The sequence below is a fragment of the Carya illinoinensis genome, chromosome 2, assembly GCF_018687715.1.
Source record: "Carya illinoinensis cultivar Pawnee chromosome 2, C.illinoinensisPawnee_v1, whole genome shotgun sequence".
Taxonomy (NCBI): domain Eukaryota; kingdom Viridiplantae; phylum Streptophyta; class Magnoliopsida; order Fagales; family Juglandaceae; genus Carya; species Carya illinoinensis.
This window is the reverse complement of record NC_056753.1, coordinates 31,345,048-31,417,136: the sequence shown is the minus strand read 5'-3', so window position 1 is coordinate 31,417,136 and position 72,089 is coordinate 31,345,048. Positions and strand designations below refer to the sequence as shown.

At 34.0% G+C, this 72,089-nt stretch overlaps 5 protein-coding genes across 5 annotated transcripts in view; 3 read left to right on the top strand and 2 right to left on the bottom strand.

Moving 5' to 3' along the window:
* The first annotated feature begins 29,263 nt into the window (after positions 1–29,263).
* Positions 29,264–31,270, top strand: LOC122295308 (transcription factor MYB1-like). Its single transcript, XM_043104344.1, has 3 exons — positions 29,264–29,480; positions 29,654–29,783; positions 30,385–31,270. Exons 1-3 carry the CDS (start codon positions 29,345–29,347, stop codon positions 31,100–31,102), a joined length of 984 nt encoding a protein of 327 aa, XP_042960278.1. The 5' UTR covers positions 29,264–29,344; the 3' UTR covers positions 31,103–31,270.
* Positions 31,271–34,901: 3,631 nt separating this feature from the next.
* LOC122295635 lies at positions 34,902–35,797 on the bottom strand. Its single transcript, XM_043104717.1, has 2 exons — positions 35,527–35,797; positions 34,902–35,411 (listed from the first exon to the last, which is right to left on the bottom strand). Exons 1-2 carry the CDS (start codon positions 35,626–35,628, stop codon positions 35,034–35,036), a joined length of 480 nt encoding a protein of 159 aa, XP_042960651.1. The 5' UTR covers positions 35,629–35,797; the 3' UTR covers positions 34,902–35,033.
* Positions 35,798–39,275: 3,478 nt separating this feature from the next.
* On the bottom strand, positions 39,276–42,929 carry LOC122301892. Its single transcript, XM_043113251.1, has 3 exons — positions 40,420–42,929; positions 40,192–40,279; positions 39,276–40,076 (listed from the first exon to the last, which is right to left on the bottom strand). Exons 1-3 carry the CDS (start codon positions 42,927–42,929, stop codon positions 39,276–39,278), a joined length of 3,399 nt encoding a protein of 1,132 aa, XP_042969185.1.
* A 13,308-nt stretch (positions 42,930–56,237) lies between these two features.
* On the top strand, positions 56,238–58,435 carry LOC122295292 (transcription factor MYB1-like). Its single transcript, XM_043104343.1, has 3 exons — positions 56,238–56,450; positions 56,624–56,753; positions 57,349–58,435. Exons 1-3 carry the CDS (start codon positions 56,315–56,317, stop codon positions 58,064–58,066), a joined length of 984 nt encoding a protein of 327 aa, XP_042960277.1. The 5' UTR covers positions 56,238–56,314; the 3' UTR covers positions 58,067–58,435.
* A 12,822-nt stretch (positions 58,436–71,257) lies between these two features.
* LOC122300916 (transcription factor MYB1-like) overlaps positions 71,258–72,089 on the top strand; it is a 1,654-nt gene continuing 822 nt past the window's right edge. The window contains exons 1-3 of the mRNA XM_043111894.1: positions 71,258–71,508; positions 71,634–71,763; positions 71,867–72,089. The exon at positions 71,867–72,089 is cut by the window's right edge and continues 822 nt beyond it. Coding sequence (XP_042967828.1) covers positions 71,373–71,508; positions 71,634–71,763; positions 71,867–72,089 — 489 coding nt within the window. The 5' untranslated portion in view covers positions 71,258–71,372. The remainder of the gene's footprint in view (positions 71,509–71,633; positions 71,764–71,866) is intronic.

Here is a 72,089-nt window from a genome sequence, read left to right as displayed (position 1 = left end):
AGTTTACCATGAAGGGCAGGTGCATGCAGTACTTATATGATTATTCTATAATCTTCTCATAAATGCTAGTTTAGCTTGAAAAAAGATGTTACAAAAATAAGCTGACGTGTCGAAATATGAAATGTTAGGTTTATTTAATAATAGAAGTAATTTTATAATCTAACGTACAACATCAAGAATATTCATTTATAATTTAAATTTTAAAAGTCTTTTATATAATATTAAATCTATTTGAGATATCTGGGTTAAGATTCTATATTGATTGTGCCGAATTATCTTAAAAATATGAATCGGCACAAATCTAACAAAAAAACTTGAGGGGCTATTTGGAAAGTTAGAAGAGATGAGATGTCAAAACTTATTATAATTTCTTTTGCAATTATCACTCAAATACAAAATACATTTTAATTTTAATTTTTAAAATTTTTCATCTAATCATTATAACTTTTCTAAATTTTCGAACAAAATATAAAAAATAATTTTTTTTAAATTTTAAAACAAAATAGTAATAAAAAATTATATTCAAACAACTTTTTAATTTTATAATATCTTTATCTAACTTTTTCTCTCTAATTTTTTAAAATCCCATAAAATATTTTAATTCAAACTATTTTATTACTATTCACATACATTCAATTCATTACTACTTACAAAATGCTCATATCATTTATTTCATTACCCAAACATGCCTTAATCTTCCTTAATTAGATTGGGGGCAATATTAGTTATTTTTTTCCAAAATCTTTTATTTACCTTTTTTCTAATTAGAAAATCTTTCGTTTCAAGTTTTAAAAATGATCATATTTCGATTTTGACCAATTTTTTGCAGGATTTTTATTTATTTATGTATTTAATTTTTATGCAATAATCTGAATTTTTCATTTTTAGGAAAATTATCATAATTTCGAATTGATGATTAATCAATATTTTTTAGAGTTTTCTTCATGTTTTGTATCTTTTCTCAATTTCAATTTTTAATTTATGTTAATTAACTAATTGTCAAAATAATTATAATTTTGTAGTCATCAATTTTTTTAGCAATACTATGTACAATCGTTAAGTGTCGAAGTACCGTACTGCTCGCAGTCATTTTAAAAAAATATAAAATCTATTATTAAAAAATTAATTTTTTTTTGTAATTTTTATATTTTTTTAAAATAATTATACTGCATTTATAAATTTATAATTATAATTATCATTTCTTTTTTTTAATTTTTTTTTTTTATACATAGTTTCTCTCTCTTATTATATTAGCTTCAGCCCTCAGAATTTATGGAGAGCCATGTGAGACGATGATCATCGCCGCGCACGAACAAAACGTGTCTTGGATGTTGGTAGAAGCTGCTCGCGAGTAATAATTGATCATGGTCCCGGCCGTATGCTCTTCACATGCAACCATCGGCATCTTTGGCTTCCTCTGTCTCTTATTATATTATTATTATTATTATTATTTTGAATACAAGACCAAAACGTGAGTCCGTTCGGGAGATTTTGTCGGTGGTTCCTACTTCCTACCCTTTTCTAGAATAATGTTATGTATAACCGTTTTTTTTTTTTAAAGCAGAGTTTTATAATTAAAAAATTAATTTTTTTTTATGTGAATCTGATATTAATTCATTTTTTTAAAAAAGATTACACGATACTTATACAATCACGACTACAAATATCATTTTTCCTACCATTATTAAGCTTCGCGACAATTAGGGGCGTAGAATCTGATTTCAATTCAGAGTTTAAAATCCGAGCAGTTATCCATCTGAAACTGGATATAAACTTAGATATATTCGGGTTGATTATTTTAAAGACTTTTTAAAATTTTTAAAAATATTTTTATAGTACTTTTTTTAAAAAAATTCAGATATCATGCCTAATACTCATATATTTTTAAAGAGATATTTTAAATACTTTTTAAAAGATATTTTTTTAAAAGAAAAATCCTTTTAACAATTCAAAAGTTTTTTTTTAATTTTTTTAAAAGGTTTGGTTGTATTTCTTGGATAAAGATCAATATTAACCATTTCAAGAGACTAATTATTCTTCAATATGACAATACAAGAGAATTAGTTTTTTGAGACAAAAAATTTTGTCTCAAAAAATTCAAATTTCGTCCTTAAAGGTTTTTAGAGACAAAAACTTTTTGTTTCTATTTTTTCTCAAAAAGACCGTCTTAGAAACTTTTTTTCGACAAAAATTGATTTTCGTCTCCAAAAAATATTTTTAGGGATGAAATTGGGCAGGGTCAGTCGAATTCGTCCAAATGGAAATTTTTTTTTGAGACAAAAAAATATCGTTTCAGAATCAAAATTCGAATGAAAAAATGTCTATTCGAACAACATAAAATGTTAATTTGAACCAATAACCATATCTGACTAAGACCGTTCGAACCAACACATTTTTAAGTGATTTTTGTTCGAAGAAAAATATTAACTATTCGAACCGACAATCTATTTTCAAAAATCTTCTGTTCGAATGGAGTTTTGAAAAATAACGTTATTCAAATAAATATTTAATTATTCGAATGAACGCACGAATTGTATGTCTCGATAGTTTCAAATCGATTTTTTTTGTTCGAATGAATTTGTTTTTATTCGAATGTATGCATAAATGGTAATTTACCATTCAAACTGGTTATTTAAAGTTCGAACGGTATTGATCAAATAAAATAAAATTTAATTAAAAAGAACATACTAATACAAATTGTAATCTATATACATAAATTGTTCAAATATTTACAAACATCATAAATAAAGGCAATTAAAAAAATTAAATGAATTATGATTGTGGTGGTAGTGGTGGCATAGAATTTTCTGACATCATTGATTGGAATTGTTCAAACATTTTTTGGTTATTTAATTGTAGCCTCTTTTCTAATCTTGCCTCTAAATCTGCAGAGGACACACCAATTGTATCCTCATCACCAGTGCTGAATGTAGAGACTGCAGAGCTGGATATTGGCTCGGATGATAGTGAGAGCGGCGATGAGGTACCTGATGATGGTCTCACAGACGATTAGGTTTGTGACCTAGTGCGAGACCCTTCGGCTCCTCCATATGATGGCAGTAAAGTAATCCAACAGGCCGACTGTATAGCATTTTTATGAAAAAACACAAGACTGATTTCAGAATTGAGCGGGCCATATTTTTGTTACGGTTAGCACATGGGGAGCCGATTGATCTGACATTATATTTCTTCCTCCGCATTCGAACAGAGTCATGTTATTCGGGTCGAGGTAGTCTACCATTTGCATTGTTGATATCTAACCTCCTACTCTAATCAGGGGTTACAGTGACTTCGACTGAGTGGAGGTCGCCACAGATAGGGCCCGTTAGTGAGATCACATTCAGTAAGAGAAATGACCACTTGCCGAAGACTCATGCAGTACAGGATCAGCCTCCGTGTTGAACCCAATGTTTCAAGTTTCATGTGATTATAAATCTACACATGGATTTTGATGATAACAAATGAATTCAAAGAATAAAGGAGTTTCAAGCTCAAGTTGTTCACACAATGGAATCAAGCACATCAAAGAACCAAGCATGAGCAAGAAGGAAACAAGTTCACATTAAAGTCATAGAATAATATTGTAAATCTCTTAAAATTTGAAATTAGGATTAATGCTCAAAATTAATATTTTATCATAAAGCATTAAAATACATTTTCCACATGTGCATGAATATTTTTGAAAATTAAATTTGAAAATTTTGAAAGATGATTGATTGTCATCTTTTGCATGTGCATGCCTTGATTAAAGGGTTGAATTTTGAAAATATTAAAGATGATTGATTGTCATATTTCACATGTGCATGTTTTATTTGAATATTTTCAAAAGTGATTGATACTTTTTTAGACTTATACAAAAGGTAGATGATTTTGTTTGAAAAATTTGAAAAGTAAAATGTGCTCCTTTTGTCATATGCAAAAAGTAAAAGATTAGGTTTGAATTTTTTGAAAAAAGAAAGTGTGCTCCTTTTGTCATATGCCAAAAGTAAAAGATTAGGTTTGAAGTTTTTGAAAAATGAATGATATTGTTTTTGACAATTGAAAATGAAGAACCTTTTATTTGAATTTTTTGAAAAAAATGAATGATGTTGTCTTTGACATGTGAATCTTTTTAAATTTGAATATGAAGTCTCACATGCCTATAAATAGATCATTTGAGAGCTTCACATTTACAGCACCAAGAGCATACAACATTCATTCAAAGCTTTCATTCTCTCTTCTCTAAGCATTGAGCCTTAATCCTTGTTCATTTTGAGAGATATAGTTTGCGCTGTATTGTTCTTATTTCACTCATTGAGGAGTGTTTTCTGATAACCTACCCACTATCAGCCCTTGTATCAGAAAAATGGTGTGTATAACCCTTGTGTGTGTAGAAAGTATTCTACACGGGGAATAGTTGAATCACCACGTGTAAGGTGATTGCAAGTGTAGAGGGTGTTATACACGGATCCTTTGTAGTGGTGTTGTTCAAAGGTGTAATAGGTTTCTATCTCCACCTGAAGGAGATTGAATAGTGAATTTGGGAATCCTCAAGGGGTAGCTTGAGGCGAAGACGTAGGCAGTGGGGCCGAACCTCGTTAACATACTGAGTTTACTTCTCTCTTACCCTTACTCGTTATATTTATCGTTATTTCATATTTTGTTTATATTTTATATTATATATTTGATTTATAATTGTTATTTTTTTAATACAACTCAATTCACCCCCCCTCTTGTGTTAGTCATCTGGGCAACACTCCGCCTACTAATCCAACTTCTACTGCTGCTGCCTCTGTTGAGAGACAGCCTGTTGGGGCTACTCCGGATGATGTATGAGCTATATTGGCAAAGTACCGCTAAATTATATTTAGGGACTTCAGTCAGCCCATCATGGATAAGTTTAAGAACCTGGAAGGACGCTTACATACCTTACAGGAGGATTTTGATTTACTTAATAAATAGATATTGTTGGTTATTTTTTTTCTTTTTTTATGTTGTATAGAACGTCTAACTCATTTTGGGATATAATTAATATATGGTTTTTATTTTTAGTATTTGATAACTTCTTTATTATTAATTATATTTTCTTCTCATTATACTTAATGTTCACAATAATAAAAAAGGACACAATCTTTAAAGTAATATTTATTTAACTAAAATATTTTTAAATTAATTACATAAAATTAATTTATGAATTCGTAATATTTTCTTTCATTGTAAATCATAATATATAATATATAGACATTTTTATTTACGTTGAAAATGATAAAAAATTAATAGAAAAAATATGTATTATTACAATTTTAACAATATATTATTACAATTAAATAATACCGTTCGAACAAGGTAATGCTCATTCGAACCAATTATATTACATTCAAATAGATTAATTATCTGTTCGAATTAAATTTTATTAGTTCGAACGGTTTAGACTTTTGGAGAGGATCTAATTCGTGTCAGAATTTCCGGTTCGAACTAATATGTATTAGTTCTAACGGATTTATAAGGTCCGCTATGTTTTGAGACGAAATTTAAATTTTGCCTCTAAAAAGTATTTTTAGGGACAAAATTTATTTCATCCCTAACAAATTTTGTCCCTAAAAATTAAATTTGTTATAGTGTGATTAAGAAATACCTAATCTTCTAAAAAAATATAGAAGGAATTATGACTATTTCAAAAATAAATGAGCAAAGTTTTCACAAATATTTTTTCTTAATTAATTAAATTTAAAAAAGTTATGTTGACAACCAGAGCACCCACCGAATGCCGTTCCACGATGGTGGCCATCGAGAGGTCTTCGTGATCACTCATGTGCTGGTGGGCATCATGTATGGGGTGGCCTAAGTGATCACAAAGGCCATAGTGAAAATTGCCTCAAAAAACTCTTTTTGAGGGTTGCATGACTATTCTGGCGATAGCTAAAGAGTGGCCTGAGTTCACCATAGGTAGGGGTGACTGGACTGAGTTCACCATAGGTAGGGGTGACTGGACCATGTGGAAGAGTTTTCTGGGAGTAGTCTTGCCAAGGCCTCCACTTTTCTTTTATTTTTTTTATTTCAAAATTAAAAATATATATAATGGTACTTTGATATTTAAAAAAAAAATCGTTTTATGAAATTTTTATTGGTTCATTTTGTTTTGAGATTTGAAAAATAATTACTTTTTATGTTTTTTTTTTCTTTTAAATAAGACTAGGTTACATAACCGGGTCAATAACCGGATCCAATTTATCTTACCCGACTGGTTTAATATAGGCAGATAACAGCTCGAATTCATTCGGATTTCCAGGTTCCGGACCAGGTTGGAAAAAAATCTTGCCTGATTGCATAACCCTACCAAGAAGCCAAATTGTGGATTGTTCTTATTAATACCAAAAAATCGTGCAACATGCCAGAAGAGGAGAAAGAGTCATTCGTAGCTCGCCATGATGATTCGGGCATCAAATGGTGTGGTTTGGAGTCCTTGATGGTGGTCTGGTACGGTTGTATGGTGTCCATGTGCACATTTATGATAGTGAATGGAAAATATATGCAAGGAAAATAAAAAAAGGTTGAGACACAGATTTATATGGTTTAACATAATAGTTAGTTCACATGCATTTGGAGAGGAAAAATCCAGTATAACACGAGTATTTTATAATCTTTCATAATTTCTCATTTATCATTGTATAATAGAAGTCAGAGATCTATTCGTTGGAAGAGATATTTTTGCTGAAACTCTCGTCATGATGTTGAAGAAACTAAAGAAGATGCATTTCCTTTCTTGTCTGGTCTGATCCCTTTTTATCCTTTACCATGGGCGTTGTGAGAAACAACAACCTTTTCTCTTGTATGTATGACCACTTTTCTTTTCTTCATGTTCTGATTTTACTTTCTATGGCCACCTTCAATTCCTTCGTAAATTTTTTTCTCGTCTCTTTTATGTCTTTTCCTTTTTCCTCTTCATTTATCTTTTAGTGAGAGTCCCTTGATAGGTTGGGTCGGGTTTATATGGACCCATGATATTTTACATCCCTTCAGTTCTTTTGGTGTGTATTAAAAAATGTCATTTTATGCATACTTTTCGTTAAGAAAATTAGTATTTGACAAGAAGTTTAAAATCTGTTGGACACTTACGATTTGCATTCCATTAACAGAGTTGACATTCATGACCTGAATCCACCGCAATCCATCAGTACATGAAGAAAAATTAGGCGGCGTGCCGCGTGGGGGTTAGGTAGGGGTTTGTTTGTTGAGCCAATTAAAAAACATAGCTTACAAAAAAATAAAAAATAAAGCTAAGATCCGCTCGAGGATCCCAATGGGACTACCGCTCCCAATTTTTATTTATTTTTCTTAATAATTAAGAAAAAATTATTTAATATTATTATAATTTTTTTATTTTTTAAATATTTGAAAAAATTAAAAAAATATGTAAAAAACACAAAATTTTTTTTTTTTTTAACCTAACAGAAACTCGACAGAAGACCCTAACAAAAATTAAAAGCCCAGTAAGTAATCTCGTACGCCTAGACTGACAGCAACTGAAAGACGACCAGAGGATGAGGTTGCCGTCCCATTGCAATATTTGTGATGAAATTAATAATGCCGCCACATGTTGACAAAAAATATAAAATAAGAAAGGTGAAAAGAAAGAATCATAGTAAAATCTGTAAAACCAGAGAAGACCCTTTTGGTTTCTTCTTCTGAAGTTTCATGAGAGATCGGATTCTATATAAAGTGGACGAGATATATTTGGAATTAAATAACAGAGCAAAGTGTACAAAATTAAGGAAAGCTTAACTGATTAACAATGTTAGTTAGCTATCTTTGGATACCGAGAGTACTTTAATATTTTTAAATATATTCTTTTACTATTTATTATTTTATTATTATTTTTTACTATTATTCATTATTTTTTATTACGATTTAATATTTTATTATTATTTTTTATTTATTTTTTTATTACTATTTATAATATACTTTAACATTTTCCAACATTCAAACACAATCTAAACGTAGGTCTCAAATTTGTGTCCCGATTTCTCTTTTTTTTATTTATTATTTTTTAATTTAATGATTAAAGAAGTCATTTTTTGGTGATATTGTAAATAAAAATATTTATTAAAAAAAAAAAACTTTTTGTTATCTTTCTCCGCTAGATGGCTATAGCCCTACTCGAGGAAAATTCCCCCCGCTGTGATCTGTCAATTCTTTCGTAGAATGATTGTACAAATAAAGTGGAACAAGACGGAGACAAAAAATACAAACAAACAAATTCTTCTGACTTTCGGCTTGTCGTGCCCTTTTCTTTTGGGTCTTCAACTTTACCGATTGACAATCAGATCTTCCGAACTTATCTACAATTTCCACCATAATAATCTCTACAGAAACACAAATCTAAACAAAATAACAGCTGCGGGGAAGTTTAGATTTTGACACTAGAGTTTTATTTTCTGGAAATATATTGGGGTAGTTCCTCAACTTCTATCTCTAGATCTTATATATATAAAAGAGGCTGCGATCCTACGTGTTTCCTTGCATGTATGGAAGTAGTGATCCAAATTTCTTAAAAACATGAAGCCTGATCTTAAAATCAGTGATACGGTAGTGAAATGGGAGAATCTCACTACTGGACAGACGACATTACAAACATTACTAAACCACGTGCCCAGATTTCAACTCCAGCTTGCTTACTAAGAATCTAACGCGATGAAATACATCCCCGATGAAGCCAACATCTATTCACGTATACCTTGGGCTGTACAAAACCAGCTCTAACCAATCGCCACCAACTCTAACAGGCTGCCGGAGTATGGAACCAGCAAAACCGATAGGAACCGATCGGCCGGTGGCAGAATTTCTTCAAAACCGACATCGGTAGGTTCGGCAGTAGTTTGGCCCTAGTTCAAAATAGGCCGACGTCATATATATATTTTAAATTATAACTATCTAAAACGACAGTGCTATTTTAGGTTTGTAGTTAAAAAAAAAAACTAGATCAAACGGTGCAATTTGGCCAAAGCACTTAGTTAATATGCATTATTACGAGTGCAATGCCACTATTAGTATGAATTAATATGCATTTCCCACTGAGTTCCTTAATCCTTGTAGGAGTACTTCCTGAATTGAGTGCAATGCACGTTCGGGGATTTACTTATTTTGGACACACAGCAACTTCTGCATACTCTAATTTAGGAGATGCCGACATATTTACTGCATCCTAATCATTTACAATTAGAAGCATCGATCTTTGGGATCGGAGCACTCAAAGTAGGGTTAGACTGATCATCAGAATTGTCCTCTGAGCCAAGCAATGTATCTTCAAAAACAAAGAGCCATTCCAAGTACTCAAACTCAGTCAGAGGAGAGCCGTAAGTTGACAATCCTCCGAGCCATGCAGTTCTGTTTCTTTAGAAACCAAGAGGGCATGATCAATAGATGTTGGTGAAGAATGGTCTTTATCGCAGTTAGTAATGTTAGTGCCGCTACCACCCTCATTATTGTTAGTCTTTTCAAAACAAGACAGCTCCAAGAAATACGGGTTGATTAGAAACTCTGACAGGAAACTTTTGTCAATCTCACAATCTATTGTGAAGTTGGACGAATTATTTTCTTCCAAATTATATTTTGAAAATTCAACTGTGTCGTGATTCTCATCATGAACCATAGAGGGACTGTTGAATCAACTCAAATATGAATGCAAAGGATGCATAGCTGCTGCACATACACCGTTTAGTGTTTTGTTGTATTAGACACTAATTATAGCTACCAAACCATACACCCACTATTTCTGCAACAAGGTCATCAAATGCTGCACCTAACGTAGAGATTGTAGGTTGTTCTCTCCTATAAATAAGAGAGATCAGTTGTGAAGAAAGAGTGAAAAAAATAAAGAGGAAGTGAGTATGCGAGGAAGAGAAAGAGAATTTGTAAAATTTTTGTAAATCTCGTATAAATTTTATAAAACATATTTTAGTCGACGTAAGAAATTTACTAAACCACTTAAATATCATTTTATGTAATTTTTGAACAAGTCAGAAGCGCAACACAACAGGACCTTCAACGACGATTGTCTTGCTGTTAAGCTGCTACTCTTGATTGTTATTATGAGGTTCCTGTGGCCCCGAGGTACTCATCAGGATAACTTTGGTGCACCTTGTTGCCTTTGTACGTATCACAGTACACGAAGCGCCTGTATCTGCTTTTGCTAGCTCGACTACAGCTTTTCCAAACATAAAAAAAACGTGATGATGACGAATACCTCTCCTTAAAATCTCTGAAGTTAATAAAAACAAAAAACAGAAAAGAGAGGTCGAAGGATATTATATCAGGAGAAAAAAAAAAAAAAAGACCACGGCGAGAATTATAATTATTTTGACTGCTAATTAATTAACAAAAATTAAAAATTAAAAATAAGAAAAAATGCAAAACAATACGAAGAAAACTTTGAAATGAATGACTCATATCAATTTGAATTTGTATACAAAAAAACATAATATATTTTAAATTATAAATTGATGTTCTGGATGTTGTATGTATGTCATATTATAAAATAATTTTTACTGTTAAATAAATTTAATATGTCATATTTAGACACATCAATGAGGTTTTTATTTTAGTAACATTTTTCTTAAAAAAGAATCATCATAAGTATTGCATGCACCTACTCTTGTACGTACCATGCATGGGAAACGCTTTTTCTTAAAGCTAACTTTCTTGCTGGTGAAAGTTCGTTGAAATTCGAAACCTAAGGACATAACGCTATGCTCCAAATTTGAAAAAAAAAAAAAAAAAAAAAAAAAGTGATCCTTACAGCATATATAATATTATATGTTATATACAATATCACTAAAATTATAAGATTAATTTGATTATTTATATATATATGCCAATGACTGAACAAAATCGTTGAGTCTTGTACGTGATCTTCGTCCCTTTTGTAGTACTATGATGACATTCAGCCTCGAATTCATGTCTTCAAACGAAGTTTTCCATGTGAATTGAACAACAAAAATGGCTAAATATTAATGTCACTATATTCTATTTTTATATTAGATTCTATTTTATAAAGAGTTTGTAAGGGAAAAAAAAAAAATCGCTCCAACGATTCCACAAACAATCGGTGGGTATGCTTCTGTAATACATGATTAATTTCTTGAAGCGTTGCAGTAATACTTGATTTTCTGGATATGAGATTTGGACTGAGTGATGGATTATGGGTTGTAATAATCTGATGATCAACAATGCCACTACCGATTCCGAAATCCCATCAACACCAAACCCCACCATTCCTCCTCTACTCACAGTCCTTTCTTCTTCCTGTATAAGTAAAGTAGTACCCAAATCATACAACGAAGAACTAATATTTATTCCCAAAACAAAACCCAAAAAGGGAAAAAAAAAATCTTAATAATAATAGAAATGTGAAAGTCAAATACAAAACAAATATTTCTCTATTTTTGGGTTTCAGATCATGCTTTCTGTATTTTGGATCTGGAAATTTCCAGATTTTAATCTGAAGATGACTTGGGTTTAAGTTGCTATGTCTGTAGGAGTTTGCAGGAAGCATGTTGGATTCGAAGTGATTTTGGTAGTTTCAAGGTGATGCAGAAGGGGAGAAAAGTAGGGAGAAGTGACTGGAGTGAGGGAACCGGCTCGATTTTGAGGTGATGGAAAAGCGAAGAAGTAGGTAGAACTAGAAGTCAAAGAATGAAGAATAATCAACGAACCGTGACGTGGGGAAAGGAACCGAGTTCAGTGTGTGGTGTGTGATCGAGGACCGGGGGTTGATTAGAGTTTTCGGGGTTCTCATCTGAAATTCGGAAATGTGCTGGGGCGGGATTTCGTCTAAAAATTGTAAGAGAGAGTTCGGCTTTTTCACTTTAATTTTTTTAGGTTATATATGTGAGAAATAAATAATGCTAGAAATGAGTTCGGGTATATCGATTGCGTTAGAGTTTTCTTCTTTTTTGCTTCTAAATAAATACAAACTGTTCATAAAAATTTGATAGAAATTAATAAAATCTTCAAAAAATAAATTCTAATGTTGCACAGCATTTTATTTCCTTTCCTTTTGAGTTATATATTATTTTTCTCTTTTATGAATGATTTCTATTTAATGATTCATTTAGAGATATTATTTCCAAACGTAAATATTTCTTTGATTGTTGGATAAATTTAATAGTTCAATAACAAATATGATATTAATAACATTATTTCACATAGATTTATAATTTCTAATATAATATAGTTTGTTCCTCTCATCTCATTTTATTCTTCAAATAAAATTTCATAAAATGAATGGATCATCTATCTAGGCGTAGAAATAAACTAACCTAGACAATTGCGTCAAAACAAGCTGAACATTCTCTCCATCAATCCTATAACTGAAGCAACAACATAAACATTTGAAATCTCTTTTTGTCCAACTTTTTATTGCTATAATTATATACTTAAATAGAACATTAACTTGTATATAAAGTCCATATATATATATTTTTTTTTTACTTTTTATTATGTTTGGTTTAACTTTTGTAAATTTATGACATATTTTAAATCTATTTAAATTTTACTTATTTAACTTCTCATTTATCAGTTATACCATTTTTATTTATTTTTAATGTTCTCAACTGAGCACAAGTGTAATGCATGGTGTGCCCTTAATAGTGTGTATATATATATATATATATATATATATGATGTCCAGATGTGACAACTCATACATATGACATGCAGGGGGGACCAACGTTATATTTAGCATGGCACCACCAAAATTTTTTGAAAACATAAAATATTCCTAAATTTTATACATAATTATATAAATATAGAAAATGGCTCTCTCAAAAAATTTATAATCTCCATATACTCTCTAAAAGTTTCTAAAATTTTAATATAACTAGAAATACTTCTCTTCAATTTTTTCTCTTACTTCTCAAAATTTTGTTTAATTTCTATATATTATTATCTATTTTAAAAAATGTGGCTTATCTAAAAATAAAATTAAAGCTAAGTTTAGGAGAAATAAAAAATTTATTAATATAGATCCTAAAGTCATCTATTATATAACAATGGGCTTCTTAACATAGAATCTAAAGTGAAAATATAAGAAAAATTATTTAAAGTAGCCAACTTATATGAAAAATAGTTTGTAGTTATGTTTTTATGATTTTTTAATCTCTTTTTAATTTATATAAAAGAAATAATATTTACAATTTTAAGATATGCAAGTTCTATCAAAGTTGCCAAGCTGATAACACCCTCGATCAGATAGAAGCTCTCCAAGTTTGGATCTATCCAACTTCTTAACCTATCAACTCTATTGTCTTTCACTTCAAAGATCTACCTTATGTTTTTTGAAAAAAGTAGATAAATCTTAAACTCACGTGAAAAAAAATAATTTTTTTATAATGAATTCATTTTACTTTCAAAATGAATACATATAACTTGCATAATTGCAGGCCGTTCGGCCAATGATGACGTGAGTAACGCCTTACTCTGAAAAAAGAAATAATATGCAATTTTAAGCTGATATTTTTGGAAACAAAAGGAAACTCCTCCTGACTCTGAAAAAGGAAATTGTATGCAGTTTTAAGCTGATATTTTTGGAAACAAAAGGGAACTCCTGCTCAGCAAGAAATTAGTAATTTATATCGGTACAAGTACTTTACAAACTCTTTATAGAATATAATCCATTATAAAAATAGAAAGTAACTTGGTAAAAGATCTTTTAAATAGTTAGTACGTATAGAAACATATTCACAATTCACATGGAAAACTTCATTTGTTTGAAGACTTGAATTCGAGGCTGAATCATGCTGTCACAGTACTACAAAAGAGCCGGACCCGACAAAGACAAGACTCAACAATTTTGTTCAGTCACTGGCAGATCACATTGCAATTATATGTACCATCTAAATGTCGAACGTACGTTGAGTGGCGGATCATGATATATATATATACAAGGGAAAATGCTGGGGCAGCGATGAATTGGACCCCACAATTTGACCGATGCTTGTGTTTTTAGTTGGTGTCTACTACCCCACAATTTGACACATGCTTGTGTTTTAGTGCCCATAAGTGAATTGGTGGTTTTTTTTTTCAAAATTAAAAAATAAAAAATGTTTAAAAAATATGAAAAGAAAAAGAAAATAAAAAAGAGAAAAATATTTTGCCTTGATTGCTATCGGTACCATTAATTTATTGGTATCGGTAGTAGAACCCATATACACGAAAGCAGTGATGCAATCAGGGTGCCTGATTTTTCTTTTTATTTTTTATTTTTGTAGAAATACATACACAAAATCAAAGTCACATATAGTATATATTTGGGTTTAAAAATTCAAAAGTGAACACAAATTAAACTCAGTTTGTTTTTGCAACTCAAGCACTCCATAGTTTCCTTCCATGCTGCACCATGCATGCATACAGTTTGGAGCATAGCTTTATGTCTTTAGCTAGCTTTCGAGTTTCAACGAACTTTCACCAGCAAGAAAGTTAGCTTTTAGAAAAAGCGTTTCCCATACATGGTAGAAGGGCAGGTGCATGCAGTACTTATGATGATTTTTTCTTTTTTGAAATATATGCTAGTTTAGCTCCAAGAAAGATGTTACTGTTACTAAAAATAAAAATAAAAAATACCTCACAAATTAATGAGCCTAAATATGATAGATTAAATTTATTTAACCTGCATAAAAATAATTTTATAATCTAACATACAACATTGAGAACATTAATTTATAGTTTAGATTTTATAATTTTTTTTACAAAAATCCAAATTGATATGGGGTATTTGGTTCAAATTTTATATTGATTGTGCTTAACTATCTTAAGAAGATGAATTTGCCCAAAATTGACAAAAAAAAACTTAATTTTAATTCCTTAGATTGAGGCAATATTAGTTTTTTTTTTTTTTTTTTTTAAATCTTGAATCTATGAAATAATTTAGATTTTTCCTTTAAGAAAATCCTTATGATTTCAAATTTTATCATTAATCAATATTTTTCAAAGCTTTCTGGCTTCATGTTGTTTTGCATCTTTTTTGAATTTCAATTTTTAATTTTTGTTAATTAAGTAGCAGTCAAAATAATTATAATTATTGTCGTTGTCATTTTCTTTTCCTGATATTTCCTTTATCTCTTATCTTTTTTTTGTCTTCTGACGTTTTAGAGCATTTTTAATGGATTAGCCAAAACTAAATGATACTTTTGATCAATGCTGGATGAATTTTGACTTTTAGCTATTCCATTCACATAAGTCTCACATTGGAATAGCTATTTTTTCATTATATAATAATAAAATAATATAAGATGAATTTTATTTTGACTATTCATATCAAATCTCCATATTAAATTATCCATTTATTCATTCTATAATAAAATAATTAATAATTAAAAAAATATTTAATATTTTTTAACTATATATTAATTTATTTTATTTTATCACTTTTTATCATTTTGTAATTTATTTTATTTCAATTGTATGTGGTGAATTTTCCATAAAAACAATGGTTGGAATTGAGTGAAATAATGAAGAGAGAAATAATGGATAAAATAAATATTTGATGAAGTTACAGTAGCAAGCAAATTTAGAAATATTTGAATTTTGACTAATCTATTGTGATGGTATATTGGTATCTAATAGCTAAATAGGAAATGAATTTAGCATTTGGCTAATCAATTTTTTTTTTTTTTTTTTTTTTTTTTTTTTTTTTTAAGAAGAGCCGGCAGCCACCCACATAGCAGCCCCGTCCCAAATTTATTAATGAGCCCTCACTTATGGCGGAGGAATACCGTGGTAACATCATGACACTTGGAGGCTTACAAGATAAACGCTAAGAAAAGAAAACCCAAAACCAAGTGTCCAAAACAAACCAACCCAAAAGACAAAACATCAAAGAGACCAACTCTAACAGGCCTAAAAACCAACCAACTAAACGTAAACAAAAGAAACCCAAGTCAAAGCACCTGCAAAACAAGAAAACAACATAAAATATGCAAGAACAAAAACAAGGAAAACGTACCAGGACATGCAAAAACTCCATACTGCCCAAGAGACCCCACAAAACGTCCCAAAAAACAAAGTCAAGCCTACGAAGTGCGAAGATAGGGAAGCCCGAGTCTGTCCATCCGAAGAAGCCCTCTGAGTTGATCAGGCATATCTCTATCTTCAATTCAGTTTCTATTTAAACCCCCAGCTCCTCTCTTAGCAAGAAAATCCGCCGCAGCATTTCCTTCCCGAAAGATATGGCGAATGCAAAAATCCATGCCCCTAAGATACTCTTGTAATTCCTCCCAGAAATCCTCTAAATACCAAACATTACAATTCCCATTAGTAATCCAATTGACAATCAATTGAGAATCTGTCTCAATCTCAACACGTAAGTACCCAAGATGATAGCACCTACGAATGCCTTCCAACACCCCATGTAGCTCAGCAAAGTTATTAGAGCCTTGGCCTAAAGAAACAGAATAAGCCATACAAAGCTTGCCACAGTGATCACGAATAACACCCCCAGCACCAGCCAACCCCGGGTTACCTAAGCTACTACCATCCGTATTAAGCTTAACCCAATCATAAAGAGGCCGAGACCAACGCACCACACGCACTTTCTTAGGTTTAGGGGCTAAGATCGGGATCTCAAGTCTGTTTAAAATAGCAATATCATGCGTCGAGATATTAGAAACTTTCATAAACAAATGCATAATCCTACGAAGCCAAAATATAATAGCCTGCCAAACCACCTCAACTTTAGAAACTTTACCATCATACCGGGCTTTACACCGCCATTCCCAAAGTTTCCACGAAACAATGGAAGGGAGAATCCCAAAAATGATTCTAACTTGTGAAGACTTTTTCGCACGACGGAACCAAAAGTTAACTTGTTCATGCCAAGTCTGGAAAACACCCATGTGCACACCTAACTGAATCGCAGCCATACGCCAAACCTGACGAGCAACCTCACCAGTACAAAGAACATGATTCAAATCCTCCATACGACCCCTAGAACAACAATGACATTTCGACGCTAGAGGAACGCCGACATTCTTAATCTTCGCATCAACGCTCAAACAATTGTGATGGGCCTTCCACATCATAATAGAAACTTTCTTTGGTAGATTTTTATGCCAAATCCAATCAGCCCAATCTAAAGGAGACGCCCTAACACGGATACAATCCCAAGCACTTTTTGTAGTAAAATTACCGGCCTTGTCATTTAACCAGATTAGAACATCCTGACCCTCTTTCCTCCTAGCCAAAAAATTACACAAGTCAGCAGCTTTTTGTGAACCCACAAGCCGCTCCATGAGAGGAACATCCCAACCATTGTCAAGGCGACAATCCTTAATTTTCAACAAAGGCTGTTCAAAAACTGGATAAAGATTTCTAAGAGGGCCACCTTCAACCCAATTATCATGCCAAAAAGAAATATTACCGTCTCTAACAAGCCATTTAGAGTTGTTTAAAATATCAGGAATACTTCTAACAATAGATTTCCAAAGCCGAGTACCCTTATTAGGCTCCAAAAGAGAGAGATGATTACCTCTAACATACTTGCCTCTAAAGAAATCCGCCCATAAAGAATGTCCCGTAACCAGACGCCAGGCCAGTTTCATATGTAAGGCTTTTTGAATATCACCAAAATCTCGTATCCCCAAGCCACTTTCCTCAACAGGCCTACAAATATTATGCCAAGCAATCCATTTTCTTTTACCTTTGCCATCAGAATCACCCCAAAAGAAAGAACTCAGGAGCCTGTTCAAAACATTAAGCACAGTTTTAGGAACATGTAAAACAGCTAAAAGATGGGTAGCCATACTCGATAAAACATGACGAAGCAAAATAGTACGACCACCTACAGAAAGCATTTTCATCTTCCAACCCGCGATTTTCCTTTTTATCTTACCAAGCAAATCACCAAAATCACTAACTTTCAGCCTACCATCCACAACTGGAACCCCCAAATATTTGAAAGGAAAAGAGCCTTCAGAAAAACCAGTGATACGAAGAATAGAAGATTTTCTATTAAGAGAGATTCTTTTAGAGAAAAAAAATATTACTTTTTTCTCTACTAAGGACTTGCCCCGACCAAGATTCATAAATATGCAAAACCTCCATCAAACTCCTCATGGAATTCTTACCACCATTACTAAAAATGACAATGTCATCCGCATACATAAGATGAGAAATAAGGGGGGTACCACGAGCCTGACTAAAATGCCCAATTTTACCATTCCCAAAAGAAACCTTAAGAAGGCGAGATAATACCTCTTGCATAATGATAAATAAATAGGGAGATAGCGGGTCACCTTGTCTCAATCCACGCTCCCCTTTAAAGAAGCCCAAGGAAGTGCCATTCATCATAACAGAATACCAAGGAGTGGTAATGCAAGCCTTAATCAACATACAAAACTCAGAAGAGAAACCAAAGGCATCCAAGACATGTAAAATAAAATTCCAATCAACACGGTCGTAAGCCTTAGACATATCAAGTTTAATCAAAACATTCCCTCCATTAGTATGTCTATGAATAGAATGAACCATCTCTTGAGTAAGACTAATGTTCTCAAAAATACTACGCCCAGGGATGAACGCCCCTTGCTCTTGAGAGATCATCTTATTAAGTAAATCCGTAAGACGGCTTACAATAATTTTAGCACAAATCTTATAGATCACGGAGCAGAGACTAATAGGCCGGAATTTATCAAACCCAGAAGGTTTATCCACCTTAGGAATTAACACAATGAAAGAAGCAGTATAGAATCTAGGAAGAGACTTACAGTGAAAATAATCAGCGATAGCACCCAACAGATCATCTTTAACCAAGTCCCAGCAAACTCTATAAAAACCCGAGCCAAAACCATCTGGACCTGGACTACTGTCAATAGGAATACTGAAGAGAGCGTCCTTAACTTCTTGGAGAGAAGGAGCTCTACAAAGAACCCTGTTCTCATCAATAGTAATCACAGGATCTAATAACTCACTAAGATTGGGCATATCACGATGAGTCCCCATCCCTAAGAAATTATTAAAATAATCCACAGCAGCTTTATGAATGTCAGAAGGGGAATTTAAACAAGTACCATCAACCAAACGCATCTCCTTAATCTTCGTATGATTTTTAGCATTAAGATAAGCATGGTAAAATTTAGAATTTTGATCCCCATCTTTCAACCAACTTTTTTTAGCCAAATGAGCAAGACGAGTATCTTCTCTATCAAGCCAAATAGACAGGTCCATTTTAGTTCTCAAAAGAGCATTTTCATCCTCTTGATTAAAACAAGTTTGAAGCTGAACTTCCAAAGTATCAATTCGGTTTTCTAATTGGTTAATGATAACCTCAGTCCTTCCAAACACATTCCTGTTCCAATCCCTTAGAGCAATCTTGATCCTTTTCAATTTAATAGAAAGATTCACAAGGCCATGACCATACCCCTCTGATCTCCACACTCTCTCCACAAGGCTAAGAAAATCACTATGATCAGTCCACATAAACTGAAACCGAAAAGGACAAGGATCATACCTAAAAGGATCCTCACCCATTTGAATTACCAGCGGAGAGTGATCTGAAGTAGTACGAGCCAAGACCTGAAAAAACACATTAGGAAAATATTGAAGAAAGTTAGAATCAATGAAACATCTATCTAACCTTGCCCAACTACGAGCCAAACCGCCGCGACCATTACACCAAGTCATGTTGGGGCCTTTAGAGCGCATGTCCAACCAACCGTTGTTATGAATGCACAAATTGAAGTCTTCCATAGCTGCAAAAGGCCGAGGATGACCGCCTCTTCTTTCCGAGTCATTTTTGATAATGTTGAAATCTCCGCATATAAGCCAAGGAAGATTACCACACCCAGAGACTTCCAGGTCCTCCCATAACATCTTCCGCTCTACTTGAGTGCACTTAGCGTACACAATGGTAAGAACATAAATGTGCCCATTCTCTTCTACTTTAACTGACACAAATTGATTTGACACAGCCAAACACTGGACAGCAACAGCAGACTTCCAAAGTAACCAAATTTTCCCATGATGTGCTTCATTAGTGAGAAAAGACTCAAATTTAACACGCCCCAACAACTTAGGAATCTCATCCGCCATCACAAAAGGTTCAGCCAAAGCAAGAATATTAGGCCTAAATTTTTTAATAAGTTTCTTCAAACGCATGATAGATGTGCCAAGACCCCTAATATTCCAAAAAATAATTGGACTATTCATAAATTCAATTTAGAAGGGCGAGTGACCACCCTAGTAGAGCATCTTTTTGAAAACTTACCATCCATATTATCAGGTCCTTCCGAATCCGAGCAATAATCTTTTTTCATGTCTCCTTTCAGCTTATCCCGCTCACTTTCACAATCTGAATGAGTGACAATGTTCATATCTTGCTCATCAACTCTTACGCACTCTTCATGGATTATTTCTTCTTCACTTTCACCTTCAATCTCTTCAATAACCATCGGTTCCAAAGTTAACTCATTATTAAGCCCAGACGCAGGGCCCATTGAAGAAGCCACAAGATTAACGCCCATGAAATTGGAACAGCCCGTGTTCAAGTCATCACTCGGATGAAATGGATTCATACTAGACCCAATGAACTTAACTTCTTCATTCAACCCGAACGTGGACCTGCACATAGGCCCTTGGCTTGCAACACCTACCTCTTCCACCGTTACCGACGGTATTGCATCAGATATCACAACACTCGGTGCAGCCTCTTGAATGTCTACAGACAAGGATTCTCCAATCAAATTAGCACCAACCTCAAACCCACATTCCTGCTCAAGAGACACTTGCACCTGACCATAACCCCCCGTGATGGGAACCAAGGCAGGCCTACTCTTAAAGATCCTTTGCAAGTTCCAGATGGGCCAATTACAAGATCGAGAGCCAAGAAGATCAAGGAAGCAATGCAAGGATTAGTACAAACCACTTGGGAAGAAGCCAGCAAGAGCCCAACACTCAAGATGGGCTTGAAAGAAGAAGAACCAGCTTTGATCCACTTGATCCAAGCTATGGAAGACTTGACTTAGAAATATGGCCTTTAGATATTAAGGCTTTCAATTTGTTTAAAGGATTTTTATTATTAGTTTTGAATAAGTGGGCTTGAGGATGCTTAGCCCACATATGTCTTACTTAGTTGAACTAGGGTTTAGAAGTACTGTAGCATGACACTGTTCACGCTACAGTACACGCGGCTACTGTTCACAAAGGGCATTTTTGAGAGAAAGGGTCTCAAATTTTAGTCTAGGGTTTTATCATGTTTTGGGGAGGGTATTTAAAGGATGTAATCAGCCATTTCAAGGCAGACATTATTTTATTTCGAATTTTAATTGTGAGTGAGTTTTCTCCTCTTGTTCTTAATTGAACTCTTGAACTTATCAAAGGTAAATCACAACCTTTGTGGCGTTCCTCCTCGTAATTTGGGTTCTTGAGACGGGATTTCAACGGGTCTAGATTTTGATATAATCTAAGTTCTTGAAACGAGTTCTCAACAGGTCTAAATTCTCCATCCATAGACTTGAGTTTGGCGTTCTTGGGTTTGTTTTTCCAATATTGTTGTTGGGTCTCAAAGCGAGTCGATTGAGGTTCACATCATTTGGTATTCAGAGCAAGGTTTCCAATCAGGTCTGATTCTATCTTTTTATTTATTGTATTGTTTATTCTAGGGCTTCAATGTTCTAGAATTGCCCAAAAAAAAAAAAAAAGCACAAAAAATTCGTTTTTCCTAGGGCTGCCAAAATTTGCACCATCTAGGGTTTGAAATTTCTTGGGTTTCATTGATTTCCTTCTATTTCCTTGTCAATTTGTATGCGTTTGAATTCAATTGTTTGATTATCCTAATTGAATATTTCTGTTTGTGGATGAATTGTTGAGAAAAGAAAAGAAAAGAAAAGAAAAGAAAGGAAAAGAAAAGAAAAGAAAAGAAAAGAAAAGAAAAGAAAAAAAAAAAGAAAAAAAAATCGTCCAAAAAAAAAAAAAAAAAAAAAAGAGGTGTAGAAACATCCAAAATTTTTTTTCTTGAGCCTTTCATCATAGGGGTTGTGCATCCTTCATTATAGTTGGTATCTTGTGTTACAGTCACTCTTCCATTCGTATAATTTCCGTGATTCTCGTGTCGTTTCTTTCCTTCCGTGTTTCTCTTGTTCTTGTTTCTTGGATCTAATTGCTAGTTGGGATTAAACAAGGTTGCTTTGTCTTGATTGAGTTCAATTAGTTCTCAAAGAACTTGAGTGGGAAAACTAGAGGTAAAAGGCAAGAGAGTGTGAGATTATTATCGAAAAAAAAAAGCCAATTCAGAGTGAAACACGAGTGGAGTGCCATCATTTGAGTGTAAACACGTAAGGGAGCGTGTGAGGTCCTTTTTTTTTCTGCTAACATTTTCTTTTTGCTGCACATTACAATGTCTCACCGCAGTGGCTCATCACCCAAGGGGATAGCAGATAACTCATTTGTGTTGCAAGCCATGCAACAACAGTTTGAGCGGATGAACATGCTATTGGGACAAATGGAGGATAGGATGAATCAACAACAAGCAGAGATTAGAAATTTGCAAGGTGGGAGAAATCGGAGGCGACGTGAGCCTAGGGTTGAAAATGCATATGAGAATGAAGGAGATGATGAGGATGAGGAAGACCTAACATCTGAAATTGGGTTGGGTAGACATAGAGGAGTTAGGCGTGAAAGAGGATTTGAGGGGAACCTAGGGGGTCGGGATGGTGTCGATAGAGACTTGGGGAGCATCAAAATGACAATACCATCTTTCCAAGGTAGAACTGACCCAGAGGTTTATCTAGAGTGGGAGAAAAAAATAGATTTGGTATTTGATTGTCATAATTACTCTGAGGAGAAGAAAGTAAAGTTGGCAGTAATTGAATTCACTGATTATGCTATTATTTGGTGGGATCAATTAGTGACCACTAGGAGGAGGAATCATGAGAGGCCTATAGAGACATGGGGAGAGTTGAAAGCTCTCATGAGGCGGAGATTTGTACCTAGTCACTACTATAGGGACCTTTATCAAAAGCTCCAAAATCTTACACAGGGGTCTAGGAGTGTGGAGGATTACCATAAGGAGATGGAGGTGGCTATGATTCGGGCTAATGTAGAGGAGGACCGGGAGGCCACCATGGCTAGATTTTTGAGTGGTTTGAATAGAGATATAGCCAATGTGGTTGAATTGCAACATTATGTGGAAATAGAGGACATGGTGCACATGGCTCTGAAGGTGGAGAGGCAATTAAAGAGAAAAGGGACAGCAAGGTACACTCCGGTTCCTAGCACTACTTGGAAATCAAAGTGGGATAGGAATGATCCTGCTGAAGCAAAGAGAAAGATCGAACCACCTAAGGGCAAAGATGAGGGACCTAGCAGCAAAGCCAAGGCAGAATCTCAACCTTCAAGGAATAGAGATATTAAATGTTTTAAGTGTTTGGGTTCAGGGCACATTGCTTCTCAATGTCCAAATAGGCGAGTGATGATTATGCGTGACAATGGGGAGGTGATGACTGAGAGTGAGGATGATCGTGATGGAGTGCCCGAGTTGGTTGATGCTAGTGATGACGAAGGAGTGATATATGCTGTGAGTGAGTCTCTTGTTGCTAGGCGTGCTCTCAACACACACATTAAGGTGGATGATGCCGAGCAACAGAGAGAGAACATTTTCTATACTAGATGTCACGTCAACAGCAAAGTATGTAGTATGATTATTGATGGAGGGAGTTGTACTAATGTGGCTAGCACTACTTTGGTTGATAAATTGAATTTACCAACCTTAAAACACTCTAGACCATACAAATTGCAGTGGTTGAATGATTGTGGGGAAGTTAGGGTGGATAAACAAGTGTTAGTTCCTTTTTCAATTGGAAGGTATCAGGATGAGGTGCTTTGTGATGTTGTGCCTATGCATGCTGGCCATATTTTGTTGGGGAGGCCGTGGCAATATGATAGGAGGGTGACACATGATGGGTTCAAAAACATGTACAGCTTTGTAAAGGAGGGTAAAACAATCAAGCTTGCTCCTTTAACTCCAAGCCAGGTCTATGAAGACCAATTGAAACTGAAAAGTGAGGTTGCTCAGAAAAGAAAGAGTGAAAATGCGAGTGATCAAAAAAGAAAGAGTGAAAATGAGAGTGATCAAAAAAGAATGAGTGAAAAAGAGATTGAGCAGAAAAGAAAGAGTGATAGTGAAAATGAGCACAACAAAAAGAGTGAAAAAGAAAGTAGAGATGTGGCTGAGAGTAGAGAAAAAAGAGTAGAGCCACGAGAGAAAAAAGAAAGAGAGTCTGCAGAGAGAAAAGGAAAGACAAAAGTGAGTTTCTATGCCAGAGAGAGTGAGGTTAAGAGGGCTTTCTTCGTAGATCGCCCTATGATTTTTCTTGTCTATAAAGAGTCTTATCTTACTCTTGATGACACTCACCAGTCTCTTCCTAGTTTGGCTATTTCCTTGTTGCAGGAGTTTGATGATGTATTCCCAAAGGAGATGCCTAATGAGTTGCCACCCATTAGAGGCATTGAGCATCAGATTGATTTTGTACCTGGAGCTGCTATTCCAAACCGACCAGCCTATAGGAGTAATCCAGAGGAGACAAAGGAACTTCAGAGGCAAGTTGAGGACTTGATGAGCAAGGGGTACGTGAGGGAGAGCATGAGCCCATGTGCAGTACCAGTGCTATTAGTGCCAAAGAAGGATGGGACGTGGAGAATGTGTGTTGATTGCAGGGCGGTCAACAATATTACGGTAAAGTATCGGCATCCCATTCCTAGATTAGATGATATGCTTGATGAATTGCATGGCTCTTGTATTTTTAGTAAAATTGATCTTAAAAGTGGGTACCATCAAATTAGAATGAAAGAGGGTGATGAATGGAAAACTGCTTTTAAGACTAAGTATGGCCTTTATGAATGGTTAGTTATGCCATTTGGACTTACAAATGCGCCCAGTACTTTCATGAGATTGATGAACCATGTCCTACGTGCATTCATTGGCAAGTTTGTGGTTGTGTATTTTGATGATATCCTAGTGTACAGCAAGGACTTAAATGAGCATATTGAGCATTTGAGATATGTGTTTGATGTGTTGAGATGTGAAAAGTTGTATGCTAATTTCAAGAAATGTACCTTTTGCATGGAAAGAGTTGTTTTTCTTGGATATGTTGTTAGTACAAAGGGTATTGAGGTGGATGAAGAGAAAGTCAAGGCCATCAAGGAGTGGCCAACGCCAAAGAGTATCACTGAGGTAAGAAGCTTTCATGGTTTAGCTAGTTTTTATCGGCGTTTTGTTAAAGATTTTAGCACCATTGCTGCACCACTCACTGAAGTCATTAAAAAGAATGTTGGGTTTCATTGGGGGGGTAGTCAAGAGAATGCTTTTGCCACCATTAAAGAAAGGTTGTGCTCTGCACCTGTGCTAGCATTACCTGATTTTAACAAAGCTTTTGAGATTGAATGTGATGCCTCAGGTATAGGGATTGGAGCTGTTTTGATGCAGGATAGGCGGCCCATAGCTTTCTTCAGTGAAAAGTTAAGTGGGGCCTCACTCAAGTACCTTACTTATGACAAAGAGCTTTATGCTCTTGTTCGTGCATTGGAGACTTGGCAGCACTACCTATGGCCTAGGGAATTTGTGATCCACACCGATCATGAATCATTAAAGCATCTCAAGGGTCAAGGTAAGTTGAATAAAAGGCATGCTCGTTGGATGGAATACATTGAGACATTTCCATATGTCATCTGTTACAAGCAAGGTAAGGAGAACATTGTTGCTGATGCTTTATCTCGAAGGTATGTACTTCTTACTTCTATGAGTGCTAAGATGCTTGGGTTTGAATATGTGAAAGACCTATATGCCGATGACGCTGACTTCTCTAATGTGTACGTGGCATGTGATAAGGTGGCATTTGGTAAGTTTTACAAGCATGAGGGTTACTTATTTAAAGAAAACAAACTTTGTGTGCCAGGTTGTTCTATGCGTGAATTACTAGTGCGTGAGGCACATGGTGGTGGATTAATGGGACACTTTGGTGTCAAGAAGACTTTGGATATTTTGCATGAACATTTCTTTTGGCCTAAGATGAAGAGAGATGTCACTCGCATTTGTGGCAGGTGTATTACATGTAGGAAGGCCAAATCTAAAGTGTTGCCACATGGGTTGTATACACCCTTACCCGTTCCTAGTGAACCATGGGTCGACATATCTATGGACTTTGTTTTGGGGCTACCTAGGACCAAAAGGGGTAGAGATTCTATTTTTGTGGTTGTGGATAGATTTAGTAAAATGGCACATTTCATTCCATGCCATAAAACAGATGATGCCACAAACATAGCTGACTTGTTTTTTAGGGAGATAGTGCGACTCCATGGTGTTCCCAGGAGTATTGTTTCTGATAGGGATGTTAAATTCCTTAGCTACTTTTGGAAGGTGTTGTGGGGGAAATTGGGTACCAAGCTCTTATTTTCCACTACTTGTCATCCGCAGACTGATGGTCAAACTGAAGTAGTTAATAGGACCTTAACTCAGCTTTTACGCACTGTTGTTCATAAGAATTTAAAAACTTGGGAGGATTGTTTGCCATTCATAGAGTTTGCATATAATAGGACCATGCATACTACTACTTCATATTCTCCTTTTGAAATTGTTTATGGATTCAATCCGCTTACCCCTTTAGATTTGATGCCTTTACCGGTTGATGGCAGGAGTAGCTTGGATGGACAAAAGAAGGCGGAGTTGGTGAAGTCACTCCATGAGAGGGTACGGCTTCAAATTGCGCAAAAGAATGAAAGAGTTGCTTCCCAAGCCAATAAAGGGCGAAGGCGTGTCATCTTTGAACCTGGAGATTGGGTTTGGGTTCACATGCGCAAAGAAAGATTCCCAGCTCATCGGAGGACTAAGTTGCATCCTCGAGGAGATGGACCTTTCCAAATCCTTGAGAAAATTAATGACAATGCCTATAAAGTGGATCTCCCAGGTGAGTATAATGTGTCTGCTACCTTCAATGTTTCTGATCTTTCTCCTTTTGACGTAGGTGAAGATTCGAGGTCGAATCCTTTTGAGGAGAGCGGGAATGATGGGAACCAAGGCAGGCCTACTCTTAAAGATCCTTTGCAAGTTCCAGATGGGCCAATTACAAGATCGAGAGCCAAGAAGATCAAGGAAGCAATGCAAGGATTAGTACAAACCACTTGGGAAGAAGCCAGCAAGAGCCCAACACTCAAGATGGGCTTGAAAGAAGAAGAACCAGCTTTGATCCACTTGATCCAAGCTATGGAAGACTTGACTTAGAAATATGGCCTTTAGATATTAAGGCTTTCAATTTGTTTAAAGGATTTTTATTATTAGTTTTGAATAAGTGGGCTTGAGGATGCTTAGCCCACATATGTCTTACTTAGTTGAACTAGGGTTTAGAAGTACTGTAGCATGACACTGTTCACGCTACAGTACACGCGGCTACTGTTCACAAAGGGCATTTTTGAGAGAAAGGGTCTCAAATTTTAGTCTAGGGTTTTATCATGTTTTGGGGAGGGTATTTAAAGGATGTAATCAGCCATTTCAAGGCAGACATTATTTTATTTCGAATTTTAATTGTGAGTGAGTTTTCTCCTCTTGTTCTTAATTGAACTCTTGAACTTATCAAAGGTAAATCACAACCTTTGTGGCGTTCCTCCTCGTAATTTGGGTTCTTGAGACGGGATTTCAACGGGTCTAGATTTGATATAATCTAAGTTCTTGAAACGAGTTCTCAACAGGTCTAAATTCTCCATCCATAGACTTGAGTTTGGCGTTCTTGGGTTTGTTTTTCCAATATTGTTGTTGGGTCTCAAAGCGAGTCGATTGAGGTTCACATCACCCCGATCCATGGAGGCTTGCATCGTTAACCACTCCCAGCAAAATGTTACCATCAGAGACAACCGGCTGAACTGTCTTCTCCCGAGATGTTTCTTTGCTTGATTCTCCCTTTTCAGTTATGACTACACCAACAAAAGGTTCCAAAGACGTTTCGGGGTTATCAGAGTTATGCACTAAAGGTTCAAACAGTAAGCTTCCATCCACGTTCTCCCCCTTATCAATCGGTTTGTCCAGTTTCTTCACCCATATCTTCCCTCCTTTCACTTTTTGTTTTTGCTCATTGGCATACCTGCAAGTCCGTTGGTTGTGGCCTTGGCATCGACACGTCGAACAATACTCCGGCAAGGTCTCATAGATGATCTCCTGTCTACGGCTTTTTTGCATCCCGGGAATACCAATCCAAAAGTGGGACAATGGCTCATGTGAAGCATCAATTTCTAAGCAAACCCGAGCCCCATCTGTACGAGTAGCACAGGTCGTGGGATTGTCACGCCGGATGTACTTCCCTATCGGTGCCGTGAGAATCTTCAAGAGAGAAGCATGATAGAAGTTGGGCGGAAGGCCCGGCAAAAAAATCCACACTGGAACAGACGGCGGCTCACAATCCTCATCAAATTCTGGAGACCAAGCAAAGGGACGATAAGGGACCCCCTCAATGTCACACGACTCCCTCGACAAGGCTTTGTGAAAATCAGCTTCATTGGTCATGCGGATGAAGATATTCCTGGGACGTTGCATGGCCGAGACGACCGGCATGGAAGACAGACCCCAACGGCTCCTAATGAAAGCCCGGATGGTGTCGAGAGAGGGTCTTTGGCGTAAGAATTTCACTACCATAGAGAACCTAAAAGGTTCTGCAGTTTTGCATAGTTCCTCGGATGAGAAAGTGAAAAACACTTCTCCATCCACATATTTCGGTTGCCGGAAAGGGACAACCATCTCAGGCAGTGGTTGTGGCACTGTCGAGACAAGATCGGCGAACGACCGAAGAGGACCTACCATGGGGGCCGGGCCATCAACGGCCGCCATGCAACGTACGTGAAGGCGTTACGGGGAAGAAACCCTAGCAGAGCAGCGTTTTTACGTAAAAGGCAACTTTTAGAAAAAAAAATATAGAGTTTATGGCTAATCCATTGAATATGCTTTACAGATCATCAGAGCCGTCCACATCATCACAGATCACAAAACCTGTTTTGGGTAAAATATTGATGGTCCCGGAGCCCGACGTACGTACGCTCTTCACATGCAACCTAGCTACAGCAATATCTTTGGGATCCCACGTTTCTTATTATTTTTTTGAAACTAAATAAGATCGCCTAAATAAAGATGGGGAACATGAGGCTGATAGCTGAGATGATGTTTAGTCCTTCGTCATACGTACCCTCTACCATTCTTCGTGACAATATATAAATAGGAACACTACAATCCCCCATCTTCACTCATAGAGGGTCTCACGATCTCTCTGTCCACTGCAAAAAACTAGAGAGAGAGAGAGAGAGAGAGAGAGAGAGAGAGAGAGGTTCTTGGAGATTGGTTAAAATGGGAAGGAGTCCTTGTTGTCCAAAAGATCAGAGCTTGAATAGGGGAACATGGACAGCTATTGAAGACAAAATACTCGAAGCATACATCAAAATTCATGGCGAAGGAAAATGGAGAAACGTTGCCAAAAGAGCGGGTTACATATATAGCTCTACACTAAATAGAGTACTTAATAACTTTTTCTTTTTTTCCATGATCTACCAAAAAATAGAGGAACAACCTTGTGCATTTTTGTGTTTTACCTTTTCTTTGTTGCGGTAGATTAAGCTTAAAAAAATAAATGTATTTTAATGGGTTCCACATGCGCAGGGCTTAAGAGATGTGGGAAGAGTTGTCGGCTAAGGTGGTTGAATTATCTGAGACCTGGTATTAAGCGAGGCAACATAACCAATGATGAAGAGGAGCTTATTATCAGGCTTCACAAACTCTTGGGAAACAGGTGGTGAAGTAAACAAATTATATTTGTTGGATCTTGAATAAAATCCAAAAACATCAAGATTTCTTGTCAAATCCATTTAGAAATATAACAAAGAGAGGATATATGTAGTCATTGGAGAAAAGAGCACAAAGGTGTGATTTTCTACGTCCAATACTCATTTTCTAGTAAAAATTCACAGAAATGGAATGTTTAGAGTAGAAAATGAATTTGAAGTGGAGACCATGACCTTATATAATACTCCGAATTTCAGTTTTGCCCATCATAAAATAATAGAATTACATAAATCTTTAATGGATCTTAACACATCAATTGGGCTCGTACTACTTTATTTATGCTCATGATTTGACTAAAATCATAGGCTTCTAGAAAAGTGTTAGCTCAATTATGTTACTTTATCAATCACAGTTATTGGACCTTACAAACATTATCCATATTTAAATTCCTAATCTATTTGAGTTCGTTAATTTAAATAATGCTAACAATATTTATTTATTGACAAAAGAACGCGTACGTAGGTTCAAAATTAAAACAGTCTCTAATTTAATTTACAGACAACTGCATGCAGATTGATGATGAGAATGTTCTGTGTGTCTCGTTGCAGATGGTCTTTGATTGCTGGGCGGCTTCCTGGACGAACAGATAATGAAATCAAGAATTACTGGAACACCAACATTGGAAAGAAAATACTCTTAGGGCGCCCCAACCCCACCAAAGCGTCAGCTATAGTCGAGCTACCAAAAGCAAATGCAAGCGCTTCGTGTACTGTGATACGTACAAGGGCAACAAGGTGCCGCAAAGTTGTCCTGATGAATACCTCGGGGCCACAGGAACCTCATGATCATCATCAACAGCAGCTTGACGCCAAGCCAGTCGTCGTTGAAAGTTCCTCCTTAGTTCATGATGAGAATCACGGCACAGTTGATTTTTCAAAATACAATTTGGAAGAAAATAATCTGCCAAACTTCACGATAGATTTTGAGATTGACAAAATTTTTCTGTCAGAGATCGATTTTGATCTGATGAACGCTGATTTCTCGAAGCTACCTTGTTTTGAAAACAATAACAATAATGAGGTTGGTAGCAGTACTACCTGTGATACAGACCATTCTTCACCAGCATTTATTGATCATGCTCTCTTGGTTTCTAAAGAAACAGAACTGCATGGGTCGGAGGATTTTCAACTTATGGCTCCTCTGACTGTGTCTGAGTACTTCGACTGGCTCTTTGTTTCTGAAGATACATTGCATGGCTCCGAGGAAAATTCTGATGATCAGTCTAAGTACCCTACTTTGAGTGCTCCCAAAGATCGATGCTTCTAATTGCACATGATTACGATGCGGTAAATATGTCGGAATTATCTCAAAAATAAGAGCATGCTGAACTAGTACTAGTACTTGTTGTGTGTCCAAAATAAGTAAATCCCCGAACGTGCATTGCACTCAATTCCGGAAGTACTGCGACAAGGATTAAGGAACTCCGTGGGAAATGCATATTAATAATGGCCTGGCTGTCGCTATTTTAAATTCTACTAGACAACTACACATGTATTCTATAGTAAATGTGGAAAATATTCCATGAGTACTGGAAAATATTACTTGATCATGATGTTGAAATTAGGATCCATTTTTTCATCATTATTAATGCACGTGTTCTTTGTTATGTACTTATTCAATATTAATCATGCAAGTATAGTTCTCCGTTGAACATGTACATAAACTAGAGTGTAAAGAGGCAATTTAAGAAGAAAAAGAAAAGGAAGAAACGCTAGCTAGATAGCTTAATTATCAGATATATACTTGGTTATTAAGGTAATGTTCCTAATTAAATTACATCAGAAGAAAATATATATGCAACACCGAGATCAAAAGAGACAAATATTAGATAACTAACCCAAAAAATCACTGAAAACGAAGAAAATAATTAATTACCTAAATAATTAAATCCTCCTGATTGGACTAGCTAGCTAGCTAGCTAGTTATTATTTGCATGCCCCATTTTATTTAAAAATAAATAAAAATTAAGAGTACTAGTAGTGGGCTCAACAAAGTTAAATTTTGGTTAAAGAATAGCTAAAGAATAAAATAAAGTACAACAATAGGGTCAAGAAATTAACAATAAATTTAACTATCAACTATATGGCTGGTTAAATTTAATGAGTGGAAGGGGCTGGTCAAATATTATTTTTGAACTAAAATATTCACTTCCTGTTGACTCCTTCTCTCCCGCGCAAGATTTTGGTGCTCTACTTCGGCCAGATTCAACCTTCTTTAGATATTAATTTTGCGGCTGTGATTTTGGTGTTTTGCAAGTTAGAAGGGCAGCTTTATTAGATATTAATTTTTCATTTGAGGATTCTTTGGCTTCTCGTAAATTCTGTTATGCCCAACCTCTATTGTTTATTAGCTGTAAGTGAATTAATACAATAATAATATAATCATAAATTTTAATATAATAATAAACTTTAACGCAACCATAATATTTAATATAATTATATTTAAATTACAATTAGAATTAAAATAATAAAAAGTTCAAAATCAATATTTTAATAGAATAATGAAAAATTTGTTGAGCATATTATTTAGTGTTGAAAAAAGTGGCTAGCTAAAATTTGTAAAAATGAATTTTCTAGCTAAATTTTAACTAAAGTTTATTGAGGTCACTACTAATATTTTTATTCTATTATACATATATAGCTGTATACAACTTGTTATTTTGTAGTAACTTTATTATCTTCCAATATATATAAATGAAAAACTTTATTTATCATTCTTATATATACCACATATTATTTGCTTTAATTTGTTATCTTTTTATTTTTATTTTTAACTTAGCAAGTGTGTGGTATAGCCTTATATATATATAGGAATGATGAGTAGAAGAACTCACACACACACACACTACAACAGAAATCACTTTTTCCCGAGAACAATTTGGTCCCAATTCCTCCCATTTCCTGCCAGAATAATGTATTTCTGGCATATTCAGGTCCTAGCACGGTCACCAGAAATAACTGGCCCAAGATGCTATTACTTCTTGCGAGACTTTGCAATGTCCGAAATTATGACTATTTCTGGCATCACCGAATCGTCAGAAAAGATGACTTTCTCCCAGCAATTTAACACCAGAAATATTATATTCTGATGTGTTAGTATATTGGAAACTAGTATTTCCAAGGAGTGTAACCAGCCGGAAATAGAAGTTTCCTACGACATGTAGGCCATCTCAGATAAGTTATTCTGGTAATTTTGTCTTCTCGGAATAGTAATTCCCGCATTATAAAGTTACCGGAAATAGCAATTTTCCGTGTTATTCGTCACACAAGATGATCATTTGGGACAAAATAATTGCTCGGAAATATGATATACCTATATATGTACTGGTAAGAAAAGCTGATAAATAGTAATGAAAGTGACTATTTCCGGCATAGTATTGGTTTGCCAGAATAACTCAATTTGGACATAAATTGAGCTTCACAGCTTTTGGTTAATACCTAAAGAATCCATTTGTCCCAAACAAATGCTACACTGGCATTTGTATATTGTCCCAAATTAGGGATCCTACCATTTCTATTTATCGTTTTCTGGAGTCGATAAATAATAGGGGTAAAGGTATTATTATTATTATTATTATTATTATTATTATTACCTATTTATTTATTTAATTTTGCAACATTCTTATTTGTTGTAAGATTAATGTTGATCGAATTTATGTATTTAGAATTCATCTGTAGTGATTTCTTACATTGTTGAGAAATCAGCTAGACATCAATTCAAAATAATACATGTATATTTCAGAGGTACTCAGTTTGAAATCACTATGTCGTCGGGCCTGAGATTCAGCCACCCTTATATATTCAATAACCAGTTTGCATTAATGCTAGTCGATCGGTAACTTGCCCAGACAATAAAATACCTGAACGTGAATGCCCAAAACCAAGTTCCATGGTCTATTGGGATAAGAAACCTTCTTATATATTGAATATATAAGAAAAGCATATGGTCTATTGGGATTTAGCATGTCACCAGCATTAATTTTTTTACAAAATATCTGAATATCGGTTAAAGCCATAGATACACAAAAGAAACTGCATGTTGTTTATCCAACCACACTTGTGCAAACCATATAATGCATACAAGGACCATGTGCTTCATTCCCAATCTTTGCTGGAGCATTCTTCTTTTGCTGCATGCATGGAGCTTCATAACTCACCCTTGCCATCTTGTGTTTGAACATAGTAGATCTGCAAATGTCACATAGAAGCTTGTAAAAACAGATGTAATTCTAAATCCATTGGTCAAATGCAATTTTTCAGAATACATGTATATAATATAATATCACATTATCAACAATAAAAGTAATTCCTATTACCTGGGGACATCCCAACTTATATTATATCCCAATATTACACTGCTCTTAGACTGCTCTTACAGTCTTGCCTAGATTAGTGTGAAAGTAGCCTATTTTTTGTCTTTGCATCTTATCTAGCACTGAAGATATAAACAGATTGAGTATTGCATATTCATCCTTCAGAATTTGGTGAGTTACATAGGTTATCTAGATGTGTACCAACCCAACAGCAATATTCTTGTATCCTCTTATACAAAAATTCACTTATTGTTTACATGACTTCACCTAGACTATCAATGTTAGAAGATTAACTACAATATTCTTTGTTTGAAACACATATTCCTTATATGTCTTAACCTGACACCACATAGTTACATAGTCAAGCAAGTCTCTTTACATACAGCAGTGACATTCCCCATCATTCTATGATTGCTGAAAATTATCTCTACTATCAATTTCCAACTACTGCAATAGTATTCCTAACTACAAGTGAACCAGGAAGATATAGTAATCTGGATGTATTAATAACATTTACAATCTCAGCACAGACCATGCAAGTAACACACCAGTGCTTACCACATTTATTGGCCGCCTAATGCATTAAGTAATAACCAGCATGCAATGAAATATAAATAACACATACCTGTTCCCTGCTCTAAAGGCCATGGGCTGGCATCTTTGACACTTCTCTTTAGGGAAAATAAACAAAAGTATGTATCCATCACTACTGGTACAAAAAAATGTCCATACATCTTCATTACCACTCCAAAACCACCAACTCATAAAATATCATTCAAAAGGATGCTCAACAAAAGGATGCTTCATGCATTTTCTATGCTACTCCAGCAAAGGTTCAAAATACCATCAAAAAATTCAACAAAAGTGTTGTGAAGGGGAGGATGCCTACGCATCTCCTGGAGTCTCCCGTTGAGACTCCCTTTGGGACTCTAATTCTGTAACACGTTCATTAAGCCTGTCACACTCTAAAAAACAAGCATTCATCTTTTCCAAATCATTCATAAATGTCTCAAATTTCTTCTTGAACAACTCTGCCTCAGCCTTGTTCTTCTCATTCTCTGCCTTGTTCTTCTCATTCTCCTCCCTAAGACGTTCAAACTCCCTATTGGATAGCAAGGATTGAGATGGTTCAGGTATAACTAAGTGTCCTAAACCTCTAGCATAGCCCGATCGGGAACCCAACACCTCCTTAAACACTGCATTGGCATTCTCATCATTGTTATCTTCTGGTTCCATCTCATTCATCCGCTCAAGCATCATATTCTACATTAGACACAAATCAGAAATCCATGTTTGAGAACTAACCAATTACTGTCCTGACAAATTTCTATAAAACTGTCAAACTATATCATTATTATATATAGCCATTATAACTCACGTAGTTGTGCTCAGCAGCTTCAGTAATAAATCTACCCTTCTTTGTAGACCAATGCACCTCCCGATAGAAAGCAACATGATTTGGAGCTTGTTCCCGCTTCATGATTTTAACATCAGTTTAATAAGTAAAATATTCATAATGGAAACAGGAAGAAAAACACTATATGACTTTGTTAATTAAATGTATAACTTCACCTTTTCCTCCATTAGCCTAACAAATGACTTCCTGCCACCCGTGTGATTTATCCTTTGATTTTTCCTATTACTTTTGTTCCGCCTTGATAGGTTCTATCATTGACACAATGTAATTAATCCCAACATCCAGGTACAAGAATTATTAGAAACGATTCAAATAAAGTGTAAAGACTGAGAGTACAGTTATCTTACCTGAAATTCCTCACTCCCCCATCTCTCACATAAAGCTTCCCACACAGCTTTGTCCACCATCTTTGTCCCTCCAGAAAGGGCTGCCTCATGTGTTTCATACTCTTGGTATTTGCAGTGTAATAGGTAGTGAAAATCATTATATTTCTGAGCAAGTGCCATTGCCACTGTCTCTCGATGGTTGCTTTTAGACCAATCCAATTCAAAATCAGCCTAGATGTATCAACTAGTTAGTGTCACTGAAAAATGCCAAATTAAAAAATTATGTCAGTATTTGCTGTAATCATATGCCAATGGTTTTACCCTGACACGATCTGTTAGCTCTTCCTTGTTCAGTTTATCAACACGAGTCCAGCTTGCATGACGCATGTCGGCATACAACTTCACAATCCATGTCACGCGTGTTGAAAAAATCGTTGCATTTTCACATGATACTCCTCTTTGCCCATCCTTAATCTCCACCGCCACTTTCCCAAACTTCCGAATGCGATCAAATTGGGAACACCTTGCTGGTCCTCTTCCACGCTTCCGAGTGGGAGGAGCTTGCACAATGAAAGCAGAATTTGTTATTTATCACCTTATTACCACTTGCAAATGGACAATGTACCAACCATATTTAATACATAGTTGGTACAATTCTGAAACTTGTGTATTAATGGGGCTTATATACCTTCAACTAGCGTGTTAGCAACTTCAGCCTCATTCACAGGATTTGTGTCCTCCTCTGGTGCGACACTTGGGCCTTGAGTGGATGCCTCTGAAAATGAAACAGACTCGTCCCTTAGAATGCGTGCTCGAGTTTGTGCCCCTTGGCCTCTACCATGTACTGATGTGCGATTGCCACCACGTCCATTACATGCATTCCTTGTTCCTCTCATTTTAGCTACATCATATAATAGTCTTTGTTAATATCAGCTTTTCATCCATATCTAAAATGAAAGGCCAGATTGTATATTTCCATAAATTCCCTGAATCCCATATCTGGTATTAATACAACCATCTGCCAGGACTAAAGTTATGCTATATATATAACAGATATGGACACTACAGATGAGCATATACATAAAACTAGAAGAAGCTATACACACTACATATGTTTGTTATAAACACTTACACTGTGAAAAACAGAAAATCCCAGTGACCTTTTCTCTTAAAATATCATCACACACATGTATTTTATGCCATTGCAATCTATTCTCAGCAACTTGCCTTCAAATGCCTCGTATTTCAAAAGCACCCCTATTCTTGAGATATTGATGGTGATAGGGACCAGACTTAGAAGGGGTGTCACACCATCGAATATTTGCACATTTCTAGATAATACAAACTTAGTCTTTTACAAATACATATTAGAACCTACTGGAACAAGTTATAATACTCATAAATCTATATCCTTTGACCCACCCAGCATATTTGGCAATTCCTGATACATATGTAAAGTTACTTGTAGCTGAGGGAAATAACAAATGCCAGTGTAAAAACTATTCTATTATCGCACCATTGACAACAGATTTCTCAGGTTATTGAACCCCATCATATTCAGGCACAAATACAACCTCTGTTCTTTATTTTTTTTTTTAACTTTCAAAGCTTAAGAAGTAGAGGTAGTCAGTTTATAGAAACAACTGAATGAACAGTTTGCATGTAAAGAGTAAAAGGTAAGGAGGACTCACACAGGGCAATTCGCAGTGGGAAGGCTTTGAACAACTGAATAGCTGGGGTCGGTTACTGCTGCTATGTAGCTTGTTGAGTTTCCCAGAGGACAGAAACTCGCATAGCCAAACTTCTCAATATGCCTCAGCTTCCCATTTGGTAATGGGCATTAGAGGGTAGCTTATATATCTCAATGAAACCCAGGAACGTAACCATGATTTACATAAAGCAACTTAACTCAGGATGTTAACCAGAAGTATACCAAACTCAACCACTTTCTGACTTCACTCCTTGGAAAAGGTGCCCAAAATTTTAGATTTCCCACGTATTGCAGGGTGCTTACCGCGCAATCACTTGCCTACAATCCATGGCTCTTATACTTTTTTTTTATTTATTCCCATCGTGTATAGAGATTGCTGCTCGTGATAAAGTCACGTATGCTTTCAACATTTGGGGCTCATATCTTAGTCATTAGCCGTGTGCAATGCCTATGGGTTTGATTTCCCCAATTTATTATTACTTTAGTCTAATAACCACATGAATCTCCACTAACCAATTCATACCAAATAATTAATTGTGCTTTTAGCTAGTCAGTTCTTTTAGAATTTCCAATTTAAATTGACACGATATATATAGTCCCCTACAAAAGATAGTGCTACTGTGCATTGTTTACATTGCCTCAAATGTTCCTTCCAAATCGTACCGTGACATCTAGAATGAATGAATTTCCTGTAAATTCATACAAATTTCTCTCTCAATCACCAACAGTTCACTGAAGTTGCCAACTAAACTTCGCTTGTAGTAGCCAAACTTCAGTAGCCAATAAATTATCTCCTAATATAGAACCAGTAAAATATTTAACACTATAACAACAAGTACAATGTATAACCAGTAAATATATCACAAATACACTGTGATATATGCAAATCCCAGCCTTATAAGGTAAGTATGGAAGAGCTCCACCGCCACACAATTGAAGCTATATATAATAGCTTCTACTAACAGGAAATAAAAATACATATGAGAGTAAATTAGGCCTTGCATGGCTGCAAATCACTCCTCCATGACAGGTAGCCATGCTGCATTTTATATTCATACAAATTTACATCAATCCAAGTCATATATATATATATATATATATATATAGTACGCATCATTCATACTATGCATTGTGGACGTTTACTAACTAAAAACAGCAATCCATAGAAATACTCCTATATATATTTTGTTCCATACAACAATTCATAAAATTTAACATTTCTCAGGTTATTGAAGTACTCCAACAGCAATCCATTGGTATTGAATATTCATAGCTTCTTAGATAGCAAATGATAAAGTGAAGTCGTCTTACCATGTCTGAAACTTCAGTTGTCATTAAATACAACAGCAACAACAGAGCATATCCCTATTTTGGTCAATAATCAGGATGGGTTTTTGGTCTTAATTAAAACCTATTTATACATGCTTAAAACATGGATCAAAACCTGAGAGCATGCAGTAATGCTGTTATGTACTGAAGAGTTTAGCTATGTTAGAACCTACTTGTTCATATAATCATAAATACTTGTTCTACCCCTACATTTCGCTCATAACCAGTAATTACCTACTGATCAGTACAAATTACTATAATAAATCGAGTTCAAAAGTAACTCTACATCACCACATTAGTAAATATATAGGGAAATTCACAAGTACATGCAATTATGCCAAACATTATTCAAAATCTGTTTCAGAATTCGATTGGGAGTCGTCCTCATTCTCAGACTCATAATGGTCAGTATTGGGATGATCGCCATAGTCGTCACCATCCACATCATCTTCAATAAAAGTTTGGTCGGCATTGTCGGGAGTAGAACGAGGTAGCGTAGTTGCCTCATTAACAATAATTACTTCTTCATCCTCCCGATGCAATGTGTTTCCCAAGCCAGTATCACTTTCATTGATCGAAAAATCTTCAGTACTAGCTTCTTCCTCTTGAAATGCATCACCTTCAGAGGAGTCCTCACCATCATCCAATGCAGTTTGGACGGGTGGAATGTCATAGACATTCCTATTGGTTATCTTTTGTACCACTTGCCAATTCCCCACCATACTATCATCTTTTAAATAAAATACTTGTGAGCACTGAGATGCAAGGGCGAAAGGCTCATCCTGATACCACTTTCTTGATGTATTCACACTTGTAAGGTGGTCCCCTACACGTATGCCGCGTCTATGATCACCAACGTCCCACCAGTCACATTTAAACAAGTACACAAGATGCCACCCCATGTAGCGTAATTCAAGGATCTCTTTCAACACACCATAGAAATCAACCGGCATCGACTTATGTACCCCAGCAACAACCACCCCACTATTTTGGCTGCGTCGATGTTGTTCACGGTCTTTTGTGTGAAACCGAATTCCATTCATGATGCATCCACTATATGATCCCACCCAAGGATCTGGTCCGCAAGCAAGAGCATAAAGTTCATCTGTAACTTCATCTGGATTCAAGATACGCAATTCTCGAATCTATTAACAACCATAGAGGCAATAGGTTAATAAAATACCACTCTGCAATAACTTACATCTATATTTATTGAGCGGAAATGTATCTATGTTCAAGCAACATATATTCATAACTTACATGGTTCTTGAACCATTTCCCAAATTCGGTCTGGTGCCTACGATCAACATTGCTGGGGTCCTCTTCTTTAATCTTGTTATAGTGCTGACTACGAACATTGAAAATTTGGATAGAGTTAGTTTACAATGTGTTTCAAAAGATAAATACAACAGATTATCTGGTTGAAAGTTCTCGTGCCATACTTACTCTAGGTAATGCTGTATCTCAGGACAATTGTTAAGTACATACCACTCAGCTTTTGCTAATAGCTGATCATCCAATCTATCAGTGGAGGACGAACCCATTGGTCTCACCTTTTGAAAAAATACACTCATACTACCCGGTGTATGGTCTGGACCGACATCCACATTTCGCTCTTCCCTAGTAAAAGTCGTCTCAATGTCATGGAGATACATCGAACAAAATGTAAGGCACTCAACATGAATATAGGCCTCGGCAATTGAGCCTTCAGGTCTTGCCATATTTTTTACATAACGCTTGAACTTCCCTAGATACCGTTCAAAAGGATACATCCACCTATACTGGACAGGTCCCGCAAGCAATGCCTCTTGTGGCAAGTGAATAGCAAGATGCACCATTATATCGAAGAATGCAGGTGGGAATATCATTTCCAACTTGCAAAGAATAAGAGAGATATCAGTTTGTAGGCGGTGCAGAACATCAATGTTTAATGCTCGTGCACACAATTTCTTGAAGAATGAACTTAACTCAGTCAAAGCTTGCCGTACATCACTGGTTAAGTAGCCACTAATCACCACTGGCAGTAATCGTTGCATGAAAATATGAGAATCATGACTTTTCATGCCTAAGATCTTTGATTCACGTACATTAACACATCGGGCGATGTTCGCGGCAAAACCATCAGGGAACTTAACACTTGCTAACCACTCGCAGAAAGATCTCTTCTCTTTTTTATTTAGCATGTAACACGCCAGTCTCATTGAACAACTATCGCCCTCTTGCTGTAAGTGTAATTCTTTCCGTATGCCTAGGTTGGCCAAATCCCGACGGGCATTGGCTGTGTCCTTGCTTTTTCCCTCGATATCCATCAAAGTTCCTAATACGCTATCGCATATGTTCTTCTCAATATGCATGACATCTAGGTTATGTCTCAATTCCAAGGATTTCCAATAAGGCAACTCAAAGAATACACTTTTTTTGGTCCAATTCAACTCATTGGCTGTGCGTTTCCTCTTTTTTGATAACTTACCAAACTGTACATCTTGCAATTCTCTCAATTGTTCCAAGATAGCCTCTCCCGACAAATGTATAGGTGCTGGGCGATGGTTAGTACTACCATTAAATTCAGCTTTTTTAGATCTCCACCTGTGCCCTGGCAACAACCACCGCCGATGACCCATGTAGCAGTGCTTTCGCCCATGGACCAGCCACAATGAATCCGTACTACCATTACACGTAGGACATGCCAATTTCCCCTTTGTGCTCCACCCAGAAAGATTAGCATACGCTGGGAAGTCATTAATGGTCCAAAGTAATGCTGCATGTAATCGAAACGATTGATCTGCAAATGCATCGTATGTATTGACACCCACTTCCCATAGAAACTTCAGTTCTTCAATTAAAGGGCGTAGATACATGTCGATATCGTTGCCTGGTGCTTTTGGGCCAGGAATTAGCAACGAAAGCATGAGGTATGGATCTTTCATGCATAACCAAGGGGGCAAGTTATATGCTACAAGAATCACTGGCCATATACTGTAGGGTTTAGCTATATTGTTAAATGGATTAAACCCATCACTCGCTAACCCAATTCTCACATTACGAGGATCTGAAGCAAACTGAGGGTACTGCACGTCAAAATCTTTCCATACCTTCGAATCTGCAGGGTGCCTCATCACATTATAATCGTTGACGCGTTCAGTAGAATGCCATCTCATTGCCCCGGCAGTCTTATTAGAAACAAATAGTCTTTGCAGCCTTGGGACCAACGGGAAATGTCTGAGCACTTTGTGTGGAATTTTCTTTTGCTTAGTACTACTTAACACCCATCTCGGAGTGTTGCATTTTGGGCACTTCTCTTTATCAGAATGTTCCTTCCAAAATAAGACACAATCATTCAAACAAGCATCTATCTTTGTGTAATTAAACCCCAGGCCACGTTCCAATCGGCATGCATCATTGTATGAGTCAGGGAGAAGAGCGTCAGGAAATGCAGATTTCAGGAGCTTGATGACCATGTTAAAGGATTTAACACTCCAACCACCAACAGTCTTTATATGAAGCAACTTTACGATAAAAGAAAGCTTTGAAAACGATGAGCATGATGGATAAAGTGGACTCCGTGCATCTTCTAACAATTCTGAAAACGTTGCTGAAGAACCACCAGGTGTGACACCATCAATACCAGGTATATGCGAACCTCCGGACTGATCCATAGAAGCTCCAGCCTGAATGTCATCCAGCAGCTCATCCATATCATCAATATAGGCATCATTGCCGCTGGCATCATCACCTTCTTCTGAAGAATTAACATCCAACACTTCCTCTTCACCGTGAAAAATCCAATCCTTATAAGAAGGATCAATCCCTATAATAAATAAATGCTCCTCAACTGTGGTTATTGGCTGGAAGAGCATGTTACGACATCTACGGCACGGACACCTAATGTCAATGCCCCCTTGTGCATTCTCCTTAGCCATATTCATGAAATGGCTAACCCCCATTGCATACTCATTAGACATAAATCTATCTTCAATACTCATCCACGCCTTGTCCATCTAAACATGAGGTCAGAAAAGATAGTGTGAAAGCTAAGCAGTGTATATTGGTAATAGAAATCCAGTAATCAGGAAAATGATAATTAAACCAATAGGATGCATTTATAGAAAAGCTGTGTGACATATACACAGCTGTGCAGGGTACACACATTCCGAGAGAGAGAGAGAGAGAGAGAGAGAGAGAGAGAGAGAGAGAGAGAGAGAAGTGGTAGGACCTCAATGGTAACATGCATTTGAGGTCTTACGAGTCCTTCAGTACATTACTGAAGAAGCATAAGGAATTGGGAACATGTTGTCACATTGAAAATAGTTTGAAAAACGAACAGGGGATTGGGTGACAAATACCATATGTTAACCTATTCCAGTTAACACATTACTAGTGTATTCCTCCCATTGAGAAGCTCTAATTCTCAGCCTGTTAGGAAATGTTATTCTGTTGGAGTAGAGCTGAAGATATATCTTGAGGATAATTCTCATAACCTACTGAATAGTCTGTGCATAACTAAGGAAAAAATGTTATACTTATCTATAATAACAGAAAAGGGACTAGGTTCTGAGTGGCCAAACCGATAATATTCTAGCTACGAAATGTCCAAACCTACTAAGCATAAGTCCCTACCTCCCGAAAATTAAGGACCATAATATAATATATATCAGGGAGTCTCATGTGGTACTCCGGTGAACCAAGGAAAGTGGTCAATTTTCTGACAGTGTTGAATATGCTTGAGTAGGTGAAGATTGAGTAGGTCACGTAGTTGATGCCCAATAAACTTGTGAAGCTATGATTCATAAACTGTAGTCATCAAGGAACCCTTTAATACAAATCCTTATTCTCACGTGATTTGGTTAATGGGTACAAACCAAAGTAGACTTAAAATAGCAATAAAAGTAAGTAGGGGAAAGCCAACATTTAACAAATTCATTCAACTAAACTGCCTACATGCAAGAAAACAATAGATACACAGGGCAAAATTGTTAAAACTCTAAAAATTCCAGGCAAATCCCAACCCAACATAATATCTGGATGTATTAAATCCCCACAGTCCATCAAGGTTCATCTACTTTAGTCTAATATTTCTATTAATGTATTAATATCTTAAACTGTAAGTGCATAATCATATAGTTATACAATAATAGGTTATTGTAGTATCTGATCCAGAGTGGGCTAAATGAAATATTTTGTCAAATCTATAGGGCTTAAGTCCAACCTGCCACACTTAGGGAAATTCAGCAACCCAAAGATGTTTAAAGTTCCCATTTGACCAAAACCTCTAAAACACAATAGTTCGCATAACAAATAAACCAGCAGTATGTAATTGACAAAACACATGCACCTAGCTTTTTGAAGAGTAACTTCATATTCAAACACTTAGTATAGATAAGTATATATATATGAAGTAGGGGTATCTACAGTTGTCCTCAAATTTAGTAGAGTTCCAAAACATAATAGAAAATAATTTCAATTGAGCATGAAACCGAACCATGTCTACCAACAAGTTCAGCAAATCCAAAGCAGAAGCAATAAATTTTTAATCCAAAAGCGATGCATCAAGAGATTTTCGTGTACTATCTCTAAAGGAATTAAAACAGAATTTAGATATGGAATTAAGGTTTCACCTTCTGATTCTTTAGGACTGACCTTGGAGCTTTTTAACCAACAGAGGTGTTGTGGCCTGCTCGTTGGAATGATGACATGAGATAAATGTATTCTATATACACATATCAGTCCAGGTTAAATCTCTAAAAAAACACGCAACTAAATATTTAAAACAGTTATATATGAGAAACTCAATTCCTCATTGTTGGAATCATAGCACGAATGAGGAATACTTGCAAGCAGATTAATAGATCAGAGGTACTCATGACAAATGCGTTGAAGGGTACTAATCACATACCAACCTATAACTATCGGGTACCAAAGGCAAAACAAAGTCAATTAAATACAGCCTAGCAAGATGTGGGTGTAGTTGTACACATGAATGAAAGCATATCTCAAACCACAAATGAAAACATTGCACTCAAAGGTTATAATGATGATGTGAATGGAGCATGAAAAAACTCAAATTTTCTCATAATTTATATATCCCCAATTACAAAGTGATCGGAAATCTCAGAAATTTTTTCCAATGATGGTTCAGACTCTGTTTTTCATTTGGGGACAGTAAATGAAAATTTGGCATCAACAATGGATTCCGGGAAAACTGATCTTACAGAAAAGTAGCAATGTTCACCAGGCAAATCTAGGCAAATTTAACACGAAATTGGAAGAGGAACAGGGGAGACGAACTCACATAACAAGAAATTGTTACCTAGATTTGCCCCAGAAGCCGAGTCATGGACAGTCTATTGAATGATTTTCGGGCATAGGTTTTGCTTAATGCCCTCCACTACGTCCTCACTAGTGAGACTCAGCAACTGGATGAGAGGCCGGGAACATCTGGTTTGGCCTCAGGTGGTTCGATTTTTTCCATCGAATAAGGGGGCTTGAGTGGGGCAACTGGATCCGGATGTCGATAGAAATCGATCCGGGAGGAGTTCTCGGATGGAAGGATTTATGGACAAAATAGATGGTTGCCGTGAGTAGCCGGCGGTGAAGTTGGTGGTGGCCGGACGATAGGCTAGGGCATATTCAAGTTTGCTGGACTTTGGCCTTCGCGGGAGTGAAAAGCTTTCCGCGGGAGATAAAAGGCAGAGGAGAGAGAGTAGACAAAAAGGCATGAACTGATTCTGTGGCAGAGGTTTTTCGCCGCGGAAAACCCAATTCTCGCCGCAATAACACATTACTAATATTATTTATTGAGACAGTTTAAAAAATGCCAGAATTATTTGCATATTCTGATACATTGTTGACATGCCAGAAATGGGATGTCAGTAGAGGTAAAACACTACTATTTCCAGCATAATATTTGTCATTGGAAAAAAATTTGGCTGGAAAAGCCACATTCTGTTGTAGTGACATATATATTGTATATTTATATATATAGGAAAATGATAAAGTTATTAGAGTTTTTACAAAAGCTTTTTTTTTTTTTTTTTTTGGTTGGGGTGTTTCATTTTGGTACTGTAGTTGTTGTTCATCTAATTAGAGCTACTGGCGATGCCCCTATACTCAAACAAGCCAAATTTAAGGTATTTCTAGAAAGGGTACTTTTGTCTGTATCTCCTTAATTGTTGTACTTACTAGAAATTAAGTGTATTATTATTATTATTATTTTATCAGAACCGTCTTTGAAACCCTAGGTGCATGGGCTTGTCATATTTTTTTTATGCATTTATGCATATGGATTTTTCTAATAAGAACGAAATCTGATGTCATATTACCATTTGTGTACACCATTTGAAAAAAAATTGTAATCTTGGTATTCTGCTGTGAAATATTCTTTGGTTTGGCCGATACCCGGAAGTGACATGTTCGCTGAAGTGATTGACTTTCTACGGCGCAGCTTCATCGGGAGGCATTGGTAAGTATTTGTCTTGCATGCTGTAGTTTGTAATTTATGTCAACAGTGCGTTTTCGCCAAACCCAGATGAATTGGTAGTCGATTTGTATAATGTAAGCTGCTGTAACTTCATTATTTTAAAAATATAAAAATATATGTATTGGGTGTACGTGAATAGACGTTCGCTTCACTGGGGATGTATTTCATCGGGTTAGATTCTGTAAGCAAGCTGGAGTTGAAATCCTGGGCACGTACATGTCTTAGTAATGTTTGTAACGTCATCTGTCCATTACTGAGATGCTCCCATTTCACTACCTTATCACTCAAGATTTTAAGATCAGGCTTCATGTTAATTTCTTAGAAATTTGGATCACTACTTCCATAGATGCAAGGAAACACGTATGATCGCAGCCTCTTTTATATATATAAGAAGATAGAAGTTGAGGAACTACCCCAATATATTTCCAGAAAATAAAACACTAGTGTCAAAATCTAAACTTCCCGGCCAGCAGCTGTTCTTTCATTAAGATTTGTGTTTCTGTAGAGATTATTATGGTGGAATTAATTGTAGCTAAGTTCGGAAGATCTTATTGTCAGTTGGTAAAGTTGACGCCCAAAAAATTTGGGTACATGCCGAAAGTCAGTTATTTGTTGCGCTTGGAGTACTTGATTTTATTTTATCTATAAAATAAGTTAATTTTAAGCAACCTATATTCTATTCTGCACTTGCAAGAAAAGAATATATATTTTTTTGTTTCCATCTTTTTACATAGATTCCACTTTGTTTGTACGATCATTCTAAGAAAGAATTGACACAATGACAGCGGGGCGAATTTTAACTTTTTAAGAGAATGTGCATGTAAGTGTCCAACAGATTTTAAACTTTTCTTAATTAAAAGTATGCATAAAAAGACATTTTTTAATATATAGCAAGTGAACTGAAAGGAGATAAAATATTTCAAGCTAAGATAAAACAGGTACAGCTCATCAAAAGGCTCATACTAAAAGACAAATAAAGAGAGTGAATGAAGAAAAAATAAGGTATCAAAAGAAAGTAAGGAAAGGTGGGCACAGGAAAAAAAAAAAAAAGAGAAAGTTGGAAAGATAAATGGGTCAGACACCCAAAAGAAAAAAATTATTAATAAGGATAAGTGGTGTATGAGATCATATCTTATTTGAAAATGAGAAGTTATTATTCTTTATAATGTTCCAATAAGACTCAAATTGTTTAAATATTTATTAGTCATTTTAAAATATACGTATGTGTCTTAAACCTTCCATGAGACATTACACTTAGCTAGGGTCTACAAAGAGGAATTGGGTTTGAGAGTTGGTGGCATTGTTGAGGGACCTGGAGACTGGTTTCTACTTGGACGTTGTGAGTTTGAGATGGTGGCATATGTCACTTAGCCATCAGCGTGGGTTTGTGGTTGCTCGATTAGCAGCATTGTGGGGTATTGGTAAGTTCGAGGGTACTGCATGCTATGAGGACGTAGGTGGTAGGTAAGATGGTCATGCTTGGTTGTCAAAAGTTATAGGTTGATGCGTGGGTTCTTCTGTTGGTGGATATATTTGCCCCATCATCGTGGAGCCGTTTTTGACTTGTACTCCATTTGCTGCTTGATTGGTGGTCATTTATGTTTTTCACTATGAGCCAAATACCAAAAAATACTTTTCAATTTCCTTTCTCACTTGGTCTATGGTGATTAGACTAGATTTTACAAAGGGCTTTTGAAATTTATCTCGAGGTTATGTTGGCAATATTTCTAGGAGCAAACTTAAGGCAAACAAGAAAGTTATATATGGATGAACTAATAGCATAGCCACGTGGGCGGGACTTAATATGTTGATAATAAGGATTATCCATACTATAAAGGTTTCTAGGGAAGATTGTATGTCAACCCGATCGAAGAGGTTGATATCTAGGAAAGAAAATGCTTAAGGCAAAAAAATATATAGTTATTCTATTTTTAATCTGAGGTATAGAGTATATGATTATTTATATCACCTAAATAATAAGATTTAATTTATAAAATTTAAATATTAAAATTTTATTTATAGATCAAATTATATTATTGAATATTATGCCACGTAGATTCTTTAAAATTACAATACTAAAAAACAAAAAGGAGGAAAGTGATTGATCTGCCACTCAGTACAATATTTTTCAAATAAAATATATATAGTACTACTACACTTTGATTGTATTCGTAACACTAGAAAATGCGTATCGCCACTAGCCAGCGAAAGCTCAGCAGTTACGATCAGCATTAATGGTGCATTATTACTCTTCTCCAATAATCAGCCCAATTCTGAAATGTGATTCATGTGTACTGTCTGATCACTACATTCATATCGTTGGGCCTCTCCATTTGCCCTACATCTTCTGAAAAAGTGACTTTAATCCGGCGTACCATGTGCATGCATGCGCAGATCAAGGCACGGACAGACTTCACCACCTTTAATTTGGACCTTAGAATTTAGAGATGGAGTGATATCCACGTATGTAGGAGCATGCATTATTTAGCAACATTAATGGTCCTCTACATTATCTCTATTTATATATATATATATATATGCACGTGCAATGTATGCACTTTTTCCTCGCATTTCAAAGAACAGAAATGCTAATTAAAGTAACACATGTGGATCCCACGGTAATTTTTTTTTAATTTAGTGATTAAAGAAATATTTTTTAATAATATTATGAATATTTAAAAAAATTAAAAGTATTAAAAAATACAAGAATTTTTTTTTTTTTTTAAATTACATTATCGGCATCCGAGTCCGGACCTCATGTGTGGCCAGAGCCACTCTTCTAAAGAGTGGATTACTTTCTGTTCAAGTACCGTATCATGCATATTATAAGTACGGTAAAAAAAATTTGTCCATTATCCAAACAAATATTTCATATTATTTTTAATTGCAGCTTCTATTTTTGGTATTCTTATCTTCTAAAATAATAATAGTAATAATAAATATGTCAATTCTAGAGGTAATGTATAGTTTGGGAGTTATGGGATTTGCATTATTGATATGAGCTTCCTTATGGAAAGACCTATCTACTTAACTAGCTCTTTCAGAAACCCGTAAGCCAGAGGAATTAATAGGGGGAGCCTGTGAAAATATATGGGATTCCGATTCGGTGCATGCATACGTGGCGCAATGGGCATCTTCAAATAATTTTATTGAAGATATAACCTCCATGATCATCAAACTTTCGGACTGTATATTGGAGTTTCACAGTGAGAAGGACCGGAGCCACCCTAAGCTTCCTTTGTTCTCTTGTAATCGTTCTTTGCTTTAGTATGTTTGTATTTTCTGCATTACTTTTCTATTTTGTGGTCTTGTTATGAACTCTTTTTTCAGTAATGGAGATTTCATCGTTTGGAATGGAAAAAAATAAAAAAATAGGGGGAGCCTACAACTTTATGCCACCTAGAAATGATCAGTATCCGATATTAAAGGCATGTTTGGATTCTTAAAAAAGTATTTTTAAAATTTATAAATATTAATTAAATGATTTAAATAAAATTGAATAAAAATATATTTTAAATAAAATATTGTATTGAAATTTGTGAAAATGAATAGATAAAATTAAAAAAATTTAATATAATTGTTTAAAAAAGTTATAGATCATAGTTAAATAAGAGCTTAGATGTGAAATAAGAACTTATCAAAAAACATGTGCCATAAGAGCAAAACAATGTTGAACTTTGACTTGATGAAGCACTTCACCTTTGAGTTCATAATTACTATTTTTCAAATTTTTGGAGTGATCTGATTTCAACATAAAAGAGGTACTTAGGGGAAAACAATCTTTTGGAATTTTTCTTTTTTAGGATAATTACAATCTTTTTGGATTTATAGTAAATGATAATTAGATGGCTTAGTTTGTGATATATATACATTATAAAAAAAAACTGTTTATTTGTGTCTAGTTATTTTCTGTAAAAATAGTTATTTTTTGTCAAAACGAGTTTATTATTGTCGCAAATAATTCATAAAAAGTTCTTATTTTTCTTGTCATGATAATAGAGTTATGAGATAATATACTCATTCCTAGGAGACAATATGTGACGCCCCCAAATTCTGTTTGGGATCAGACGAACATTTGAAACGTCGAGACATGCAATACAAGGTTACCTGCCCTCGTTTATGACATATAAGATGTAATGTTTCTAACATACATCTAACAATATGCAATATTCGCAGCAGATAAAATTTTTTCTTTAGCAATACTATGCACCAAATTGAAAATATCCAAAATGCTTAAAACATATTTCATATATAAAAACCCATTAAACAACTAAGATCCCAATACTAGTCCAAAATGGTTATGATCCAAAAAGTACTAGAGATGCAACTCTATCGTACAAGTAGTAATTTGCGTTAACTACTATATTAATATTGATGTCGCACCGTCGCTTAGTCAACTGTGTCTAGTTGGTCAGCTCCTGATCCTCCTTCAGGTCCTGTAACAAGATCTACCATTTAGGAGGAATAGTAGTTGGGACTACCACAGTGAGATTTGATTACAAATCTCAGTAAGTTAACAAAAACTTCCACACAGGCTAATGATGCATGGATGACAGTAAAAGTATGAATGTATAATCAAATTTATAAGTAATTAAAACATAATTTGACGTACAACATATCATAATTGACATAACTTAAATTAAAATGTGAACTGATCTTGACTTGACATGAACTTGATCTGAAACTTGTCTTAACATGAACTTGTTCTTAAACTTAACTTAACATGAAAAATACATATTCCACAGTTGTTGTGCCCCAATGTACATAGCATAATTGATATAACTTAAATTGAAATGTGAACTGAACTTGACTTAACATGAACTTGATCTGAAACTTGACTTATCATGAACTTGTTCTGAAACTTGACTTATCATGAAAAATACATACTCTATAGTTGTTGTGGCCCCATGTATTTTACGTGTAAATACATACTCCACAGTTGTTGTGGCCCTACATATTCCACACGTCACAATGCAGTTAAATACATACTCCACAGTTGCTGTGGCTCCATGTATTCTACGCGTCACAATGCAGTTAAATACATACTCCACAGTTGTTGTGGCCCCATGTATTCTACGTGTCACAATTGTTATGTCTCACGTAGTGTATGCGTCACAATTACTGTGACCCCATACTTCGTGTGCCACAGTTGTTGTGGACCCCACGAAACTGAATGTAACTCAAGATGAAACGTGACTGGAATACGAAATGACTGAAACCCTGACGTAACATAACGTAACTTGAACATAACTTGAAATACATGACCAACTTGATATAGAAACATTTCGTAACATGACATAACATATATTAGACAACATATTTAACATGACATATTTGCAACAGTGAATATTACATGACTTGACATACATGTAATAGATGTCATACTTAGTATGATGTACTTGTAATGTACAGCAATACATGACAGAATATATTATGTAACAGATAAAAACTGATGACAGAATAAATTCTGTATAACAGACAATTACGTGATGACTTGGCATGGCATGACATATATGATAACACACATACATACACTGTAGTTCCTTTACTTAGCACACATACACAGTAGACTGCTAGTAAGTTAAAAGCTAACTTACTTCGATTTCTGTGTTTCTTATAAAACCTCAAGCGCGATCACGAGAAACTGTAATTAATGATTCTAAAAGTTAGCACTAAATTACTAATAATTTGAAATATGAAAAATACTAAATTAAAGAGTAAAATTTCCATTTTACTCTCTACATGTAAGAAAATGACCGTTTTACCCATAACTTAAGGATTTTGCATACTAATTCCAAAAATCACCAAAATTTACATGCCTCATGGAAATTTTATTCTCAATTCAAATATCAATTTAGAAAAATTTAAAACTAATCACAACTATTAAAACTCCATATGGCCGAAATTCCTATATGTTATTTGCATTGATTTTTATTTCTAACTTGTTTTGATTAACCTTTTGATTTATGACTTATAAAGATGTGATTTTCAAACCAAATCATCACATGATTTAAAAAGATATCCTAAAACATATATAAGCTTCTAATTCAAGATCACATGGTTAAAAATTAACCAAAACATAAACTAACCTAGACAATTGTATCAAAACAAGCTGAACATTCTCTCTATCAATCCTATAATTGAAGCAACAACATAAGCATTTGAAATCTCTTTTTTTCCAACTTTCCACTACTATAATTATATGCTTAAATAAAATATTAAGTTGTATATAAAGTCGATATATATATATATATATATATTTTACTTTTTATTATGTTTGGTTTAACTTTTATAAATTTATGACATATTTTAAATCTATTTGAATTTTTTTTTAATTTAACTTCTCATTTATCATTTATTAGTACCATTTTTATTTATTTTTAATGTTCTCAACTGAGCACAAGTGTAATGCATGGTGTGCCCTTAATAGTGTGTGTATATATATATCTATATATATATGATGTCCAGACGTGACAACTCATACATATGACATGCAGGGGGGACCAACGTTATATTTAGCATGGCACCACCAAAATTTTTTGAAAACATAAAATATTCCTAAATTTTATACATAATTATATAAATATAGAAAAAGGATCTCTCAAAAAATTTATGATCTCCATATACTCTCTAAAAGTTTCTAAAATTTTAATATAACTATAAATACTTCTCTTTAATTTTTTCTCTTACTTCTCAAAATTTTGTTTAGTTTCTATATATTATTATCTATTTTAAAAAATGTGGCTTATCTAAAAATAAAATTAAAGCTAAGTTTAGGAGAAATAATAAATTTATTAATATAGATCCTAAAGTCATCTATTATACAACAATGGACTTTTTAACATAGAATCTAAAGTGAAAATATAAGAAAAATTATTTAAAGTCGCCAACTTATATGAAAAATAGTTTGTAGTTATGTTTTTATGATTTTTCAATCTCTTTTTAATTTATATAAAAGAAATAATATTTATAATTTTAAGATATACAAGTTCTATCAAAGTTGCCAAGCTGATAACACCCTCGATCAGATAGATCGCTCTCCAAGTTTGGATCTATATATCCAACTTTTTAACCTATCAACTCTATTGTCTTTCACTTCCAAGATCTACTTTATGTTTTTTGAAAAAAGTAGATAAATCTTAAACTTACGTGAAAAAAAATAATTTTTTTATAATGAATTCATTTTACTTTCAAAATGAATACATATAACTTGCATAATTGCAGGCCGTTCGGCCAATGATGACGTGAGTAACGCCTTACTCTGAAACAAGAAATAATATGCAATTTTAAGCTGATATTTTTGGAAACAAAAGGAAACTCCTCCTTACTCTGAAAAAGGAAATTATATGCAGTTTTAAGCTGATATTTTTAGAAACAAAAGGGAACTCCTGCTCAGCAAGAAATTAGTAATTTATATCGGCACAAGTACTTTACAAACTCTTTATAGAATATAATCCATTATAGAAATAGAAATTAACTTGGTAAAAGATCTTTTAAGTAGTTAGTACGTATAGAAACATATATATTCACAATTCACATGGAAAACTTCATTTGTTTGAAGACAATTGAATTCGAGGCTGAATCAAGCTGTCACAGTACTACAAAAGAGCCGGACCCGACAAAGACAAGACTCAACAATTTTGTTCAGTCATTGGCAGATCACATTGCAATTATACGTACTATCTAAATGTCGAACGTACGTTGACTGGTAGCAGCAGCTGGCCTCCACATTCATAACGACAACGTGCGTACTACTTAATTATAAGGTACTAATAAATGGGTGGCAGATCATGGAATATATATATATATATATATATAAGGGAAAATGCTGGGGCAGCAATGAATTGGACCCCACAATTTAACCGATGCTTGTGTTTTAGTGCCTATTAGTGAATTGGTGGTTTTTTTTTTCAAAATTAAAAAATAAAAAATGTTTAAAAAATACGTAAAGAAAAGGAAAATAAAAAGAGAAAAATATTTTGCCTTGATTGCTATCGGTACCATTAATTTGTCGGTAGGTATCGGTAGTAGAACCCATATACATGACAGCAGTGATGCAATTAGGGTGCTTGATTTTTCTTTTTATTTTTTTGTAGAAATACATACACAAAATCAAAGTCACATATAGTATATATTTGGGTTTAAAAATTCACAAGTTAACACAAATTAAACTCAGTTTGTTTTTGCAACTCAAGCACTCCATAATTTCCTTCCATGTACCATGCATGGCATGCATACAGTTTGGAGCATAGCTTTATATCTTTAGCTAGCTTTCGAGTTTCAACGAACTTTCACCAGCAAGAAAGTTAGCTTTTAGAAAAAGCGTTTCCCATGCATGCAGGTAGAAGGGGAGGTGCATGTTTTTCTTTTTTGAAATATATGCTAGTTTAGCTCCAAGAAAGATGTAACTAAATAAAAAATAAAAAATATATATCACAAATTAATGTGCCTAAATATGATATATTAAATTTATTTAACTTGCATATAAATAATTTTATAATCTAACATACAACATCGAGAACATTAATTTATAATTTAGATTTTATAATTGTTTTTACAAAAATCCAAATTGATATGGGGTATTTGGTTCAAATTCTATATTGATTGTACTGAACTATCTTAAGAAGATGAATTTGCCCAAAATTGACCCAAAAAAAAAAAACTTAATTTTAATTCCTTAGATTGAGGCAATATTAGTTTTTTTTTTTTAATTAAATCTTCTATCTATGAAATAATTTAGATTTTTCCTTTAAGAAAATCCTTATAATTTAAAATTTTATCATTAATCAAAATTTTTCAAAGCTTTCTGGCTTCATGTTGTTTTGTATCTTTTTTGAATTTCAATTTTTAATTTTTGTTAATTAAGTAGCAGTCAAAATAATTATAATTATCGCTGTTGTCATTTTATTTTCCTGATATTTCCTTTATCTCTTATCTTTTTCTTTTTTTCTTCTGAAGTTTTAGAGCATCCTCAATGAATTAGCCAAAACTAAATAATACTTTTGATGAATGCGGATTAAATTTTGACTTTTAGCTATTCAATTCACATAAATCTCATATTAGAATAGCTATTTTTTTATTATATAATAATAAAATAATATAAGATAAATTTCACTTTGACTATTCACATCAAATCTCCATATTGAATTATCTATTTATTCATTCTATAATAAAATAATTAATAATTAAATTTTTTTTAATATTTTTTAAATATATATTAATTTATTTTATTTTATCACTTTTTATCATTTTATAATTTATTTTATTTGAATTGTATGTGGTGAATTTTCCATGGAAACAATGGTTGGAATTGAGTGGAATAATGAAGAGAGAGAAATAATGGATAAAATAAACATTTAATGAAACTACAATAGCAAGCAAATTTAGAAATAATTTTGATGTTTACTGTAACTAAAATTTAAATATTTAGATTTTGACTAATCTATTGTAATAGTATATTGGGATCTAATAGCTAAATAGGGAATGAATTTAGCATTAGGCTAATCCATTGAATATGCTTTACAGATCATCAGAGCCGTCCTCATCATCACAGATCACAAAACCTGTTTTGGGTAAAATATGGATGGTCCCGGAGCCCGACGTACGTACGTTCTTCACATGCAACCTACAGCAATATCTTTGGGATCCCATGTTTCTTATTATTATTTTGAAACTAAATAACATCACCTAAATAAAGATGGGGAACATGAGGCTGATAGCTGAGATGATGTTAGTCGTTCGTCATACGTATCCTCTACCATTCTTCGTGACAATATATAAATAGGAACACTACAATCCCCCCATCTTCACTCATAGAGGGTCTCACGATCTCTCTGTCCACTGCAAAAAACTAGAGAGAGAGAGAGAGAGAGAGAGAGAGAGAGAGGTTCTTGGAGATTGGTTAAAATGGGAAGGAGTCCTTGTTGTTCAAAAGATAAGAGCTTGAATAGGGGAACATGGACAGCTATTGAAGACAAAATACTCGAAGCATACATCAAAATTCATGGCGAAGGAAAATGGAGAAACGTTGCCAAAAGAGCGGGTTAGATATATAGCTCTACACTAAATAGAGTACTTAATAACTTTTTCTTTTTTTCCATGATCTACCAAAAAATAGAGGAACAGCCTTGTGCATTTTTGTGTTTTACCTTTTCTTTGTTGCGGTAGATTAAGCTTAAAAAAATAAATGTATTTTAATGGGTTCCACATGCGCAGGGCTTAAGAGATGTGGGAAGAGTTGTCGGCTAAGGTGGTTGAATTATCTGAGACCTGGTATTAAGCGAGGCAACATAACCAATGATGAAGAGGAGCTTATTATCAGGCTTCACAAACTCTTGGGAAACAGGTGATGAAGTAAACAAATTATATTTGTTGGATCTTGAATAAAATCCGAAAACATCAAGATTTCTTGTCAAATCCATTTAGAAATATAACAAAGAGAAGATATATGTAGTCATTGGAAAGAAGAGCACAACGGTGTGATTTTCTACGTCCAATACTCATTTTCTAGTAAAAACTCACAGAAATGGAATGTGTAGAGTAGAAAATGAATCTGAAGTGGAGACCATGACCTTACATAATACTCTGAATTTCAGTTTTGCCCATTATAAAATAATGGAATTACATAAATCTTTAATGGATCTCAACAAATGAATTGGGCTCGTACTACTTTATGCTCATGACTTGACTAAAATCATGGGCTTCTAAAAAAGTGTTAGCTCAATTTTGTTACTTTATTAATCGCAGTTATTGGACCTTACAAACATTATCCAAATTTAAATTCCTAATCTACGTGAGTTCGTTAATTTAAATAATGCTAACAATATTTATTTATTGGCATAATAACGCGTACGTAGGTTCAAAATTAAAAGTCTTTAATTTAATTTACAGACAACTGCATGAAGATTGATGATGAGAATGTTCTGTGTGTCTCGTTGCAGATGGTCTTTGATTGCTGGGCGGCTTCCTGGACGAACAGACAATGAAATCAAGAATTACTGGAACACCAACATTGGAAAGAAAATACTCTTAGGGCGCCCCAACCCCACCAAAGCGTCAGCTATAGTCGAGCTACCAAAAGCAAATACAAGCGCTTCGTGTACTGTGATACGTACAAGGGCAACAAGGTGCCCCAAAGTTGTCCTGATGAATACCTCGGGGCCACAGGAACCTCATGATCATCATCAACAGCAGCTTGACGCCAAGCCAGTCGTCGTTGAAAGTTCCTCCTTAGTTCATGATGAGAATCACGGCACAGTTGATTTTTCAAAATACAATTTGGAAGAAAATAATCTGTCAAACTTCACGATAGATTTTGAGATTGACAAAAGTTTTCTGTCAGAGATCGATTTTGATCTGATGAACACTGATTTCTCGAAGCTATCTTGCTTTGAAAACAATAACAATAATGAGGTTGGTAGCAGTACTACCTGTGATACAGACCATTCTTCACCAGCATTTATTGATCATGCCCTCTTGGTTTCTAAAGAAACAGAACTGCATGGGTCGGAGGATTTTCAACTTATGGCTCCTCTGACTGTGTCTGAGTACTTCGACTGGCTCTTTGTTTCTGAAGATACATTGCACGGCTCCGAGGAAAATTCTGATGATCAGTCTAAGTACCCTACTTTGAGTGCTCCCAAAGATCGATGCTTCTAATTGCACATGATTACGATGCGGTAAATATGTCGGAATTATCTCATAAATTAGAGCATGCAGAACTAGTACTAGTACTTGTTGTGTGTCCAAAATAAGTAAATCCCCGAACGTGCATTGCACTCAATTCCGGAAGTACTCCTACAAGGATTAAGGAACTCAGTCGGAAATGCATATTAATTAATATTAATAATGGTTCGGGCTGTCTCTATTTTAAATTCTACTAGAGCGGTACTACACATGTATTCTATAGTAAATGTGGAAAATATTCCATGAGTACTGGAACGATCATGATGACAAGCTGGCCGTGAAGAAAAATATTACTTGATCATGATGTTGAAATTAGGATCCATTTAATTTTCATCATTATTAATGCACGTGTTCTTTGTTATGTAGTACTTATTCAATATTAATCATGCAAGTATAGTTCTCCATTGAACACGTACATAAACTAGAGTGTAAAGACCCAATTTAAAAAGAAAAAGAAAAAGAAGAAACGCTAGCTAGATAGCTTAAATAGCAGATATATACTTGGTTATTAAGGCAATGTTCCTAATTAAATTACATCAGAAGAAAATATATATGCAACACCGAGATCAAAAGAGACAAATATTAGATAACTAACCCTAAAAATCACTAAAAACGAAGAAAATAATTAATTACCTAAATAATTAAATCCTCCTGATTGGACTAGCTAGCTAGCTAGTTATAATTTGCACGCCCCATTTTATTTAAAAATAAATAAAAATTAAGAGACTACTGGCTCGGAAGTCCCCCCGAAAAATATACAATTCCAACTTTATACTCACCTGCAAGAAAACATTGAAACAAATGGATGATGTTAGAGCCCTAGTAGTGGGCTCAATAAAGTTAAATTTTAACAAAAAAATAACTAAAGTATAAAATAAAGTACAACAATAGGTTCAACAAATGAATAATTAATTTAACTATCAACTATATGGTTGGTCAAATTCATTGAGTGGAAGAGGTTGGCCAAATATTATTTTTAGACTAAAATATTCATTTCCCGCTGTCTCCTTCTCTTCCGCGCAAGATTTTGGTGTTCTGCTTCGGCCAGATTCAACCTTCTTTAGATATTAATTTTGCAGCTGTGATTTTGGTGTTTTGCAAGTTAGATGGGCAGCTTTATTAGATATTAATTTTTCATTTGAGGATTCTTTGGCTTCTCGTAAATTCTGTTATGCCCAACCTCTATTGTTTATTAGCTGTAAGTGAATTAATACAACAATAATATAACCATAACTTTTAATATAATAATAAACTTTAATGTAACAATAATATTTAATATAATCATATTCAAATTACAATTAAAATTAAAATAATAAAAATTTCAAAATCAATATTTTAATGAAATAATGAAAGATTTGTTGAGCATATTATTTGGTGTTGGAAAAAGTAGCTAGCTAAAATTTATAAAAATGAATTTTCTAACTAAAGTTTAGTTAAAGTTTGTTGAGACCACTACTAATGCTCTTATTTTATTATATATATAGTTGTATACAACTTGTTATTTTGTAGTAACTTGATTATCTTCCTATATATATATATATATAAATGAAAAACTTTATTTATCATTCTTATATATATATACCACATATTATTTGCTTTAATTTGTTATCTTTCTTTTTTTTTTTTTTTTTTTTTTTTTTTTTTTTTTTTTTTTAACTTAGCAAGTGTGTGGTATAGCCTTATATATATATAGGAATGATGAGTAGAAGAACTCATCTACACACACATACACATATATATATATATATATTGTATATTTATATATATAGGAAAATGATAAAGTTATTAGAGTTTTTTCAAAAGCTTCTTCTTCTTCTTCTTCTTCTTCTTTTTTTTGTTGGGGTGTTTCATTTTGGTACTGTAGTTGTTGTTCATCTAATTAGAGCTACTGGCGATGCCCCTATACTCAAACAAGCCAAATTTAAGGTATTTCTAGAAAGGGTACTTTTGTCTGTATCTCCTTAATTTGTTGTACTTACTAGAAATTAAGTGTATTATTATTATTATTATTTTATCAGAACCGCCTTTGAAACCCTAGGTGCATGGGCTTGTCATATTTTTTTTATGCATCTATGCATATGGGTTTTTCTAATAAGAACGAAACCTGATGTCATATTACCATTTTTGTACACTATTTGGAAAAAAAAAATTGTAATCTTGGTATTCGGGTGTGAAATATTCTTGGGTTTGGCAGATACCTGGAAGTGACATGTTCGCTGAAGTGATTGACTTTCTACGGCGGCAGCTTCATCGGGAGACATTGGTAAGTGTCTGCCTTGCATGCTGTAGTTTGTAATTTATGTCAACAGTGCGTTCTCGCCAAACCCAGATGAATTGGTAGTCGATTTGTATAATATAAGCTGCTGTAACTTCATTATTTCAAAAATATAAAAATATATGTATTGGGTGTACGTGAATAGACGTTCGCTACACTGGGGATGTGTTTCATCGGGTTAGATTCTGTAAGCAAGCTGGAGTTGAAATCCTGGGCATCGTGCATATTGTAAGGGTAAAAATTGGTTAGGATTAAATGACTAAATGATAAAATTTATCTTATTATTTTTTGATTAAATTTGGATGAATGATAAGGTTTATCTTATCATTATTTGATTAATTTTGGATGAATGTAAAATAAATATTAATTTATATCTAAATAATACTGAGTCTATCTAGAAGTCTTAGGAGTTATTTAGATAAGTCCCTGAAGTCAAAATCGAGTTCTGATAGTTTTGCACTTATCTAGAAAAAATCTGAACAAAGTTTAATCTATAACAGAAGAAGTTATTACAAAATGTTAGCAGTCCGTCGGTACGCGTTTTAGCGTTTGTTGCTAACCGTCAGCAGAGTCCTACTGCATAGAATTCTTTCCAAACTTTCTATTTAAAGAGATTCAGTTTTGTATATTCTCAAATACTTTGAGCCACAAATTTCAGAGATGATATTCTGAACATTTATGAGAGAAAATTCACTTGAGAATTTTCATGAGATTTTTCATATCTTCTTGAGTGTGATCGTGCTTTAAAGGTGAATGAATATCGATTGGATTTCAGCTTCTGGAGTTCCAGAAGGGAAGTCAACATTTGAAGATCGCTAGAGGTTCTAGCTGCTATTGCGGTAGAAGACAAACGGGTCGTTTGTCTAGACAAGTAAGAAAGTCAAATTGCAAAGGTTTTGTAATTGATTATTACTTGTAATTGTTCTTCAAATAATAAAATTGACTTTTCTAGATTTGGCTGCCTCGTAGGATTTTACCTTTAAAGAGTTTTTTAAAGGGTTTCCCTTCGTAACCAATCGTTGTGTCTAGCAAGTTTAATTATTTATTTTAAAGCATTTGATTCGTTTCATAATCTTGATAATTGAGATCTAACTTATTTGTTCAAGGAAATGTAGACAATTTCGTAGTTTTACAGAAGTACGTTAAAAATTTCACACGTCTTAGTAATGTTTGTAATGTCATCTTTCCATTATTGAGATGCTCCCATTTCACTACCTTATCACTCGTGATTTTAAGATCAGGCTTCATGTTTCTTAGAAATTTGGATCACTACTTCCATACATGCAAGGAAAGACGTACGATCGCAGCCTCTTTTATATATATATATAAGAAAGATAGAAGTTGAGGAACAACCCCAATATATTTCCAGAAAATAAAACACTAGTGTCAAAATCTAAACTTCCCGGCCCGCAGCTGTTCTTTCATTAAGATATGTGTTTCTGTAGAGATTATTATGGTGGAATTAATTGTAGCTAAGTTCGGAAGATCTTATTGTCAGTTGGTGAAGTTGAAGCCCAAAAAATTTGGGTACATGCCGAAAGTCAGTTATTTGTTGCGCTTGGAGTACTTGATTTTATTTTATTTATAAAATAAGTTAATTTTAAGCAACCTAGATTCTATTCTGCACTTGCAAGAAAAGAATATATATTTTTTTGTTTCCATCTTTTTACATAGATTCCACTTTGTACGATCATTCTAAGAAAGAATTGACACAATGACAGCGGGGCGAATTTTAACTTTTTAAGAGAATGTGCAAATAAGTGTCCAACAGATTTTAAACTTCTTGTCAAATACTAATTTTCTTAATTAAAAGTATGCATAAAAAGACATTTTTTAATACATAGCAAGAGAACCAAAGGGGTATAAAATATTTCAAGTCAAGATAAATCAGGTCAGCTTATCAAAGGGCTCATACTAGAAGATAAATAAAAAGAGAGAATGAAGGAAAAATAAAATATCAGAAGAAAGTAAGGAAAGGTGAGCACAGAAAAAAAAATGAGAAAGTTGGAAAAATAAAAGAGTCAGACACACAAAAGAAAAAGATTGTCATTTTAATAAGGATAAGTAATATATAAAATCTTCTATTATCTAGAAATGAGAAGTTATTATTTTTTATAATATTTCAATAAAACTCAAATTATTTAAATATTTATTAATTATTTTAAAGTGTCATCTGCCTTGAACTTTCCATTGAAGCATTACACTTAGCTAAGGTCTAGAAAGAAGAATTGGGTTTGAGAGTTGGTGGCATTGTTGAGGGACTAGGAGACTGGTTTCTACTTGGACGTTGTGAGTTTGAGATGGTGGCATATGTCATTTAGCCATCAGCGTGGGTTTGTGGTTGCTCGATTAGCAGCATTGTGGGGTCACTACAACAAAAATCATTTTTTGGGACAAAATTGCTTTGGGATGAATTGAAAATCGTCCAAAAAAGTGAGATTTTGGAATGAAATTTGAATTTCATTCCAAAATAACGACGGAATGCCAGACCGTTCGAACGTGTTCGAACGCTATTCTTAGGGATGAAATTTTTTGTCCCAAATAAGTTAACCGTTCGACCGTTAATGATTAACCATTCAAACGTTTAATTGTTACCGTTTGAACGTAATATAGGCGCGATAGGCAAAATTATTTTGGAGGAAAATTGACAAATCGTTCGAACGGTAAATTATAAACGTTCGAATGATGCATATTCACCGTTCAAACGTTATTTGAAGCGTTCGAACGTGGTACCGTTCGAACGGTAAGTTAATACCGTTCGAACGTATTAACTGAAAATTAATACCCTTCCCTAATTAATCCAAATTTCATGATAATAAATGTTATTTAAATGCAATATTCGGTATTAATTATATAAATATAATAATTAATTTAATTATAATATATTTTAACTATTAAATATATTAAATGTAATATATTTAATGCTCTTATATATTATTAAACACTATATATTATATTTATAATTTTTTATATATATAGTATATACGATATTATATTTAATTAAAATATATTATACTATTGAATATTATATAGTATATAGTATAAGTTATATTATATAGTATAATTAATATAATATAGACTACTATATACATGAAACTATGTTCATGTATTTATATAACATATATATTATATGTGATGTTAACTAATATATATATATATATATATTTAATAGTATATGTATTACATGACTTGTTTAGTATATTTTTCATATTATATTGCAGTTATAGGCTAATTAGATGACACTCTCTATTCTAGCACTATAAATGACACTATATATACTCAATTTTAGTTTTTGTATCATTATAATACACTCTAATTGCTAGTAGTATAGATGACATTATATATAATAGTAGATATCCTATTATTAAATAATATTATAATAATAATATAATATAATAAACACTATATATATGCTTGTGATACATATAACCCTATGCTATGATACCATATATATGTTATATATAATAGGTTAATATATGTACTTGACTATAATACTAGATGTAATATGATATTTTATATTATATACGTTACTAAACTATATAATATATGTTTGATTATATATTATATAGTTATATTACTCTGTCTCTAAACTATAGTATATTTACAAGTTATTATATTTAAAGGTATAGTGCAAAAAAAATACAATAAGCAACATTTTAATTTGACGTTTGAACGGTTTAAAATAACCATTCAAACGTATAAGAAAACGTTCGAACGGTAATTTTCACGTTCGAACGTTTAATTAGAGGGGGAAAATTTTTTCGCTAATCTATTTGACGTTCGAACGTTCATTAAATAACCGTTCGAACGTCAATGTTCTACATTTACACGACAAAACTTCACAATCTCGCACTCGTTCCAGTTGACTTCCAATCTCTCACACGCTCATTTTCTTCCAACTAATGCCATTATTCTTCAATCCAGCTCTCAAATATTACTAACTTCTATCAATCTCTTATATTTTCGGATTAAGAGGTTGTTTTTGCCGTTTGGTGAAGAGTATTTAAGTTTTGGGCATTAGGTACGGGTGGATTTTTCGGTTTATCTCTCCAAATCAGGTATTCTCCTTAAATATATTCTCATTTTAGATTTTATATAAGTGTTTTCGTTTGCTATAATGAGTTCGTCATATAGTTTGCTGTATTTTGATGTAATTTGGACTGTAAATGTTGAGGTTTTCGGAAGTTGAAGACGACTGTAATCTGGAATTAATCCGTTCAAACGGTATTCGTGAGCCGTTCGAACGTATGTCCTTAGATCGAACGGTGACTAGCACCGTTTGAACGTTATGTTGGTCAGTGTTAAAATAATTAATACTTTAAATGCAGGAATTGAATTAAAATTTAATTATTTATAATCTACATTTAATAATACTTAAATACTTAAAAGATTAAAGTAATCAAATGAGAATGAATTAAATTAAAAATCATCTAAGATTTAATAATACTTAAATATTTAATAGTTGAATTATTTAACTATAGGTTAATACAAATGGTTTTGTTTTAATAACACAAAAATACTTAATCTTTGAATTAATAAAATTAATTTTAAATAAAATACAAATAATCTAGATTTAATAATACTTAAATACTTAAAAGTTAAAAGTAATCAAATGAATTTGAATTAAAATATAAATTCTGAATTATAATTAATAAAATGAATGTTAATTACAATACAAATAGTTATAATTATTAACTAGAATGTTAATTACAATACAAATAGTTATAATTATTAACTAAAATGTTAATTAAAATACAAATAGTTATAATTAATAAAATATTTTGAAAGATATAAAACAACTATCTAATTATTTAATAATATAAATACTTAATTAACATATCTTGCATTGTTTGTTTGATACATGTTATATTGAAGAATTGGTTGCAAAACAACAAGAGTTAGAGGCTCAATTGGCGAGACAAGGAGACATGGAAATGTGCCTCAAACAACATGAAGAAGAACAAGCAGAGTTCAGGAGAGATATGCAACTCCAAATACAACAGCTTATGCAACAGTACAGGCCTCCAACCAACTGATGGTTTTTTACGTCTAGCTTATGACATTATCTAATTATGTATGAACAATGCTAGTATCATGGTTATTTATTTTTTCGCACTTATTATAAAACTTTTGTGAGTAATTAAACAATTCCTAATTTATGTTTTTCAAATATTATGGATGTCTATTTAGTTTTTTTTATAATTATTGATTTTAATAAAAATAATATCCGTTCGAACGACCGTGTCACGTTCGAACATTAATGGGTAGGCCGTTCAAACGATAATGTACCGTTCAAACATTAATGACCAAACCGTTCGAACGATACCAGATGCTCAAAAAAACGTTCAAACGCAGGTCATTACCATAGCGTTTGAACGTTGATCAGCACCGTTCGATCTCTTATACCGTTCGATCTGTTTCTTTAGCGTTCGAACGTAATTCTATTGATCGTTTGAACGTATCTTGATAACCGTTCAAAAGATACATTAACGTTCGAACGGTAACTGAGAAGCATTCGAACGCCATTCTGGAACGAATTTTAATCGTGACAAAAAAGGTCATCGTTCGAACGGTATCGAACGATCAATTTCAAAATCGTTCCAAAAGATATATTTTGGGACGAAATTGTGATTTTCGTCCCAATATATCTTCTGGGACAGTGATGTTAGGACGACCTTGGAATGAAATTTTTTCGTCTTAAAAAATCTTTTGAAACGAAATCTATATATTTTGGGATGAAAATTTTCATCTCAAAAAATATTTTTTGTTGTAGTGGGTATTGGTAAGTTCTAGGGTACTGCATGCTATGAGGACGTAGGTGGTAGGTAAGATGGTCATGCGTGGTTGTCAAAAGTTATAGGTTGATGCGTGGTTTCTTCCGTTGGTGGATATATTTGCCCATCATCGTGGGGCCATTTTTGACTTGTACTCCATTTGCTGCTTGCTTGATGGTCATTTATGTTTTTCACTATGAGCCAACTACCAAAAAATACTTTTCAATTTCCTTTCTCACTTGGTCTATGGTGATTAGACTAGATTTTGCAAAGGGCTTTTGAAATTTATCTCGAGGTTATGTTGGCAATATTTCTAGGAGCAAACTTAAGGCAAACAAGAAAGTTATATATGGATGAACTAATAGCATAGCCACGTGGGCGGGACTAAATATGTTGATAATAAGGATTATTCATACTATAAAGGTTTCTAGGGAAGATTCTATGTCAACCCGATCGAAGAGGTTGATATCTAGGAAAGAAAATGCTTGAGGCAAAAAAATATATAGTTATTTTATTTTTAATATGATGTATAGAGTATATGATTATTTATATCAACTAAATAATAAGATTTAATTTATAAAATTTAAATATTAAAATTTTATTTATAAATCAAATTATATTATTGAATATTATGCCACGTAGATTCTTTAAAATTACAATACTGAAAAACAAAAAGGAGGAAAGTGATTGATCCGTCACTCAGTACAATATTATTCAAATAAAATATATATAGTACTACTACACTTTGATTATATTCGTAAACACTAGAAAATGCGTATCGCCACTAGCCAGCGAAAGCGCAGCAGTTACGATCAGCATTAATGGTGCATTATTACTCTTCTCCAATAATCAGCCTAATTCTGAAAACTGATTGATGTGTACTGTCTGATCAATACATTCATATCGTTGGGCCTCTACAATTTGTCCCAATACACCTTCTGAAAAAGTGACTTTAATTCGGCGTTCCATTTGCATGCATGCATGCGCAGATCAAGACACGGACACTTAATTTGGACCTTTGAATTTAGAGATGGAGTGATATCCACGTATGTAGGAGCATGCTCTACATTAGTTAGCAACATTAAAACTCAGCCTCACGTACCAGCTGTACTGGTCCTCTACATTATCTCTATTTATATATATATGCACGTGCAATGTATGCACTTTTTCCTCGCATTTCAAAGAACAGAAATGCTAATTAAAGTCACACATGTGGATCCCACGGTAATTTTATTTTTTTATTTTTAATTTAGTGATTAAAGAAATATTTTTTAATAATATTATAAATATTTAAAAAAATATAAAAGTATTAAAAAATAGAAGAATTTTTTTAAAAAAAAAAAAAATTACACTATCGGAATCCGAGTCCGGATCTCATGTGTGGCTTGGCTAGAGCCACTCTTCTAAAGAATGGATTACTTTCTGTTCACGTACCGTATCGTGCAAATTATAATTACAGTAAAAAAAAATTGTCCATTATCCAAACAAATATTTCATATTATTTTTAATTGCAGCTTCTATTTTTGGTATTCTTACTTACTAAAATAATAATAATAATAATAAAAATGTCAATTCTAGAGGTAATGTATAGTTTGGGAGTTATGGGGCTTTGCATTATTGAGCTTCCTTCTGGAAAGACCTATATACTTAACTAGCTGTTTCAGAAACACGTAAGCCAGAGGAATTAATAGGGGGAGCCTGTGAAAATATATCGGATTCCGATTCGGTGCATGCATACCTGGCGTAATGGGTATCTTCAAATAATTTTATTGAAGACATAACCTCCATGATCATCAAACTTTCAGACTGTATATTGGAGTTTCACAGTGAGAAGGACCGGAGCCACCCTATTTATACATATATAAGAAAACTATTTATTTGTGTCTAATTATTTTCTGTAAAAATAATTATTTTTTATCAAAACGAATTTATTATCATCACAAATAATCCATAAAAAGTTCTTATTTTTCTTGTAATGATAATAGAGTTATGAGATAATATACTCATTCCTGGGAGACAATATGCTTTTCCTTTGCATGTTTATCTGTTTAATTCACTGTTTACAACTCTGCCAAACAATATATTACATGCCAAATATAGAATTTATATATTTTTCTCATTAAAAGCTTTAGAGCATCCCCATGCAATGGTTTATTTAAACTTATATCTATTTTAACTAATCAAGATTTATCCTCTTTTTGTCTATTTTAACTTTTGCAATGAATCACATCAACTTATCTATTATTTCTTTATATTATTTAAATAGTATCTTTTATTTATATAAAAAAGTGTATATATTTATTTCCTCTAACTTGCACATTCGCAATATCTTTCAATATTTTTAATATCCCTTATTAATGTGACTCTAATATTTCTATCCACACTCTAAATAATTATAAAAATTACCTAAATAAAAAAATAAAGGCAAAATGAGTGTATTATAATCAGCTGTTTTTCAGTACATATTTGGTTTCTTAAACAATGATGTACGTAGGATATATATCATTATAAGAAATGATAGTTGTAATCGTGAGTGTATAAGTGCCGTACAATTACTTTAAAAGAATAAATAAATATGAGACCCACTGTATGAAAAGAAATTTATTTTTTAATAAAAAATTCTACACTTTTTCAAAATGACTACAAAATACGGGTTATGCATGAGTGGCAGCTTCCTACCATTGTAAGCGAGTTGTGCTCATTCCTTAGGCTCTTGAACTCCTATCGGAGATTTCTCAAGAGATACTCAAGGAGGGCTGCACTACTAAGAGACTTATTGAAGAAGGAACAACCTCGGTCTTGGACAAGGAATGCCAAAAGGCCATTGAAGACTTTGAGTGAGCAGTGATGCAAGACATTACTCTATCACTATATGATAAAGGAAAATTTTATACGATATATTATCATATCATTTGTATACTATTAAGTAATAAGATGTGATATATTTATTATCATTAAATAATTATTTAGTGAATATTTTTTTATTATTAAATAATAATAAATATATCATATTATATATAATAAAATATAAATAAAATGATAATATATTAATGTATAACATTATTCGACACACACAAAGCCCTCCGGCCAAAATTCAACGTAGGTTCAAAAGAGGCCGGAAGGGTACTTCAGTATTAAACATGTCACGTGTGTAAATTAATGACGTCGTTGTCGTTTTTCCTGCCTTTTAGCGTTGAATGGTAGAATCCGCCTCCGCAAAACAACAACGTACGTGCAACTAAATTTAAAGGGTTAGCTATTCTAATGAATGCGTGCAGGTAAATGGCAGACATGTTAAATGGGGATGCTAGCATCAATAATGGCGAACTAAAGTCCTCTCATATTATATAATTGGTCATTCGTTGGCATGCCAGTTCGACTTTGTGTGGAAATTGAAAACGATCTGCGCAGGTCCTTTTCAATTTCCAGAATCTTCTCCCTAATTTGGAATATTCAAAATCTGTCCAATGATTAATCCAAATTCAGCATACAGGCCACCATGTGACGAAACAAGCAGCTACACGCAGCAGCCATGGATTGAATCAGGGAGCCTGAATTGACGGCTGAAGCTAGCTAGTTAGCTTAATTCCCCAGCTCATGATACCTACAAATTTAGAAGTTAACACAACCTCAGTTTATTTTTGCAACCCAAGTACTGCATAATTTCCTTCAATGTATACGTACGTACCATGGCAGGCATGCATACAGTTTGTCATCTAAAAATTAACCATGCACACATGAACCCCATTAGTTAATTTGTTCACGTGGTCCAACTGTTAACAGACGACATGGTAAGATCTGTGTGTAGTCCGATAACACACATACATACATATATATATATATATATATATTATATGATTAAATTAGGTTACATTTGAATGTTGAGATAAATTGAGTATGTTGAATTGTAAATAGTAATATTTTGTAAATCCTATTGAGATAGGTTTAACTTTTTTAGATTAAGATGAGTTTAATCTTTTTGGTTAAAATACATTAAATATGTTGATATGGATTTAACTTTTTTATGAGAAATTGAAAAAGTAATACTAAGTTTCATCAATGATTGATTTGAAATGAATTGAATTTGGTTCAACAAATAAAAATAATCTTAATCTTATAATTTTAGTGATGTCGTGTATAACATATTATATATATATATATATATGCTGTAAAGATCACAATCTTTTATTTTGAAATTTGGAGAATGACTTTATGTCCTTAGGTTTCGAGTTTCAACGAACTTTCAGGAGCAAGAAAGTTAGCTTTAAGAAAAAGACGTTTTCCCATGCGGGAGCTGTATGGTAGAATGGCAGGTGCATGCAGTATGCAGTACTACTTATATATGATGATTTTCTTGCTCTAGAAATGCAAGTTTAGCTCCAAGAAAGATGTAATTAAAAGGAAAAGCAACCATCACAAATTGATATGCTTAAATATGACATATTAGATTTATTTAATAATAAAAATAATTTTATAATTTGACATATAACATCAAGAATATCATTTTATAATTTAAATTTTATAAATTTTTTATACAAATTCAAATTAATATGGATTATTTGTTTCAAATTCTATACTGATTGTGCTAAACTACTTAAAAAATGTGAATATGCCCATTTAATAAAAGAAAAAAAAATCTTAATTTCTTAGATTGGGGCAATATTAGTTTTTTTTTTCTTTTTTGTTTATAATTTCAAATATTATTATTATTCAAATATTTCAAAGTTTTCTTCATATTGTTTTGCATCTTTTCTCAATTTTAATTAATTAGCAGTCAACATAATTATAATTCTCGCCGTGGTCATTTTTATTTTACATGATATATCCTTCCTCTCTTTACTGTTTTTTATTTTTTTTTTGTCCTATTAGCTGCAGAGATTTTACGGAGAGCTATTCGTCATCATCACGTGCTTGGGTGTTTGGAGAAGCAGCTCGGTAAATTGATGGACCCGGACGCACGTTCTTCACGTGCAACCTACGCATCTTCTTGATCCCAGTCTTTGGGGAACATGAGGCCGATAGCTACGTACGGACATGGTGACGTTAGTGGTTCGTGCCCTCTACCATTCTTCGTGACAATATATAAATAGGAACACTACTACAATAATCCCCCCATCTTCAATTATAGAGGGTCTCTCGATCTCTCTGTCCACTGCAAACAACTGGAGAGAGAGAGAGAGAGAGAGAGAGAGAGAGAGAGAGAGGTGGGGGTTCTTGGAGATTGGTTAAAATGGGAAGGAGTCCTTGTTGTTCAAAAGATCAGAGCTTGAATAGGGGAACATGGACAGCTATTGAAGACAAAATACTCAAAGGATACATCAAAATTCATGGCGAAGGAAAATGGAGAGACCTTCCCAAAAGAGCTGGTTAGATATTTTTGTCCATCTATTAGAGAACAGAGGAACAACCTTATGCGTTTTTGTGTTTTTCCTTTTCTTTATTGCGGTAGATTAAGCTTAAGAATATAAAAATATTTTAATGGGTTATGCAGGGCTTAAGAGATGTGGGAAGAGTTGCCGGCTAAGGTGGTTGAATTACCTAAGACCTGAAATTAAGAGAGGCAACATAACCAATGATGAAGAGGAGCTAATTATCAGGCTTCACAAACTCTTGGGAAACAGGTGATGAAGTAACTAAGAAGCACGATAAAAATTGAAAGCCTATAATTTATTGACAACCGCAGATTATTGATGATGAGAATGTCCTGTGTATGTCTCATTGCAGATGGTCTCTGATAGCTGGGCGGCTTCCTGGACGAACAGACAATGAAATCAAGAATTACTGGAACACCAACATTGGAAAGAAAGTACTCTTAGGTCACCCCAACACCGCCTCAAAACGTAGATCATCATCATCAAATCAAGCACAAGAAAAGCCAAACCCCACCAAAGCGTCAGCTGTAATCGAACCACCAAAAGCAGATACAGGCGCTTCATGTGCCGTGATA

Excerpts from the sequence above, each read along its gene's own strand:
- LOC122301892 (XM_043113251.1), bottom strand. The coding sequence starts at position 42,929 with ATGGACAAGGCGTGGATGAGTATTGAAGATAGATTTATGTCTAATGAG. Across the intron at positions 40,280-40,419 it reads CTATTAGCAAAAGCTGAGTG|TCAGCACTATAACAAGATTA; the intron begins GTATGTACTTAA and ends CAATGTTCGTAG. Across the intron at positions 40,077-40,191 it reads GGAAATGGTTCAAGAACCAT|ATTCGAGAATTGCGTATCTT; the intron begins GTAAGTTATGAA and ends GGTTGTTAATAG.
- LOC122295292 (XM_043104343.1), top strand. The coding sequence starts at position 56,315 with ATGGGAAGGAGTCCTTGTTGTTCAAAAGATAAGAGCTTGAATAGGGGA. Across the intron at positions 56,451-56,623 it reads AAACGTTGCCAAAAGAGCGG|GGCTTAAGAGATGTGGGAAG; the intron begins GTTAGATATATA and ends CCACATGCGCAG. Across the intron at positions 56,754-57,348 it reads CACAAACTCTTGGGAAACAG|ATGGTCTTTGATTGCTGGGC; the intron begins GTGATGAAGTAA and ends GTCTCGTTGCAG.
- LOC122295308 (XM_043104344.1), top strand. The coding sequence starts at position 29,345 with ATGGGAAGGAGTCCTTGTTGTCCAAAAGATCAGAGCTTGAATAGGGGA. Across the intron at positions 29,481-29,653 it reads AAACGTTGCCAAAAGAGCGG|GGCTTAAGAGATGTGGGAAG; the intron begins GTTACATATATA and ends CCACATGCGCAG. Across the intron at positions 29,784-30,384 it reads CACAAACTCTTGGGAAACAG|ATGGTCTTTGATTGCTGGGC; the intron begins GTGGTGAAGTAA and ends GTCTCGTTGCAG.
- LOC122295635 (XM_043104717.1), bottom strand. The coding sequence starts at position 35,628 with ATGAAGCGGGAACAAGCTCCAAATCATGTTGCTTTCTATCGGGAGGTG. Across the intron at positions 35,412-35,526 it reads AAGCTGCTGAGCACAACTAC|AATATGATGCTTGAGCGGAT; the intron begins GTGAGTTATAAT and ends TGTCTAATGTAG.